We start from the raw sequence: 66073 nt of genomic DNA, 5'->3' as shown, positions 1-66073 counted from the left end.
GAGAAATGCTTATTTAGGTTTTCTGCCACTTTTTGATTGGGTTACTTGGTTATCTTGTTATTGAGCTCTATGGGCTGTTTGTATATTTTGGAAATTAAGCCCCTGTCTTTCACATTGTTTGTGATTTTTTTCTCCCATTCTTTAGATTGTCTTTTTGTTTATGGTTTATTTGGCTGTGCAAAAGCTTATACGTTTGATTAGCTCCCATTTCTTTATTTTTGCTTTTATTTATTTATTTATTTATTTGCCCTGGGGCACTGTATTGTCTTCATCTTATATACTACACATTATATTTTGAAATTAAATGTTGACTAATTAACATATTTTTACATAATTTATTTATCTGAAATAATAGGCATTTCAGCTGCAAGGGCACTAGGAAAATGTGTGGTAAGTACAATACTGTAATGAAAAGTTTTCAAATGAATAGAGTTTGTTTAGCTCTCAAATGTGCTTAATTTATTCAGAGGATTTAGTGTGCACACTTATATTTTTCTGCATATATCCATAGAGTGTGTCTCTGTACAGACTCTTCACTTTGAAGAAGCAAGTGCAGAATTTGCTGGGCTTGGGGATAGAAGGAGATGTGCCTCTGAAAATTATATTCCACTTGTAGCCAGAAACTTTACAGAGCTGTTTTACTGTACTGGGCATTCCATGTTGTTTCTCTGGAAAATGGGATGCATATGTAGTTCTCTCTGTGTGTTTAGTGTGAATTTCCTTAAAAAGTCAAGAAAAAAAAATATGTATGGTTTGCATAAGTAGATGTGATGGTTATTTTTCATTTGGTGTTTTTGTGTATATTTTTGAATTTAATCTTTACGAACTCTTTGAAGTACGTTTTATTACTCAAATCTCCCACACCTTTGAGTTCTATTCTTCTTCTTCTTAAAAAAAAGATACACACAAGCCAAAACCCCATGAAAACCAAATAAAAATTGTTCCACATATACTAGCCAAATTGCTTTTCCCACAAGCTACTGCTACTTCTAAAGTGTCTAAAAGTTCAACCAACTTTTTGCAATATGCAAGGCTATAACCAATCCATCATTAAATCAGTGAGATTTTGATGTGTAACAAACCACCCCAAACTTTACTGGTGTAAAGCCACAATCGTTTATTAGTGCACAAATTTATAGGTCAGCAATTTGGGTTGAGCTCAGCTGGGCTGGACTTCATTGAGACTCACTCATGAAGCTGCACTCAGCTGGCAAGTCAGCTGGAGACTAGTTACCTCAGAATGGCTTCTTTTAGATCACTCACATGTCTAGCAGTTGGTTCTTGTTATTAATTAATTCTGGGTGTCACTTGAGTGATGGATCTGACGTGTCTCTGGCAGGCTAGCCTGGGCTTGGCCACGTGGTGGTGTATCAAGGTTTCCAGCATCATCAAGAGAACTGGGGATTCAATATATATTAAGTGCTTTTCAAGACTCTGCTTGCATGTTTGCTAATAGACATGTTCAGACTCAACATAGGGGATTTCCCAAAGGCATGGGTGGAGAATTCATGAATCATTAGGAGCTAATACTGTAAAAAAATCTATCACCACCACCCTGTATGCATCCTCAATATGTTCTTGAATCACTCCTTTCTCTTCTGTTTTCACTGCCATTTTCCTAGTCCAGACCTTTGTTTTATCACCTGGAGTAGCAATCCTCATATCAGACAAAATAGACCTTAAAATAAAGAATATTACAAGAAATAAGGAAGGGCACTACCTAATGATCAAGGGATCAATCCAAGAGGAGGACATAACAATTGTAAATACCTATGCACCCAACATAGGAGCACCTCAACACATAAGACAAACGCTAACAGACATAAAAGGAGAAATTGACAGTAACATGATAATAGTAAGGGACTTTAACACCCCACTCACACCAATGGACAGATCATCAAAACAGAAAGTTAATAAGGAAACACAAGTCTTAAATGACACATTAGATGAGATGGATCTCATTGATATCTTCAGGACATTCCATCCAAATGCAGAAAAATACACTTTCTTCTCAAGTGCACATGGAACATTCTCCAGGATAGACCATATGTTGGGTCACAAATCAAGTCTCAGTAAATTTAAGAAAATTGAAATCATATTAAGCATCTTCTCTGACCACAATGCTATGAGGCTAGATATCAATTACAAGAAAAAAACTGTAAGAAGCACAGATACATGGAGATTAAACAACATGTTTCTAAATAACCAACAAGTTAATGAAGAACTCAAAAGGGAAATCAAAAAATTTCTAGAAACAAATGACAATGAAAACATGACAACTTAAAACCTTTGGGATACAGTGAAAGCAGTTCTAAGAGGGAAGTTAATAGCAATACAATCCTACTTCAAGAAACAAGAAAAACATCAAATAGACAACCTAACTTCACACCTAAAACAATGGGAAAAAGAACAACAACAACAAAAACCAAAATTAGTAGAAGGAAAGAAATCATGAAGGCCTGAGCAGAAATAAACAAAAAAGAAATGAAAGAAACAATAGCAAAGATTAATAAAACCAAAAGCTGGTTCTTTGAGAATATAAACAAATTGACAAACCTTTAGCCAGACTTATCAAGAAAAAAAAGAGAGAAGAATCAAATCAACAAAATTAGAAATGAAGAAGGAGAGGTTACAACAGACGATGCAGAAATACAAAGGATTATAAGAGACTATTGTGAACAACCATATGGCAATAAAATAGATCACCTGGAAGAATGGACAGATTCTTAGAAAAGTTCAATTTTCCAAGACTGAACCAGGAAGAAATAGAAATTATGAACAACCCAATTGCAAGCACTGAAATTGAAGCTGTGATCAAAAATCTCCCAAAAAACAAAAGCCCAGGACCAGATGGCTTTACAGGAGAATTCTAGCAAACATTTAGAGAAGAGCTAATGCCTATCCTTGTAAAACTCATTCAAAAAATTGCAGAGGAAGGAACACTTCCGAACTCATCTTATGAGGCCACCATCACCCTGATATGAAAATCAGACAAACACAACACACAAAAAAGAAAACTACAGACGAATATCACTGAATAACATAGATGCAAAAATCCTCAACAAAATTTTAGCAATCAGAATTCAGCAAAACATCAAGAAGCTCATACACCATGATCAAGTTGGGTTGCATCCTTTCATCCAAGGATGTAAGGATTCTTCGATATACACAAATCAATCAATGTGATACACTATATTAACAAATTGAAAGATAAAAATCATATGATAATCTCAATGGATACAGAAAAAGCCTTTGACAAAATTCAGCACCCATTTATGATCAAAACTCTTCAAAAAATGGGCATACAAGGAACCTACCTCAACATAGTTAAGGTGATATATGATAAGCCTACACCAAACATTATTCTCAGTAGTGAAAAACTGAAAGCATTCCACTTAAGATAGGAACAAGACAAGAGTGTCCACTTTTGCCACTATTATTCAACATAGTTCTGGAAGTCCTAGCTACAGCAATCAGAGAAGAAAAAGAAATAAAAGGAATCCAGATCGGAAAAGAAGTAAAGCTCTCACTCTTTGCAGATGACATGATACTGTACATAAAAACCCTAAAGATAGTATCAGAAAATTATTAGAGCTATTCAGTGAATTTAGCAAAGTTTCAGGATATAAAATCAATATACAAATCACTTCATTTCTATATACTAACAATGAAAAATCAGAAAGAGAAATTAAGGAATCGATCCCATTCACCATTGCAACAAAAAGAATAAAAGATCTAGGAATAACCTTACCTAAGGAGACAAAAAAACTGTATACAGAAAATTATAAGGCACTAATGAAACTGCAAGGAGATCCAACCAGTCCATTCTGAAGGAGATCAGCCCTGGGATTTCTTTGGAAGGAATGATGCTAAAGCTGAAACTCCAGTACTTTGGCCACCTCATGCGAAGAGTTGACTCATTGGAAAAGGCTGATGCTGGGAGGGATTGGGGGCAGGAGAAGGGGACGACCGAGGATGAGATGGCTGGATGGCATCACCAACTGGATGGACGTGAGTCTGAGTGAACTCCAGGAGTTGGTGATAGACAGGGAGGCCTGGCATGCTGCGATTCATGGGGTCGCAAAGAGTCGGACACGACTGAGTGACTGAACTGAACTGAACTGAAGGATAATGATATTGAACATCCTTTCATGTGTTTATTGGACATTTATTTACCTTCTTTGAAGAAATGTCTATTCATATCTTAGGTCCGTCTATAAATTGGGCTGCTATCTTTTCATTGTTGAGTTATAACAATTATTTAGATATTTGGGGTACTAGATCTTTATCAGGTAAGTGATTTTTAAATATTCTGTCATTCTATGTATTTTCACTTTCTTGATAGTGTGTTCCTTGATGTACACAGTTTAGTATAGTTCATCTTTTTTGTTTGTTGCTGTGCTTTTGGTATTATATTTAAGAAATATCTGCTTACTCTAAGGCCATGAAAATTTATACTTAGATTTCCTTTTAAGAGCTGTACAGTTATAGCTCTTATATTTAGGTCTCTGATTCATTTTGAGTTAATTTTTGTATATATTAAAAGTGTGAGGAAGAGCATCAAATTCAAAAGCCCAGAAAGAGTCTGGGCAAGGAGCAAAATGTTTCTCAGAATCATTCTGCAATGAAAGAGAAAATTTCTTTTTCTTTTTTGCCTATGGCACTAAAAAAGATCTAAAGTTTCAGAATAAAACTATTGATACCTTTTATTGAGTGCTTTACTGTTCCAGTCACTGTCATAAAAAAGAACACACCTAGGTTCTTTTTCACGATGTTTTATTTAATTCTTACATCTGTGCTATAGAGTGGTATCTTATGTCAGCAGAACATGAGTCAAGCAGTCATCTATAAATGTGATTTTTAAGAAACCGTTTTAAGGAGAAACAAAGGATGGGGCAGGACAGGGAAGAGGAAGAAGCCAAATAAGAATGTGTTTCCACAACCTAGATGTCCATCAACCAATGAATGGATAAGGAAGTTGTGGTACATATACACAATGGAATATTACTCAGCTATAAAAAGGAATGCACTTGAGTCAGTTCTAATGAGGTGGAGGAACCTAGAGCCTATTATACAAAGTGAAGTTAAGTCAGAAAAGGACAAATGTCATGTATTAACACATGTATACGGAATCTAGATAGTACTGGTGATCCTACTTGCAGGGCAGGAAAGAAGGCATGGACATTTTGGACACAGTGGGGAAGGAGAGGGTGGGATGATATGAGAGAACAGTAGTTAAACATATACATCACCATATGCAAAAGGGAAGACAGTGGGAGTCCGATGGATGATGCAGTGAACCCAAAGCCAGTGCTCCATGACAATTTAGAGGGGTAGGATGGGGAGGAAGGTGGGAAGGGTTTCAAGAGGGAGGGGACATACGGATACCTAATGTGGATTCATGTCGAAGTACGGCAAAAACCATCATAATATCATAAATTGACTATCCTCTAATTTAAAAAGCTAATAAAATTTTAAAAAGGAAAAAAAGAAAAAAACCAGGCTTCCAGGAACAGTCCAGCAGATGATGCTTCAGCCTGATCCCACAGAGGAACTCTGGATTGTAAACTGCAGCTCATATTTATCCAGCACGAGGTCAATGAGCTAGACTTTTATTTTCCTTAATCGTCAGTCATTGGCTAAGGGCTATCCAGGGGACGTATAAACACTGAGGTACTGGGGCTCACTCTGCCTATGGGCAAAGGTGGTCTAGTAGCCAAGGGCAGTTCCTCCAAAGAAGAGTCTCAGGTGCTTGCAGGCGGTGGGTGGTAGAGCTGGTTACTGGAAATAAAAGGAAATTGAAGCTGGAGAAAGCGTGGTTCACAAATGTAAGGTGGGCCCGAGAGGATCTGAGAAAGCACCCATGAGTCTGCTACAGATAGCTACTATTTTTTCCAGTTTAGAGAGAAAGAAACAGAAAGGTTAAGTGCCCAGAGTCACTAGGAGAATGAGTGTCAGTGTATCTGACTCCAAATTCCTTTTCCCTTTAATGTGGTACCTCCAGTCATGAAGCCAGAGAAGGCAATGGCACCCCCAATGGCACCCCACTCCCGTACTCTTGCCTGGAAAATCCCATGGATGGAGGAGCCTGGTGGGCTGCAGTCCATGGGGTCGCTAATAGTCGGACATGACTAAGCGACTTCACTTTCACTTTTTATTTCCATGCATTGGAGAAGGAAATGGCAACCCACTCCAGTGTTCTTGCCTGGAGAATCCCAGGGACGGAGGAGCCTGGTAGGCTACAGTCCATGGGGTCGCAGGGAGTCAGATATGACTGAAGCGACTTAGCAGCAGCAGCCAGTCATGAAGATACTCTCATTTGGGAACTTCCAAGAATCTTCTTTCTTGTATATTGTTGGGTTGTTTTATTCAAACAGTAAACTTTTTCAGATATTCTTTGAGATCTGTACTGCATACAGAATTTTGTATGTGCGTATGTGAGTGTATGCATGTACTTTTATCTTCTGGGAAGAGAATCTATGGCTTATGCAAATTTCTTAAAGGAATACAAAAAACAAAATGTTTAGAAGCAGTATTTTAAAAGATCATTTTCTATATTTACCTATTTTCCTGCCTAGGATTTTTTTTTTAACTTGCTTATCAGTCTTATGTCTCTAAATCATTTTTCTTAGGAGCTCAAATTATGATAATCACAAATGGCAATTTAGGATGGTAAAAGCTTTTTTTTCCCCCTTTTCAGAGCACCACTCTTACTGCATCTGACAGGGATTGGTATGAACTCTTTTTTAAACATTTGGTATAATTCAGCATTCAAGTCCTCTTGTCCTAGGCTTTTATTGTTGGAAATGTTTTTATTACTGATTCAAGCTCTTTACTTATGAGAAGTCTTTCAGATTTTTATTTCTGACCAGTAGTACAAAGAACTTACATATTATTTTGTTAGGGGAAAGAGTTTACTTTAAAATAAAGCAAGAAATTCACTTGGGGCCTTAAATAGTTTGTGTTTTCGCTGATCAATTCAACTGGATAATTGCCAGATATTCACTTAGTGTCCGTATGACATACACACACACATACAACCTGGCCATCAAGCGATATTTTTAAAAAGCTATTTTTAAATCCGAGTAATTTTCTTGAATGTTTTTCTTCTGATTATGTGATACAAGTGGACCGAGTCTTTCTGTGTACAGTTAACCACGAGGACTTCCTTTATAGAGTGAGTCTGAGGGTGTTTCTGTAAAGAAGGGACATTCTAAATTTTACCATTGTAGGACTGAGCCCCATGGACTGAGAAAACTCTGAGGCTTTGCAGAGAGGGGGTACTGGATGGAGGAGACTGATACTCAAGGTTGTAGGGAGTGATGGTGGTATAGACTTAGAGCTTTGGTTGCCTGGATAGCTGGACTGCCCTAACCTAGATCCAGGCTCTGGAGGTACCAGGAGAAAATCTCTGACAGAGAAGTGGTGACTTTTCCATAAGTTATGCTGAAAAATGGGTAAGGGTCAAATACACTCATAATCTTAGCCACTTTGGCAAAGCAATGCTCTTAGATTGTTTTACTCCCACCTATAATCCACCCTTCAGCCATCCACCACCTTGGGTCCCAGTTTGCTTTTTCCATGTTATATTTGGATATAATATAGTTTAATATTGTTAAATTTCAGGAGTGATCTATCTTACTAAGCTCCAAATGAGGATGGCAGGCTGCAGGTTGTGGTGAAGAAGTGTGAATGAAAGCAAGATATTAGCTCTCTCTGGAGAGCACCAAACATATAGATAGTGAGCACAGGGCAATATCTGTCAAAAGAACAGAAGGTGGAAGCAAGGAAAGATTCGGTGTCAATGGGGCAACACAGAGCCCAAGTCTACTGATTTCTCCTTAAAGAAAGAACAAGATATTTTCCCCCATACACGACTATCTCGGCATTTTAGATTGGAAATGAAATGTGGCAACTTCTATTTTTCATTTCCGCAATGGTCCATTGCACTACTACCAGGTATGAGGGGTGAGGAATCGTCAGGGACGCGTTTAAATTACAAAATATGTAGAGAGTGGATGCATCTTTTCCTCTAAGCTCAGAGCCAGATCCCCAGAGGGCAGAGGGGCAGGCATTCTGCGCTGGGGAGCAAGGCAGTCTTCCCACTAGTGGGCCGAGATGGCGTCTGTCCGGGTCACTGAGAAGACCCCTCACCGTCCCCCACCCCCCACCGCCCAGGATTACTCTGGGAATAAATCAGCCCAGACCATGTTCTGCAAAGACTGAGCGGTGCTCTGAGGTCCCCCTCCTCCGGCCTGGGCGTGCAGAATCAGGGCAGTCCCCTGAAGCATCCTTGATGTCACCCGAGAGTAGAGGTGGGGAGAGCTGCTTCTCCCCTCCCTCGGCCCTCCACCCCACCCCGAGATGACAGTGTCGCTTTCTTGGTTCCTTGGAGAGCTTTGGGTGTGGAAAAGTGTCCTCGGTCCCAGCTCAAGATGGGAGAAGAGGAAACAGAGGGAAGAGATGTGGGGAAAGGGACTTCATTGCTCAGGCTTGACTCGCGCAGGTGAGAAGGGAGTTCTGAGCAGAGCATCTGTCAGGGTGGCAGGCAGGTGGAGACGGGCAGTCTCGCCTCGGCCCACCCGGTTCCCTGGGCTGTCAGAGCTGCGCCTGGGCCGGGCCTTCCTTCTCCGCGACGCCCGGGGGATCCCGAGCCGCGGCCTCCGCCTCCGCCCCAGCGGCCCCGGGCCCGCAGCCCCGCCCCGCCCCGCCCCGCCCCGGCCTCCCGGCTCCGCTGGGCGCCGGTCGAGCGGCGGGCGCCCAAGTCTCGGCGGCCAGGAGGATGGCCAAGGTCCCGGAGCTGGAAGACGCCTTCCTGCAGGCGCAGGCTTCTCCCCCGGTTTCCCCCGAAGTCCAGGGGTGTTGTGTGCAGCTCCTGGGCAAGGGTTTGCTCGTTTACCCGGAAGAAAGGGTGTACCTGGCGGCCGAAGCCCAGCCGGGGCGCGCGCTGGGCAGCGGGGAGAAAGCGGACGACCCGGAGCTGCCCGGGGGAGTTAAAGCCGGTGAGTGCTCTGCCCTCCCGGGACGTGACTGGGACTCGGATGTAGTTTTAAAAGGGCCTCCAATAATTAACACATCGCAAACGTACATGTGTTTCCCCTAGGAAAACGCTGGTCGAAAAGAAATTAAGTCTAAGGGATTTTGTATAACTCTCCTCCGAACCCCCCATAGACCACCCCGTTTGACGCCAAGATACATTTAGAGCTAATTAATTGATTTTATATTCTGGTTTTCTTTATCTTTTCAACTGGCAATTAGAAATGCATTTAAGCAATGGTAACTTTTCCTCCGAAGAAGAGGATGCGGATAATCCAGACAGCAAAACTAAAGCAACCGATCCACACCTCTCACAGAAGAAAACCATCACGCAGATTATGAAGGATAAAAAGAAGCAGACCCAGCTCACCCTGCAGTGGTAAGGCTCACTCAAGGGTACCTTTGAATTTTTAAAGTCAGTATATTCAGATTCTTCGCTTTTTTCCATTTGGTTCTCTCAAACTTTCTTGCAGGAGTTTAAAAGACCAATTAGAAATTCATCCAAAAATTGTTTTCACTGAATGTTTTGTATAGAGACATATTCTGGTAAAGGTGAAAAATGATCTGCAATGCAAATAAAAACCATCACTTTGTTCATTATTGGCTAACTTCTTTGTAATTTTGTAATTTCTTTGTTGTAGTTTCATTATTGTAATTCCTTTGAATGTAAGCAATAATGAATTTTAATGACTTACTTATTCAACATGCAATCAACTCATAAGCTTTTATGTTTATAAAACATGATTCTTAAAAATAAGTTAAAAAGAGGAAGGATCTTAACCCTACCTTTTACCACAGAGCACAAATTCAAAATTGTGTATCAATTGTGTATCAGTTCAGCCATAAGATGAAATATGTTTGAACTAGAAGACATAGGTCAATCAGTTAAAATGGTGCTATTAACTTAAATAAATATTCAACTATTTTAAAAGTAGCTTTTATATATGATTTATTACAGTGAAATATCACTAATTAGATTTTATGGAAAATCTTCTAAAACCAAGAGTTTATCAGTAGGCTCTCTAAATAAAAGTCCTACAGAAACTTTTATAATATTGTTTCAAAAGGAAGAGGAATCTAAAGTAAAAACATAATATTAAACTTCCCTATGTAGGGTAAAGAAATTTCCTCCCAAGTTCCAAATAGGATGCAAATAACTAAAAATGTCTATTTGCTAATAAGTTACACAATCTGTTTATATGTAAAATGTGATCTAAATCTTAAAAAAATACAATAGAAAAAGCAGTATCTTAATAAAAACTAGTACATTTTATTTCATTTAAACATTGAATTACAATTTGCATATACTGTTTGTGATTGTGTCCTTAATTCTTCCAAACATTTGAAATATAAGTTTAATATCCTTCTAAAATTATGGCTAATCTATTGAAATTGATATTTCATTTATTAGTTGAGAATATACTAGAGCAGTAAATAATTGAGCTAATTATCTTAAATATTTAGGAAACAGCTATTTTCTTTAGGATAATTGGAGCAAAAAGGTTTTGACTTCAGATATATTATGAAGGTTTTTTGAATGATCACTTCCATTCAATTTGAATGAATGGAAACAAATGGGTTTTTATTTTATAAATATAAATACGTTACAATTAAAGAAAAAAGTCATATCCAAAATTAAGATTGTATTTATGTCTAGGATTAGTCAGTATTTTGAAGACAAAAACAATGCCAACAATATCAATATAGCCAGGTGAAAAAGTGGACATTATATGTGTCATTTAAATATAGTTAAAATAGTTGAATATTTCTCAGTAATTTTCATATGTTTTGAGACTATAAAATGTCATCATTTTTGTTTGAACTTTCCACACTCTCACCCCCTCCCAGAGATATATAGTTTTAAAAAACCTACATGACCAAGTAGTTATTTACCTTTTGATAACTTTCCCTTATGACTACAGATTATAGCGGGGATGTTAAAAATTAGAATTAAAAATTAAAGTGCCTGAGTAGCTTCAATTTTCACTGTCAACTAGGTGTTTGGTTTTGTGTATGCAAATTTTACTGGGATTTCCATCTTTCTAAGACAAAGGAAAAAAAGAACCAAATCCCAGGAAACATCCTGTAGCTTTTATCTCACACACCTTGGGAACATGTTAAATCAGAGATCTTGAAGAGTTTCACTCAATTTTAACCTAAATGTATATTCTATCTTGTGTTGCTCTTGTATAGTACTAATTATGATTTTACTGTACATAAAAAGAATGTAAGTAAATTTTAGCCATTATCGTCTACTGAAAGGGTGGAAGAATTGAGAATAGAATCCACAAGTTCTGATTTCTTGATGGCTGTTCAGGTATTTGTAACACTTAAATATATGTTATTACATTTATATAAATTGTGTGCAATTGCAATTGCTGGTATCCAAATTAAGTGGAATTATTTCTAAATTTTCAAAGATTATATGATTATGTTTATAATATAGAACCGAATTTAGTGTCACGTTTGGCGGCATCTATAGAGAATAACATTATGTTTCGTGAGTACAGGATCTTTTAGGTAATGATAAGTACTAATTACAGCAAAAAAGGGTAGAGATAGAGGTAAACTGGTACTATTTCAAACTTACAGTTAATGTATTCTTATGTATTTTGCAAATAAATGTGTCACCATACTTCCCTAACTATTCAATGTTCAGAGCCAGTTTGGGAGTGAAAGTAAGAGATTGTAGGAAGCCTCTCGACAATGTTATTTTAAAAATCCATCACCTTCAATTTCACCATTCATATTTGGATATCACAGAGCAATGCATGATGAACAGTGAAGATTTACTCAGAAGTAAGGCTTATTCAGGCACGTGGACCAGGCAGAAGTGATTTTGTCTTAGCCGTGGGTGTTTTAACTGCACTAACAGGTGTTCATTGAGGCTCTTGCTCTTCTAACTTTAATCCTTGTGATCATATTTTCAATATTATCCAGAATAAAAGAACATGAACACATTTATATAGAGTCTGTGTTCAAAGGGAGCACTAAAACAATGTGAGAGGGGGAAGGAAAGAAGAAATAAAGAAAAGGTTTGAACTAATTCTTTGCCCTTTTTCTTAGGCTTGAAGAGAATTACATTGTATGTGAAGGAGTTTGCTTACCACGGTGCATCCTTTATGCACACTATTTAGATTTCTGCAGGAAAGAGAAATTAGAGCCAGCCTGCGCGGCCACCTTTGGAAAGGTAAATAACACATTTTGGCTATACTACCTTACAACTGAAGTCATGTGAGGCAGACAGTATGGAAACAGACTTAACTGTTCAAGTTTTCTTACAGAATATTAAGAAATCTGTTTTGTAAATGAAATCTCTTAAGGACTGCATTTGGAACTGCTATATGTTTAATGTAGATTTTACCTACTGTTTGTTTTACCTTGAACTGTAATTCTGTATGTTTTAAATATTAGAACCCTGGCTACCAGATTTAATGTGACCTTAAAAGAAGCTTCAAATAAGCTTCATTCCCTTCAAAGAGAGATACATTAAAAAGAATTCTATGGCCTGTACTGAGAATCAAAATTAAGTGGAAATGACAAGTATCTTGTTAATATATTTGGTGATTGCATTTATTCTGTCTCATAAACAGTTCTCTTAATTCTCCATTTGCTCTTAAGTATGTTTACACCCCAAACTCCCGAGATGTTGTGACGGGATTGGTTAAATTTCTCTCCTTTAAAAACATTCCTTTTTACTGAACCTGTGTGGTTAGGATGGGAATTGCTATAACTGAATGCTACTGTATTTACATACATAGGACTCATTTTAAGAATTTGGAAATAGTATCTGTCTCTTGAGAAAGTCTTGTTTTTTGAGATTCTTGTCCTGCTCTATTGTCTTGAAATCTTAGATATCCCAGAAAAATTGGAAGTTTAGATCTCAGCTATTACATCTCTTATCAACTGAAATCCAAATTCTAACCTGTAGAGGGACTCATTGTATTAGAAAATAATGATGACTATGGTCTGGCTTCTCAGTTATTTTTTAAAATAAAATAATTTATGAATTTATTTTGAAAACTTATCTGTTTACAGCACACAGTTTGATAAGGGCATGGTAATCCAGTGATTTTGGTTCCAGCCTAGGCTCTAATTTGTTGGGAGACCTGAAAAGCACTTAATCTCAAAACTCAGTTCACTCATTCTATAACACGAGGAGGTTGCATAAGACGACTTCTAACATCCATTTTAGCTGTAATATTTTACTAGGCCTCCTTATGATAGTAATTCTTAACTGTTTGGGGAGCCATGAAACACTGAGGATGTGATAAAAACTACAGAACCAGTCCTCAAGAAATTGATGCATATTAATGCATAAAGTTTGCCATGGAGTCTTTAGAAGATCATGTCTAGATCTCCTAAGATTCACATTAAAACTGCTGTTTTATGCAGAAGATATTTTTGTTTGTTAATCAGGCACTAATTTTTAGCCAGTTTAGAGAAAAAGAATTTAAAATACTGAAATTTGAAACCACAGAAAAGAAAAAATTTAAAACACTGCTGTGGCGATCTGGTAAGACAAAGAAAATTTCCATGTCCTTTCAGAGCTGGAGATAGATATTTAATTTGGATAAATCTCTGCAAAGAATTACTATAAAGAAACCGAGATCTTCCCACAAAGAAGAAGAATTTGGGAACAATTTGGAAACCTTATTTATATAAATAAAGTAATAATTGTTCTAGTAATAACATCAAGCAAGAGCGCATATGGGTATAATCTGCTTTGGAAATTGAGAAAAGGGCAATGAAACAATATCATCAAAAAAACCCTCTCTCCCTGTGCAGACGTGTCATTATGTATCAATATGTGTATGACATTGTTTTTTCCAGACTAAGTATTTACTCAAAGCTCAACATTTGTTTTCTAGAATTAACTGATCGTGAGAGGCTTGCAATAGAACCACACACCTTGTAAAAACTAAAGTAATTGACTTTCGTTTCAGACAATTCGTCAAAAGTTTCCCCTCTTGACGACTCGGCGACTGGGAACAAGAGGCCATTCAAAGTAAGGCACATGAGTGAGCACATTTCAGATCTGTCCACACGGTACCTTTACATGAGGACTAAGACAGTGTGAAACAAGGATTGTCTTTATTGGTGAATAGAACTAGGTATTCTCTTCTTGATAAAGCAGAGAACTGCTTTACTAACTATTAAGACCTAAAGAGAAAAAAATAAATGGATTGTAGAATAATGTTTAAAAAGCTAAATTTATACAGAAAAATAATTTTTTTCTGGTGAAATAATCTTTTCATTATTTTTATTATTTTCATTAATTTTATGTTATTTATTTAATTTTGGCTCTACGACATCTTTGCGGCTGCTTGGGCTTTTCTCTAGTTTCAGTGAGTGGGGGCTACTCTGTAGCTGTGGTGCACAGACTCCTCATTGCGGTGGGTTCACTTGTTGCAGGACACAGACTCGAGGGTGCACGGCTTTCAGGAGTTGTGGTTCCCGGGCTCTAAAGCACAGACTCAATAGTTGTAGTACACAGGCTGTTGCTCCGTGTCATGTGGGATCTTCTCAGACCAGGAATCGAACTTGTGTCTCCGGCATTGGCAGGCGGACTCTATACCACTGAGCCACCAGGGAAGTCCTCTGGTGGAATAATCTAAATGAATCATTTTTATAACCTTAAAGGCACAGATGAAGGTACCAGCATCATGAAAAGGAAATGCACATGGATACCCAAGTGACTGGGTGGAATCCACACACTTCCAAAGAGCAGGAAGGGGAGGGAGGGATTGAACATGGTCCAGGTTCTTCCTCTGGTTTTCTTTCCCAGATAATAATTTTTTTATATCACCCTCTTTTCCATTCAAGACAAATGGCAGGCACAAATGACTCAGTGGAAATATGAATATCAAATAAGCAGTCACGTTTTCTCTCTGTTGATAACGTTAGCTTTTATATATCTCTCGTGACAATCTCTGCGGAGCCTTCAGTTACAGGTTCCTGTTCATCCGTTATTTCTTTTGTCCACTGTGTTTTTTTTTTAGTTTTTCCTTTCCTAATGTCTACAAACATATTCAGATCTCTTCTGTGTTGATAAAAATAAAATTATCTCAAACCTGCTATACTCTTCAATATTGCTGTTATTTTTCTTCTCTTTGCTATTTCTTGAGAGTAGCTATCTGTTCACTTACCTTACCACTAATCACATACCTCTGTCTCGTCCGTTTCTCGTCCATTACCTGGACAAAAACTCAATGGCTCGTTTTTACTGTTACGGATCTTCTAGGCACGTGTCTAGAGTTTGAATCCACTGATAATGTCCTCTTAAATAAATGCATAAAGCTTCCTCTGTGGCTTTTCTGTCACACCACTATGAAGTCTTTTTCCCTCTTCTGCTGCTTATTTTCCAGTTTATCCAGTGTCTCTTTCTGCCCTAACATCTAGTCCAGCATTGCCCCAAAAAAATATAATGCGACCACATATTTAATTCAAAATTTTCTAGAAGCCACGTTAGAAAAGTAAGATGAGACAGATGAGATTGATTTTAATATTTTTTAAGCCAACATATCCAAAACATGATAATTTGACCATATAAAAAATCAAATTATTGATGAGATATTTTACATTCTTTCTTTTCTACCAGTATTTGAGATCCCATGTGTATTTTATAGCTACATTACATAGCAATTCAGATTAGTCACATTTCAGATGGCTCAGTAATAGACATGTGATTTGTGGCTTTTCTATTGGCTAGCTCAGCCCTAGTCATTTGCCAAAAAAATAGATCCTATTTTATTATGAATTCTCTTGAACCTGTGTCTCTCTCCATTCATACTTCCAAAACCTGACCTTGACCCTGTCTTTTTAGTCTGTTCAGTACAGTTCTCATCTTGACCGTGTGAAGTTCAGATTCAGTCTTTTCTCTGTCATCCTCAGACACTTTCACCTGCTCATGACAAGCTTTTCTAACCTTGACATTAAAGGTCCGTTACGATTCGGTGCCAAACCATTTTCTTGCCTTACTATCTGCTCCTCACTTTTAAGCATGCAGCCTGCGCTCTCACCAACTTACTGATCACTTAGCTCCCTTTGCTTCCCTCTCAACTGCCACTGTTTTGTTCATGCTGTCTTCCTCCATGGAAGATCTCCTTTTCCCTAGAAAGGAGTTGAACCCCTATCCATTTAAAAGAATGTCTCCTGAACTTCCTCTTTTGAATCTTTTCTTTGCCTCTTGACATTTTGTAGGCTTTTTCTTTGTACCCTCATAGCAGTTTTTGATACCTATCCTAGTGGGAAATTAACTTATCTCCTCCTCTCAAAAGATAGTGTTTTGAAGATAGAGACTTTGTCTCACCCATTCTTGTATTCTTTCTGTGGTCTGCTATGTAATAGATTGGACTCCCCTGGTGAAAGTGAAAGCGGCTCAGTCGTGTCCGACTCTTTGCAACCCCATGGACTGTACAGTCCATGGAATTCTCCAGGCCAGAATACTGGAATCGGTAGTGTTCTCCTTCTTCAGGGGATCTTCAAGCCAGGGACTGAACCCAGATCTTCTGCATTGTGGGCAGATTCCTTACCAGCTGAGCCACAAGGGAAGCCCAGGACTTCCTTGGTGGATCAGTGGTAAAGAATCCGCTGGACAATGCAGGAGATGTGGGTTTGATCCCTGGTTGGGGTAGACCCCTCAGAGAAGGAAATAGTGACCCACTTGAGTCTTCTTTCATGGGAAATCCCATGGACAAAGAAGTCTGATGGGCTACAGTTCAAGGGGTAGCAGAAGAGTCAGACACAACTTAGCAACAAAACAAAAACAATATAATAGGTTATCAATTAATATCTATTTCACTGATTCCTATTAATAGTATTGTGACCTGAGAAATGAAATGCCAGATTGAAAAAGACAAAATTGGCTCATTCCTTTGAACCAAATCAGCTTTTTTTCAAAGTTGAATCAGTTTAACTGGCTAATTTCTACTGAATTTGATTCCTGCTGAACTGTGTAGGGAGATAAAAGATTAAATAGTGTTTGAGGTAAATAGACAGTGGAAAAAGAGGCTAAGCCATGCAGAGAAATCCTCTTCACAGGGTCTACAAGAGGACAAGCAGGCAGGCTGCAGAGAAAGTCGATTAATCCTAGAAGGAGCCTTTAGGATTAGGAATGAATCATTAACCTTGTCCATTGTGACAGTGAGGCTCCCGTGTGTAGGTTTATGTTTTAAAACTATATGTAGTGACTTCAAGGAGTTTGTTTGGTATCTAACAGCTGATGCCCAAGAGCATAGCATTAACAATTTGAATTTGTTTCTACTTTGCTGATATGCCATTTGCTTTTTATAAATTGCATAGTATACTTTCGGTATTTGATATCATGGGGACATTTTTTCCTGTCAGCTAAGTATGTTGAAAGATATGCCAAGCTGTAGAGTTTGTGTATTTTGTCATTGTTCATATTTTGATGTAATTATTCTTAGTGAGATGATTTTCCCAACTTTTTTCATTTCCAAGAAATACTCTTAGACTTTTTTTTAATCTTAGAAGATAATATATCAAGAGGTAGAGTCACCTAGTGGTTAGGAGTATGAGGTTTAAAGTTGAACAAATCTGAGCTTTAATCCCATATTCCCATGTATAACTGGGTGAGTTGTTCAGCTTTTCATCAAGAAATTGGCTATGCCATTTGGTATGAAAATTAAATGAAAAAGTATAGAAATGAATGGAGACATGAACATGCTTTCAACCTCGCTATCCTTAATAATAAAGAATTATTATTAATAGTAATATGAAATTAATAATATATTATTCACAGTGCATCCAAAAATCAGCAATGCAATTAAAAGTTATTACTTACCAAGCACTACACACACATGCACACACACACACTCACTCTCTAATCTTCACGCTGACAACACAAGATTGGAATTACTGTGTTTTACAAAGGAGGAAGCTGCAGTTCAGAGATCACTGACTTGCCCAAGGCCATACAGATTCTATAAAATAGAAATGTTGGCATTTAAATCAAGGTTTATTTGGCTCTAAAGTTTGTGCTTTAACAACTGATAAAATTTCTTCTCTCCAATATGTTATATCAAAGAGTTATATAATTGAACTTTTGAGATTTTGAGGTATACATTTTATTTATTTTTTCTGATATAGCAGTTGTAAATGTTTGTTAATATATTAGACTCTTCTTCAAAGAGCTAACAACATTTCTCAAGCATCAACATAAGGCATTTAAAATTATTTTATATTTATTTAGAGATATTTTTGTTTTCTATAAAAGCAAATTTGTTTTACGTTCTGCTTTGAATTTTTGTCCAAAATTTCTCTATGTTGGCATATTATCTTTACAATCATCATTTCTACTGGCTATTTAATATTTCAAAAATTTGCCTTTTATGAAAAATATTTTTATGTGTTTGGAAATGTGAAAAATTGATGAAACAAATATAAATGAAGAAGTAAGCATGTTATAATTTCTCCCAATTTTCCTAGTAATTTTGGAAAACTTTTTCTTGTCATTTGTATAATAGTGCCCAGAATGTACCATCACTAAATATCTATTAAATTATTTCTAACATATGAATAAATTTAGTATTAATTTATTTATAAGTAAATAATAAACACAGTCTTCCATCCTTCCATTCACTCTCACCATCCCCTTCCTGCCAAGGAAACCAATAATCCCAATGGCAGTTTTGCATGTTCTCAATACCAGTATAAAAAGTGACTTTGCTTTTGAGGTTTTTTTCTCTCTTCTCCTTGATTCACCACCAATGTCAATAATACACCTTGATTTTCTTTCCTGTGCAAAATTTTTAAACTTAGATTTTGAATAAATAGAAATGGATCAAAATTCTATAGGTACAGAGAATGTTTAATGAAAAGTAATTTCTGCCTATTTTATATCATGAAAGTATTATTTTGAATGTAATATCTTATGGATTTTTATTGATGTACAAAGCATGGTGCTAAAGAGTTTTAGACAATAGTAAAGTAGAGCACATACGGTCAAAAAACTTTCACTATTAATATTCATGTATTCAGTAAACATTTTACTGTGTGTCCTGGTGCTGATTAAGCCCTAGAGATACAATGATTAGCAAAAGAGTCTGTGTCCCACCATTGCTCAAAACCGCTCAGCAAAATAAGGGAAAAGACAGGGGAGCCCACTGAGCAGATTTCATGAGACTTCATGCACACAGTAAACTGTTTGATTTGAAGTTACATTTTAATTTCTTGTAGACTTTGATCAGTCAAATCTCGGTTTTCAGACATGACAGATAAAAGCTATTATCTTATTTATTAGTAGTGATTTAGTGGGTTAATAAAACTGATATGGCAGCTGCTCTTATCATAGTAAGTTATTGCAAGGCCCTGAACAGCTTAATCCCATCATTTCCTTATCAGTTATCATTTGTCTAATGTAAACTAACATCAGGGCTACTAGCTCAGTGGGAACATATGTTTCAGGAATTCTATATAATGACAAAATGGAAAAGAAGGTGTAGGTATAAACTGATCATCAAATGAAGGAAAGTATTGGACACAAAGTAAATATTTTAGTACTAAAAAGAGGAGCAATAATTTCATTTGTCCTATTAAAATATAACACACTCACTTTAAAATGTGGACATAAAAATTAATGAATAATTTTTCTTCATTCCTAAAATGTAAATGATGTCTGTCACCTGTTACAAGGCAAAGGACAGTTGATGCTAATGAATGAACACAATTTTGTTAATCACAAGGACTACTAGTATTATGCAAATGTTTTATTAGCTAAATTCGGTAATCATATCCAGGATTCTTAAGCAGTTATCATATATCTTTTAGGATACAAATGGATAAAAATCATATAGGGAGAAAGAACTGTGAAATATTTGGAAATAGAGTAACCTACAGCATAGGCATTGTCTATTGGTATATAAATTTAAAAAACTATTTATCCCATAGTGAGGCAAACCTCACTTTTTTATTCAACATTTACCTGTATATATTCTTATTATGCTAGAATATTTCTGGCAAATATTTCCTAGCAAGATTTATTTTAGGGTAATATTTTAACACCAAATAATGATATAAAATGTTGCAAGTGAGATGAAAAAAATTCACATATACTTTGTTTGAAATTACTCTCCCCTGTTTTATGAGTTTTATCTTCAGCTGTTAGGAAGACAGAGAGCTACTCAATTATCTCTCTCAAAGACACTAAATCATCACTCAAATGATAACATGTTCCTAGTCAGACTAAAAGGAAGATTAAAGGGGAAAGATTATTTTACTGGCACTGGAAGAAACTGGATATGAAGTGTGCTAAAGCATTACAATGGTCATTGCAAAATATTGAGCTTTATATTTCTAGCAATTTCTAGTCTTTTCACCTAAATATACTGACTGCCATGTCCTTTATATACATTGCTCAGGTATACAACTTTTGTTCAACTCCAATATTTTACCAGTAACCTGAAAAGGCACAGTCTCAGAAAGCAGTTATTGAAAACTATTGGCTTTAAGAAAATGTGTGTTTTATCAGTTTCTAGATTTCTAGCAGAACACATTGACTGGTCCAATAAATGAGGATTTTTCTACACATTAATTTCTAAGGGGGAATACAATGAAGGGAAAGATACAATTCCCTTCCTCTAAATCTTATTGGTTAGTAGGAGAGATAAGCTGTGTGTGCACATACCAATAGTATGAGATACAAAGCTACATGGGATAACTGACCGAGAGTTTGAAGGGCAGAGGAATTAATTTTACCTAAGATACCATGCAAAACTTCCTTGAATCATGTATAACAAATGAGGACATGTAGGAAGAAGGGCATTCCCAGAGAAGAGCTCAACAAGATAAAAGCATGAAGGGAGGAAAGCACACATTGTTTATGGAAAGCAAGGAACTCAGAAAGAGATAAATTCTCTTTATTATTATTCAGTATAAATAGTTACCACATATTAAGCAACTATTACATGTAAAGAACCTTACATATACTTCACCTTGAATTTCCACAGCAGCCTGCAAGTAAAGTAATATTTATTTTACTTTACTTTATATGTAAACTATATATTCAATAAATGTAATACTTTATTATTATTATTATTCACAGAAGTGAAAGTAAAGTCGCTCAGTCGTGTCTGACTCTTTGCGACCCCATGGACTGTAGCCTACCAGGCTCCTCCATCCATGGGATCTTCCAAGCAAGAATACTAGAGTGGGTTGCCATTTCCTTTTCCAGGAGATCTTCCCGACCCAGGGATTGAACTCAGGTCTCCCTAAATCATTCAGTACTTGTGGTAGTGTTAAAGGAAATAGTCAATTTCCTCACATCACATTAGACAAGAGATTTTAAAATCTCTATCAAATTTTAAATTGTGCTGTGTTTAAGTGTATGATACTATATGCATGCCCTTTATTAACAAATTCTTGTTTTTAACATTTTATTTATGACATATTGTTATTTTTAACTTTTTTCATGTGATAAATTTATTTATTCAACAAATATTTATTGATTTCCCTTTATAGGGAGCTTATATTCTAGAGGGTATGTTTGTTTACATATAGAATTTCAAATATGAAACATTCAGACCAACGGTATTGTTCTTAATGATTCAAGTTAGCTATTAATTCTTAATGATTAATGCTGAAGTTGGAGAGGGAATGTGTCTGCTGAGTGCAAGCATGTTTGAACTATATTTCATCTAAGAATTTCTAATTATAAATTAAATTAAGATGCAGTGTAATTTTGTATCATGAGTATGGAGGGAACATGGTCTCACAGAGAGTGCTCTGTGGAGCTTCGGGTTTGAATATTGTCTTCAAACTCATAATCTTTCACACAACTTATTCAAAAAAATCACATAACCTTTTTGAACTTTGCTTTGAAATGGAAATATTACTTTACTAGCAGGCTGCTGTGGAATTTCGAGGTGAAATATAGGTAAAATTCTTTACATGTAATAGTTGCTCAATAAGTGGTAACTGTTTATACTAGCATTGACTATCACCTGCTTCAGTTTTAACACATATTAATTTGCAATTCTTTCTTTGCATGCTTCGCCCCCCCCCGCCCACAAGACTGCCCACTCCCCCAGGGCAGAAACCCTCATCAGTCTCTATTTGAATCCTTAGCTCCTAGCACACAGTAAGCCTTGGATACATGTTTGAAAGAAACAGTGTTCACTCTTTCACTAGTTCCTTGTTGGCCAGCATATTTATAAGGTTGTGCTCATGTAACATGCTCAAGTACATCAACATGTCTCAATTATGAGACATTGCTAATGAGAAAAGGGCTGGCTGCTTCTCTCTTGTAGAGTGGAAAATTGCTGACCGATTACCTTCTTCAGGTGTCAATGTGTATCTGGTTGATGGTATCATTTATATGTGACCTATGAATAAAATACATTACTTAAAAGATTTTTTTTCAGATATAATATCTTGATTCTCATTGTAGGTGGAGGTATTAAATACTTCTGTTTTTAAAGATGTGTGTGTGCTTAGTTGCTCAGTTGTGTCCGACTCTTTGCGACCCCATGGACTGTAGTGAGCCAGGCTCCTCTGTCCATGGGGATTCTCCAGGCAAGAATACTGGAGTGAGTTGCCATGCCCTCCTCCAGGAAATCTTCCTGACCCAGGTCTCCCGCATTGCAGGTGGATTCTTTACTGTCTGAGCAACCAGGGAAACCCATTTTTAAAGATATTCTGCCTTAATGATGAGAAGGGAGGAAGCAAAAATAATAGCTGTTTTTTAAAAATGAGGAACAAATGAATTGTGTAATAAAAATATTCTTTCCTTAAAAATCTGAAGTAAAAAAAGAAATACAAATCAGTTACTCAGTATTTTGGGGGGTCCTAAAGGATGTTGCAGTTTTTACAAAAAGTGATCATCAAGTGATATTTTTAAATGAAAGTAAAGTTTGCCTAAGGGTTTTTCAGTGTGGTTGCTGCTCTGTGACTGGCAGGCAGCCGGGCTCAGGAAGCCATGAACCACGATGAAATTCAGAAACGTATAGGTTCCTGGTTGATCATCCATGTCTGGTTTTTAATCATTGTGTTGACAGCTCACACGGTGGTCAGGATACAGTGTGCCATCCAATATTTGCTGAACTCGTGGTTATCCCTTTGATTTGTCTTACAAATGTTGTCTACCACATGTGAAGGCAAGTAGTTCCTTCTCAGTTTACATGGCAAACATTTCATCATGGTGTAATATTACTTACATGTTGAAAAAAGGATTATAGATGAGAAACAAGAAGATCAAATTATATAAAAGAATGAGTGCTGAGTGCTAAGTTGCTTCCGTCATGTCTGATTCTTTGTGACCCTATGGACTATAGCATGCCTGGTTCCCCATCCATGGGATTCTCTAAGCAAGAATACCAACTAGAGTGGGTTGCTATGCTCTTCTCCAGGGCATCTTCCCAACCCAGGGACTGAACCCATGTCTCTTAGTCTCCTGCATTGACAGGGGGATTTTCTTTTTACCCCTAGCACCACCTGGAAGATCAATCAACTTTTAAAGCAATGCTTACCATGTATTGCTTCAGACAGTGGCTACAATGATGTTTGTATTAATTCATTTTTATTTGGAGTATAATTGATTTACAATGCTGTGTTAGTGAAGTTATTTGAACTGTGGCATCTATAGAGCAAAGAGCAAGCTTTGCAAAAGATCATGAAATTGCAGTTTATTTTCACTGTAATAGTTTCTCTTGTTCTCAGGCATCTCTTGCTTTATTTAACCCAATACAAAGTCATTTTCTTATGGTTATCTTAGTTCTAAAACCTAATAAAAGAAAAATAGTTATAATTATTTCAGACTTATGTTCACTAACTAATCCTAATATGCTTGGCCAAATGTCATCTAAATATGTCCATTTGTTATGGTTTTTAGGTATTTACCTTATCATTTTCTATTACTATAGCTGCTTTTGGTAATGTCTTTATCTATGATTTAAATAGTTTTCTTCTTTTAGCTTCTAATTAGAGACAAATAAACTCAAAATTTTGGAGTTTTCTCAAGTTTCATATTTCCTTCATTTCTCTCTTTGTCCCAATATACCATAGCAGTGCTTTTCCCTTATCTACCAGAGGGTTATTTTTTTACTGTAAAAATGGAGCTTATTCTCTTTAGGTTAATAGACTGCTTTCGTTTTTCTGCCAAAACTGAAGGCTTGAAAACTTATACCAAGTCTGCTACATTCCTAAAATATCTTCCCTACCTTGATCAAATAGAACAGCTCTTTCTGAAGCATTTCTTATTATAATTGTGTAATTTTTTTTCATATTTAGAAACGCTTTCTTTTCCATCTCAAATGGCCCAGTGTCATTAGAGGCATCTTCTCTACCACTATACTGCCAGAAACCTGACGGGTGAGAAGCCATCTCTGGGACTCACACTCACAGAGGGCTCTGTTTCTGCCCTCTTTCAGCTGGTCTCCTCAGGAGACAAGGAAGTCACAGCCCGTATGGATGTGCCCACCTGGAGACCACATGCTCCCTCCAGCCCACATTTTAAGTCCATGGGGCCCAAGAACTCCAAACGGCCTCAGGCGTGCCTCTGGGCCTATGCAGGCCTCTTCCCTCACCCATCCTCAGAGACAGAGACCTGCTAGGCGGCTCGGGGGCAGCTGTTCAGGTGTGTGTGAGGGTGGATCTTGGCTGTGGAGGCTGGAGTGGTCTCGAGCAGCCCCTCACAGGGAGCAGAGGAGCAGAGGCTGGGGAGAGGAGTGAGGTGGGGATGGCTCTTCTCACACCACCATGTTTCCTCATGGAACTTCAGGAGGCCAGGCATTCTAAGCTCAGACCTACCTGCCCGATCATTATGGCGGTATGCTGTCACGACAGGAGGACAGGGACATTTTGTTTCACAGTGTGTTCACGCAACTTATATATTTTACCTAATTAGGTATAAGGCCTGTGGGCCCCCATTTGTACTCTTGCCCTGAGACTTGAAAACATTTAGGGTCGGAGTTGCTCTGCCAAGTCCCTTCTTTATTATTGAGGTCAGCAAAGGGGCCTTGAAGCATAGATCCTCCATTGTCTTCTCCACTTTAAACTCAGATGGCGATGCTAAGAAACGAACTTTTAAATATGATTACACTGAAGTCTACTGGAAGCCCCCTTATCTTTTTCTTTCATTCTTTCCCTGATTTTAGATGAGTGCAAATTGAAATGGTAGATAACCAAATATTTAATGGTGCTGCGTGGTAGGCAGAGAAGGGAAGGGAAAGTGAAGGCAGAAATTAGCAGACTTTGGCCAGCCTCACTAAATACCCACTGTCCAACTGGTGTTTGTGTCCCCTGTGTAGCATTTGTACTTGAGTGTGAAGTAAGTCGGGATTCTGCAGTTGAGGAGAATGAGGTACAACTTGAGATTCCACAGGATGCTGCATTTGCCCGTGTCTCAGGCTCCATAGAGACACTGATAACAAATTGTTCATTACATTCCACATTTCATATCTCCACTGATTCACCACATAGTTGTTTTCTCCCCACTGTTGCATAAAAACTTGAAGTGAAAATGACAGTGAATTGGGTTTTTCACTCCTCCTGAGGAAAATAACTTTTAAAGGGTCATATGCTTTGTACATATTCTTATACATGACATCATTGTCTTCCCCACACATAAAGTCACATTCTTCTCCATTCAATAGATGTACTACGAAGAAGACCCACCGTTTTCTGTTTTAATTGACCACATTCAAATTGAACCAAGCAATTTGTTGATAAATACACTGGATATACTTAGAGCCAGTGTCTACATTTACAAATTTAAGTGCCTACAGTTAAATGCCTACAATTACATTTTTTTTTCTTTTTCTGGCTTTTGAAACCTAATTTTTTAGAGGTTTGAAAGGGATTGGCAGTAGGTGATTTTCCTTCTTTTTCAAGCTAAGAGCCAGAAATATGACCATAAGTAGGCTTAGTTACTGTTAAAGAAGGATTAAACACATTAAGATGTTACTTGAAAAAAGTCAGGAAAGGAAGATGATGATCAAGGGACTGCAGTTCTTACCTGTGATTCACTTCAATTCTACTTTAGTTTTCCACTTCAAGAAACTATATTAACACAGAGCTGGTTCTTGTTCTAGGTATCATTATTATGGGATTGGCATCAAAGAGAGTAGTGCATATTACCATTCCGTTTATTCTGGAAAAGGCCTGACAAGGTAGAGTCCTGCTATCTTCAAGACAAGTTCTCTGAATGTCTTTAAATAATATATATTGAATAAAATGACTTGCTAATTTTGCTTATTGAAATGTTTTCCTTTCAGCATCAGACCGTAATTTTAACTTTGTATGGACACTTACAATGACTGGGCAATTTATATAATTTGCAGTCATTAATGAGAAATTAATGGTGAGCCAGGTGTCCCAGAGAGATGTAAAAGAGAAACCAGGAAGCAGAACTGCTTTTAAATTAATATTTGCTTCTAAGGCTAAATTGATTTTCAAGCTAGATTCAATAAAATAAAGGCAGAAAATGTATTTTTTTCTATGTGATAACCTGCTTTAAAGATGCTTTGGCCAGTATCTTATGAGAATGAAAAGCTTATTCTTCCCTAGCCACATATGCTCTGATATATCAGCTTACTTTAGTATGATAAGGCTTCTGACCCCAGCTACTGAGTCTCTGTGAAGGAAAAAATACAAATGAATATAAAGAACATGTTGCTCTAATCTGCCATCAACTCTCAGGAGGATATTATTGACGAGTAAGGTGGCATCCAATGAAACCAGTGATAATATGCAATTATTATTTTTTAAAAATTAGAACTCCAAATGATTAAATCTGCATCTGAAATTTCTTTATGGTTTAATTTACCAATAACTGCTCTAACTCTCAAAAGAATGATTTATTTTTAAAAGTAAGGTATCTTATGGAAAAACAAATAACTTCAGTCACCTGAGTCATACTAAGATGAACTCAGATACTATAGAGAACTTAATGGCAGCTTATTAACCACTGCTTGCTGTGAAGTGAAAATACAGGTTAGAACACACAAATGCTTCATATTGTGTGCCTTCATTGTCTCAATTCTTACCTGACTGCTCAATATCCTTTATTCTACTTTCCGTTAGAGGCTTGGGTCCCTTTGAAAATCAAACACATTTCTCTAGATTTATTTCACTAGTCGTGGTATAAAGTTACTACTTTTGTAGGTCCTCTGCATTTCCTTGATAGCTATAACTGTATGTGTATTTTTAATTACTGAAAAATGTTCTTATTTTTAAGGTTTTCTGGAAGCAAGCTGAAGAATGAGGTAAGAATTATTTTCATTTACATTGTATATCGCTATAACATGTATTACAATCTTAACAACAGGGTTATTCATCCTTATTGGCAAATATAGAAATAAATGTTATTTATGAAGAGTCCCTTGAATGGCTGAGCACTTCAGACAGAGTTAAATTAGATTTGGGGCAACTAACGATTCTTTACATGGACCTACTGAACCTCCAATTAACCTAGCAGGGGGAATTTTTCAATTATTCTCATCTAATATTAGATACTAGAAAGAGTATTTTTTTAAAGACCACCATTGATCCAAGAAATTTTTATTTAAATTTTAAAAAGCCTAAAGCTGAGGATATGGAAAAAACTGGTATTTGGAGTATATATACCTATTTAGACAAAACCTTTAATAGTAGTCAAGAACCCAAGTGTTATGCTGTGATGTTTTACCATGTGTGTGTGTGATGTTGCTGCTCTGTTCTGCACTGGGAGTGATGGCAGGGTGTGGCAGAGGTGGGAGCCCAGGAGAAAGGGCCCAGCACACACACAGCACACACTTTCTCACCCAACACACACTTTCTCTGTAGACTCCCCTCCCCCTTCTCACTCCCAACCAAAGGACAGGTCAACAAACTGACTTTATCTAAATGACTTAAACTACCATTAGAGACTGCATGGCTAATTAGGCACATGATCAGGTCTTCATTATCCTCAAGTTAACTAATCATTAAAGAAGGTGCCACAGAACCCGGGCCCATGGCAATGTGTTGTGTGGTCCATCTGGACCTGAGGGAAATTGTAACTCCATTAGTTTGGTGAAATGATGCAAGCATATTAAGAAATAATATAAAAACCCCCAATCTTCTGAAATGACCAATTTCTTCCCACAAGTGCTTTTAATACAGTTAATGGCTAATTACATAATAAAATCCTCCAGATTGCTTTTTTATCAATGAAATAATAGCTCTTTATTAGATAAACAGTTGTGAAAGTGCAAAAATATTGACTTAGAAATACACTTCAGTTGACTGAAGTTTATGTCAATAGGGAGTTTAAATCATTTCTCTCAGGTGTTCCTTCTACTGTTTTGAAGAGCTGGTGGTACCATCAGTCCATTAGCTGGTACAGCATGCAGGTGGCAAGCCTCGCTTTATCGAGTAAAAGAAAATTTTTTCTCATGTCTACTTCTTCCTCCTTAGAAGAGCACAATAAAAACTCAGGTATAGATTTTGTTAATAAAGTAAAAATAATTTTTTGATTAGGCTATCCAGCCTATTTTTCTAACCTGAAGCAATAATAGAGTATAATTATTGTGATTATTATATAAATGAACACGGCTAAGGGCCATCAAAAAGCTTGAAAATATTCTTTTTGTTGTTCAGTCACTAAGTCATGTCTGACTTTTTGTGACCCCATGGACTGCAGCATGCCAGGCTTCCCTGTCCCTCACTATCTCCTGGAGCTTGCTCAAACTCATGTTTATTGAGTCAGTGATGTCATCCAACCATCTCATCCTCTGTTGCCCCCTTCTCCTCTTGCCCTCAATCTTTCCCAGCACCAGGGTCTTTCCCAATGAGTCTAAATACTTTTTAAAAATTATGATAAGATGCTTATTTAACAAAGTTGAAATTTTAAAAAATTGTTTTGTATTTGGAGTGACCAACCATCAGTTTGCTCAGGATGTGAAACTTTCAGTGCAAATCTTTATATCCTTCAGGTCATTTAAGCATTAAGAATGGTGAGATAGGGAAAATAGGTAATAATATTACCAATTTACAGCTAAGGAAACTGCGATGTATTTGTTTTCTTACAAATTCAAAATGAAATTCTATTTTTTAAACCCATGGTTGAAATGTTAATTGATAGATATGTGGTATTATAGGTATGTGGGAACAAAATTGTGAATGGATAAGTTTGATCCTATATAGTGTAGCAGAAAAACGTACCTTGAGCAAGTAATCATAACTAATTATAAACAGTGTCTTGAGAGTTAACCTAGTATAAGTGATTCAGGACATTTCCAACAGGAAGTAACATTTAAAGATAGAACTGAGATAAGTAGGATTTGGAGGAGGAGGAGGAGGAGGAGAAGAGTGGTCCAGACAGATGGAACATAAATTAGGATTTCTCAGCCTTAGTACCACTGACATTTTAGGCCAGATAATTCTGTGTAGTGGGAGATGTCCTGTGCATTTGTAGGATATTTCAACATCACAGAGTCTCTGGTTTCTATCCATCAGATCCAATAGCTCTCCCTCCACCTCACTGTGAAAACCAAAAATGACTCTGATGTTGCCAAATATTAAAAACCAGCAAACAGGAAGGCAAACAAAAGGAGCATCATGCTATAGATACATGGTTAGTCTGGATAAGAAAATATCCAAATAAGGATAAAAGCCCAAAGGATGGAGAGAAATGACTGATTTTAGCCTGGAAGTACTGGAAGACAAGCAGGTAGAAAGAATAGAAAGACAAAGGGCTCAGTTTGGAACTTGCTATATGTGATGTTGTGTCTGACTCTTTGTGACCCCATGGACTGCAGCCCGCCAGGCTCCTCTGTCCATAGAATTCTCCAGGCAAGAATACTGAAGTGGATAGCCATTCCCTTCTCCAGGGGATTTTCCCGACCTAGGGAATGAACCCAAATCTCCTGCATTGCAAGCAGATTCTTTACTGTCTGAGCCACCAGGAAGCCACCAAGGAAAAGACCCTGATCCTGAGAAAGACTGAGGGTGAGAGGAGGAGAGGATGACAGAGGATGCGATGGTTGTATAGCATCAGCAACTCAATAAACATGAGTTTGAGCCAACTCTGAGCAATAGTGAAGAACAGGGAAGTCTGATTTGCTGCAGTCTGTGGGGTTGCAAAGAGCTGGACATGACTTAGTGGCTGAACAACAACAAATATTTGATGTGTTTATAAAATATCCAGTGTATACTTGAAGTGAGCAGTTGGATATATATGACTGGATGAGAGGATTTAGGTATTCAGTTTGATGGTGACTGAAGTCATGGTAAAGGGTAAACACATTTAGGGAGAAAATAAATGAGAAGAAAAAAACATTATGAGAAAAGAGTTGTGAAAAGTGGGAAAGAAGAACAAGAGGAGAATCCAGAGAGGGAAGAGAAAGGAGAAATAGTGGCACAGAAGCCAGGAGAAAAGAGTGCTTCCAAGGGAAGGGAATGCTTGCTGCTATCAAATGGGGCTAAAGGGCCATCAAGATACGGATTGGAAAAGGTCTATGGAATGAGTTAAGTACAGATAATAACTGCAGGGAGAACATTTTCACTGCTAGGGTTTCATTGGTTTGTGAGAGAGCTAGGGTTTGATTGATTTGTGAAAAGAGTGGGAAGTGGAATTGAATGTAGAAAACTTAGGATAGCGGTGGGCTTGACAATTAGTTCAGAAGGAGGATTGAACTGTGGTTCTAATGTTGATAAAACATAGTAAAGAGCAGAGACTGAAGATGTGAAAGAGAGTTGAGAGTACAGGGTCACTGAAGAGATGGGCAAGGAAGTGGAGGAAGTGGCCCTAGAGAGAAGGACATTTATTTCATTAAAACTGGAAAGAGGAATGGGTTAGTTCAGATGAAGTGGGTTTGTGGATTTTGTGGCAGGAAATTGAGGGAGTTTGGTGGTTTTGGTTTCCTCTCTGAGGTATCAGCAGTCAGGTCATTTTCTGTGAGTGAAATCTTGGTAGAGGGTAGTAGAAGTCTGAAGAACTTTGAAGTCTCAGCTCTTCTCAGTCAGGATTTCCAGAGAGAATGTAGTCTTAATGCCCCAAGACATCCATGGTATGTAAGGAATGAGCTCTTTTATGCAACTGAAATTGTACTAGCCAAGTGCTTTCCTTGGGAGAACTGAGAAAATGGTCATTCAAATTGTTTTCTACAGAACTTTTCTCACAGATTCCCTGTTGAGAGAGGTGGGAACAGTCTCTGGGAAAGATAGGAAAGGTAGAACATTGTAAAATGTAAATTTCAGGAAACAGCAGAAATGCAAAATATTTGGGAGTAGTCAAAAGAAAAGGCATCCCTGGTGGCTCAGATGGTAAAGAATCTGCCTGCAAAGCAGGAGACCCAGGTTCAATCCCTGGGTTGGGAAGATCCTCTGAAAAAGGGAATGGCTACCCTGTGTCAATTCTTCCTTAAATTTAGACATTTAATACTCTATTTAAAAATTTGAGAGGGAGGTGGGAGGGGGCTTCAGGATGGGGAACACGTGTACACCCGTGGTGGATTCATGTTGATGTATGGCAAAACCACTACAGTACTGTAAAGTAATTAGCCTCCAATTAAAATAAATAAATTTATATTAAAAAATTTGAATGAGCAGTTATTTTGGGAAATTAACTTGATCTAAAAGGATATATGGGGTTTCCCAGGTTGCTCAGTGGTAAAGAATCCACCTGCCAATGCAGGAGACACAAGGACATGCGTTCGATGCCTGGATGGGGAAGATTCCTGGCAGTACGAAATGGCAACTCATTGTAGTGTTCTTGTCTGGGGAATTCCATGGACAAAGCAGCCTGGCAGCCTACAGTCCATGTGGTCACAATGAGTGTCACACGACTCAGTGACTGAGCATGCACGCATGCACAAAGGATATACAGGAAGTAATAGTTGAGAGAAGTATAAAGAAGAATAATCAAAGGAGACTTGCCTGGCAGATATCAAAATTATGACAGTATTAAACTGACTCAAATGTAGGTAGAACAAATCTACAGTAGAGATTAGATACCTGAAAAAAGGCCCAAGTGTATGTAATAATTTAGTGTGTGAGAAAGGTCGCATTATACCCAATGAAGGAAGAAGTATTTTTCAATGAATTGTCATAATTCCTTTATGGAAAAAGAGAGAGTACCAAATAAATAAATAAAATTCTTCAGGGCATGATGTTAGAAAAATGGTCTACTTTGAAAAAAAAATTCTAAAGCTTATATCTTTATGAAGTTCATATAAGTTATTAAATACAAAAATAATAATTAGAAGGAACTATATCTACCTCATTTCTGAAGGGGGAATAACTTTTTAAGCATGAAAACAATTTAAGAAATTTCAAAGGGAAAAAAATGAAAACATGAAAATGAAAAATTATTTAAATCAAAGTATCATATACAAAATCTGAAGTCAACAAAAGACAATGGGAAGATATTAGTCCATTGTCACATGCAAATATGACAATAGGATAGTATCTCTACTACATGAAGAAATACTAGCAATTTATTTAAAAAAATAGGAGGACCTCAATAACAGGTTTTTAAAAAGACATGAATAGACAAAACACACGAGGAAGAAAAGGCCAATAAATGCATGAAAATGAACTACTAAATAAATTTAAATTAATATTTTAAATAATGAAATTATCAAATATAAAAATTATTATTAAGCTGGTAAAAGTATGGTGAGATAAGCTCTTTCACATCCTGCTGGTGAAGACAGAACACATTTTCTGGAAGATCATTGCAAGATCCATGTTCAAATCTTAAGTGTTCATACTCTTTCTCCCACTAATTTCACCTTTGTATGAATCTCACTTAAAGAAATAGTAGAAAATGCAAACAAAATATTATGTACAAAATTGTTATTAACTATGGTATAAAACATATCAATCTAAATGACTAATAATAAAAAATGGTCACATAATTTGTAAGACTTTTATAGGACTGAATATCATATCATTTATTAAAGACTTTTAATGACATGGAGGAGTGTTAGGAAGAAAAACAGGATGCAAAAACAAATATATGTTTCTATGGCTTCAAATATGTAAAATGTATAACATAAATTTAGATATATATCATATATAAGTGATAGAGGATTAATGTCTACATATACTATGCTATGCAGTATGGCAGCCACTAGCCACAAATGACTATTACTTACATAAAATAAAATATTCACTTTCTTTGTCACATTATTTACATTTCAAGTGCTGGCTAGTGAATATTGTATTTGAACAGTGCAGATAATAGAACATTTTCCCCATCCCAGAAAGTTCTATCAGATGGCACTATTTTAGAGTGTGTTCAACTCAATAATAAAAATTGTCTGAGCCAAAAGAGAAGCCCAATAAAAAGACCACCCAATAGAAATACAGTAAAGTATATGAACAGGCAAGTCACCAAGATGAAAAAGAATGACATACATGGTGTTGGTGCTCACGGTGCCTGTTCTGATTGACCAGGTTCTATAATGTGTGCATGCGTGCGTGCTAAGTTGCTTCAGCCGTGTCTGACTCTGTGTGACGCCATGGACTGAAGCCCGCCAGGCTCCTCTGTCCCTGGGATTCTCCAGGCAAGAATACTGGAGTGTGTTGCCTTGCCCTTCCTCAGGGGATCTTCCTGATCCAAGGATTGAACCTGTGTTTCCTGTAACTCCTGCACTGCAAGCAGACTCTTTACCACTGAGCCACTGGGGAAGCCCTCTATAATGCGTAGTCAATAAATATTTTGAATACCACCCTGCCAATAAATATATCTATTTTTAAATCAAGAAAATGAACATTAAAATCTTAATGAGTAATCATTTTACTATTACTGAACTAGCAGCAATTAAAACTATTTAAATATAGCCTTGTTAAGAATGGGAGCTAAGAAGCTTTTCTAAATGGTAGAAGGGGCAATACCTAATAAAACAGAAATTCACACACATTATGACTGCCTTCCTAGAGAAACCTTCACACCGTGTACAAGAAGGTATGTATGTGGATGTTCACTGCAATATTGTTTATAATTTCAGAATACCAAAAAATACAATTCCATTATGATATAGTAGGAAAATAAAATGTTATATATTTAGGAAAATACTACACTGCTTTGGAAATGAGTGAACTATAGCCTTAAGAATCAAATTAGGTTCATCTCAAACACTTAAAGTTGTGTGCAAAAATCTCATTGAATGTAGAAAAATACATACTATATGGTACCAGTTTTAAAGCAATAGTATATGTTATTTAAAAGCATTTACATATGAGGTAAATTTTCAAAGGTTTGTATAGTAATGATATAAACCAAATCCAGAACATTAATTATTCCTTATGAGGGGGATGGGAATGAAATTAGAGAGGGAAACAGAGGCCACATTAGTATTTCAAATGTCTGATGTCTCAAGACAGTAAGTATGAGTATTTATTACTTTTTATATATACCTTCTTTTAAGTTTTAAATGGCTCATAATATAAAAGTGAACAAAATCAATGGCAACAAAAGCAAAACAAAACATGGAGAGGAAATTAAGAGCGATTATCAACCAGCAGCATGAATTTTGATTGTTTAAAATGTTTTATTCATAAATATAGTGATTCACATTTCAAAAATACCTTAGAGAAAGTCTCAGAACCCTCTAATTGCTAGGAATAAACAAGCAAATGAAACCTAGCTTTAACACTTTGTCCTGGTCAAAGAAAACTTTTCCTATGAGTCTTCGAGCGTGGGTCCAATTTTGTTTTCAGTGGTTCTGGTAATGAAGTTGCCATTATTTCCTAAGGAATAGTCCCTTGATTTCATACACTATTTTAACCAGGAAGTTTCCCTGATAGCCTTCTCCTTAATATCAACCATTCATGACCAGTTTAACAACTTTGTACCAAGATAAATAGCAAATCCTCCCTCCTTGGTATATGCTTTTCAAATATTTGTAGACTGTTATCATGTTCTCTTTTAGTCATCACTTAACCAAACTGTGCAGCTTAAATCCTTTAATCTTTCCTCATAAATCAGACCCTCTTGCTTCTAATCATATTGTTTCTTTTCTGTAGGTTCCTTCTTGTTTTCTTTTGGAAATAAGATTCCTAATCGTTCAAGAGTAGTGAAGTCATCAGTTCAGAGAAAAAAAAAGAAAAAGAAACAGACCTCCATAGCTGGTCTAAGATTTGGCACCTCGTTTACTGCAATTAAAATAACCTCCTAGTGGAATTAAAATGAACATCTAATTTTTCCCAGTTTATCAATCTCTCCTTTCTTTTTGTGTTATAGGTTCTAGACAGAATATTATCATTTGATTTATACCAGCTTTGTACACATTTGTTAACATATCCAGACAAATTTAATTTTTGACTTTTTTTCTTTAGTCACTCTTCCCCCTGTTGATGTTCCATATGTGTTGCTAGCTTCTATCACAAAACTATTATTTATCAACATGAGAATTTTAAAAAATAGTTAAAAGACATATACTCTAATATGTGTTTCCATAGCACTCTAACATTTTTATTGGGAAATGTATTATTGTAACACAGGCACACACACGGGGTTTTTAAAATAAACCTAAGAGAGAGAAAAGTCCTCTTTGTGCCCTCACCACAGTCACTTCCGGTCCCTACCAAACATTACTGCTCACAGAATTTGGTGCTAATTACTCCTTTGTCATTCATTAAAGTTTATCACTTATGAATGTATACCAGCAATATTAAACAATGTAGTGATGATTGTACTTAGTACCATCTTTTGAAATGATTAAAATAGTAAATATTATATACTGTTTATCATTGTCCAATTTGTTATCACCAATGCATTATTTATTATTGGCCCTACATAAAAATGGATTCACTTTTTCTATGACTTTCTGGCTTCATTCAACATTAGGTTTTGTAATTCATCAATGTTAATATCTGTAGACGTTCTCCACAAACGAAACCAACAATCAGTTGTGACCTATGAGTGTGTGCGTCATCTGACCCTTTGCAACCCCGAGGACTGTAGCCTGCTAGCCTCTTCTGTCCATGGGATTTCCTAGGCAAGAATATTGAAGTGGGTTGCCATTTCCTCCACCAGGGCATCTTCCCAACCCAGGGATCCAACCTGCGTCTCCTACATCTCCTAACAGTGCTAAAGGCAGATTCTTTAACGCCGAGCCATCTGGGAAGCCTTTGCTAAGGCTCTGGTTCCGTCATGACTTACGTATTCTTACTCTCTCTTTATGTGTGGGTTTCTTGTGGGTACATTAGAATTGCAGTATTATATGTTGCTTGGTTGTCACTTTTTCTGACTTTCGGAAAACTACCAGAGGGTGCTTCGTGGCTTAGTCGTGACTGACTCTTTGCAACCCTTTGGACTATGGCCACCAGGCTCCTCTGTTCATGGGATTTTCCAGGCAGGAATACTGGAGTAGGTTGCTATTTGCTTCTCCAACCTTTGAAGGGTGCTTTCCAAAATATTCAAAATAAAACAAGTACCTGAATTTGGCAGAAGGAGGGAGGTTGAGATGGGAAAATCCTGAGTACTAGTTTGGGAATCTGAAGAGTTAGGCTTCAATCACAATTTTACCACTAATTATCTCTGAGGCATAATAAATTAAAACTTCTTACCATCTCATTTATTCAATCCATAAATGATTTGGTAATTCATAAGTGAATCTGGCAATTTCTGACGCTTTCATATCAAAGTAATTTCAGTAGCCTTAAAGTAGCTCTTTAAAACATATCATTAACAAATGTAAACTTGTGAACTAAAATTTCTAAAAGTTGTGAAAACTGAAAAAGTGTTTAAAACTAAAATCCAAAGTAAAAGAAAAATGCCCCGACTATGAAACTATGTATGATTTGGCAACAGTAATTCTGCTGAAATATCTAGTTTATCCATGTATTTGATCTAATAAACAGTTTACCCAAACCTCCTGACTTGTTATGATTTGAAAGATAAAGAAGAATGAAATTTTGTAGGTTTCTATATTGTTAGAATTGTATATTGTAGAATTGTCTGTCATTATCAAATAGCTGATAATGATTTATTTCTTTTCACTTTTAAAATTATAGGGTGGCTTCACTCGTAAATATTCGCTTAGCTCAAAAACTGGAACACTTCTTCCAGAATTCCCCAGCGCTCAACACCTTGTGTACCAAGGATGCCTTTCTAAGGACAAGGTATCAATTAAAGATACTTCTCTATTGATTTTCTGATATGTTGGTTCCATATCTCAATTTGCTGGGAATCTCATGGCACTCGTGGGAAACAGAAATCTGCATAATCAAACATAATTGACTGATTTATAGGAGGGACAAATGTTTACTAACATCGATTCAGGACTTTCCAATTAATTATTTACCATCTCCCTGATAGTATATTATCAGAAGGTGGTATAATAAACCTCAAAAGACTAAAGTTTATTTTTTGTTTAAAACTCAGTATCAAGGAAGAAAATCCTAGAATATGCCTATCATATGCAATTTCTTTCATTTTAAGTGTTATTTTCTACTAGCACCATTTCATTTCAGTAATTAGTCATCAACCACTTCTCTAGGACAGAATTTGTTCCTATCACTGAGGCGGAGATACCTTACTCGAAGATTCCAAAGATTCTTCTCAATTATAAAATTTTGTGCTCTGTTGCAAAATTTTTTGAAAGTTAAAGAAGAAACAGTTTCCTGAAATTCAGTTTATAAAATAAATTGCATTGCTTATGTAGTAAAATCCAAAGCTAAATGCTCCCCTATTTCTAAACTTCTAGAGGCATTTGCTGGGTATCTGCTGGCTGACTAATAGCAGGATCCATTATTATATCAGAGCATAAAGATTTCTGCCTTCTTTTCAACTAAAGTTCATTGTCTATTAGCATTTGAGAAAATATCTTTCAGAGTATATTTAAGTCAGTTCATAATTTTAAGGTGCAAAGACAGATGAATATGATTAACAATGTCCAGCTGTATTTAGTAATGGGCATTTGTAGAAACTGGAAATTAAAATGACATGTTGTTAAAAAGGTCTATTCATAGATAAGTAGAGATGCACAGTAACTTCATTCTAATTCATAATGATGACAGACTTATTTTCCCAGTTAGGAACAGGCAAAATATTGAAGGTAGTTCTCAGATCCAGGCAAGCCTCCTAAATAATGTCTACTTCCTACTATGCTCCTCTCCCATCACATTTCTCAAGGTCATCGCATCATCTTTTAACCTTATGGAAATAATATGATATTATCACTTCATATTGGAGACACTTCCAGTAAATGTTAACGTGTGACAATTTGTGGGGGAACTTGTGGAAGTCTGCGGGACTTTGGGGAACACAGTTCTTTGGGGGAGGGTATTGTTGGGTCACCTTTGTGGAGAGGATAGCTCACATGCAAACATATCAAGAAGATGTTTACTGTGTAAATGTACCAGGTGAGGAGGGTAGATGGAGAGAGTAACTAAGAAAAAAGGAGTGAGGAACATGTTCCAGTAGTTTATTTCAGCCTTCTCTAACCTCCAAGGAATTCCTTATCTGTCAACTTGAAAAGCTGGTCTGTAGATCATTTCTCACTCAGTATTCAAGATGCTTAAATAAGCTCTGGTTTCTAAATTCATTCCCAGTGGCCCCCATCATGAGCCCCATACTTCCCTTTGTCCTTTGAGGACAGCTGGGCCCTGCCTTTTACCTTCCTAGACAGTAGCCAAGTTCCCCAGGTAACGTGTCAGTTCATAGAAAGAGGGGTGTGGCTGAAGCTGAACACTTTTAAGCACCTACTTTCTTGAGGCAGATACGATGGAGACTGCCTAGTGAGAAGCTGACCCCAGTGAGCGGTGTTGGCTGAAGCTGAGGGACCTGCTTTTTGCCCCCATCAGAGCCTCATTCAAGACAGGTTCTACCTCCTCTCTTGCTCACTGACTTTACTAGAGCGAAGACTTGCCTCTGATTCTACCCTCTATAATGTGATGTATGCTCTCAGAAAATTGAGCAAAATTATGTTTATAAAGACTACAAAGTATGCTACAGTGAAAAGTTCTTACCCTAAGACTGTGTAACTATTAAATAAGCAAAGTACCAATGATAAGATTTAAAATTTTTGATGCATTCTGTATGCAAGAAAAAAAAAATTGACACAAATAAATGGAAACACTTGTGAAGATAAAAATTCACTTTTCTTTAGTGGCTTTCAGGGGTCAAAGGGTTAATTTTTGACAACAGTTATTAATTCCTTTCTATCATTCATGCTGTTCTTATCCTCATTTAAAACTATGTCTTGCGGCCCATCTGAAAATTGTTGCTTAAGGTAAAGAGCATATTTCATTTGCATCGGTGGTGACATATCCTGGCAGAGGTGTGTATTCAGCATACCTCCTTAGAGGTAGATTGGTAATTTGCATGCCATCATTATACAGCTTTACACTAAACCACAAAGATGTCTGATGTCGCTGGGCTGCAGGGATAAAGGTTGGAGAGCAAAGAATTGGAGTAGGACACCCCTGTCACCATCACCGCCCTAGATACTATAAAGATAAAAATAGTTAACCATAGAATTGTATTATGGATTATTCCAGCCACTTTCATGTGTTAATTTATTTAGTCCTTATAACAACCCGATTAGATATTTACTGTTTTTATGATCTCCATTTTATAGATGAGGAAATTAAAACACATAAATGTTAAGTACTTTGCCCAACATCACATAGCTACTAAGTGGCAGATGAGAGCTAGCATTCAAATCCAGGTATCCTGCAGGCAGAGTTCACACCTCTAACATCTAAGCCTGTTCCTCTGTTCACATAGAACACACAACCTGTAACAGATAGCAATATTTCTAGCTTATAAAATAAAAATGTTTTGAACATGGGTGTCCCTAGTTTGCCAGAAGATTAACAAGTTCTAACCCCCTGAAAATTGTAAGATGTTTAAGATTTTCTATCTGCAGATACAAGTATTAGTGTATACATGGAAACAGAGAATTTTTGCAACAGACATTTAATGTTGAAATCTTTTTTGGCCAACGTGTCATTTAATATTACTAGTAATTTGAGGTAATACAGTAAGATCTTATACTTTCCATGAGGAAAATTGTTCCATGTGGATCACGTCTTGTTTTATCTTCTTCAACACCTTATAAGTAATATGTTATTACTACTTGAAGATATAAAGCTTGAGGTCAGAGACAAAGCAACCTGTGCAAAGCAGTGCAGTGGAGCCAACATTCAGTGTTAGCTGACTCCACAACCGAAGCTGGAAACCACTGCTCCACGCTGCCCAGGCACCTGCTAATAACACTGTGTGAAGAGTTCATGTATGTTACCATTTTACATTTATTTCTCCAATCAAAGGAGATTTTCTTATTAAGCAGAAAACTACAATGTCGCTTTGACTGATAGTTCCCTAAACAATCACTTTTTTCGTTTTTCTTATCACACTGTCCTGCAACTATCCATTTGCTCACCTTTCTCCCTTCACAAGGCAGTGTGCTTCTTAAAATAAGAATTACGCCTTCACCTTTGTTTCCTCAGCATTGAGCACAGTGCTTGGTACATAACAGGAATTTTAACGATCTGCTTGAATATATGAACAAATGTATGCGTGAACAAAATGAAGGCAGCATTGAAAGGGTGCTTTTGTTAAGATTTTTCTTCCCTGATATAGGTTGATACCCTAATAATGATGTACAAAACTCACTGCCAGTGCATCTTGGACAATGCAATAAATGGAAACTTTGAGGAGGTAAGAGTAACAAAGAACACTTTGCTGACTGTATTATATAAACATTCTTTTCTTGTTTTTCATACAAGTTCATGTTAAGGAAAAATGTTAATGTACGTACTCTTTGCTCTCAACTAGATTCAGCATTTCTTATTACACTTTTGGCAAGGAATGCCTGATCATCTTCTTCCCCTGCTTGAAAACCCAGTTATAATTGACATTTTCTGTGTTTGTGACTCAATTCTTTATAAGGTAAGCTCTTTAGGATGACTTAAATATATATTTCTCATTCCGTCTAAACTTTTCAATGTTTTCAATAAACTTGCTATTTCTAGCTGGAGATACACTATTAATTTTTTTCTGATTAGAAAGCAATCAGCTTAATAGTATGTATGTAATAGTGAATGTATTTTAATGTAAGTTTGTATTAAGTAAAACAAAAATCAGTTTCTGTTTACAGCTAAGAATGATTCTAAATATGACACACTTCCATAAAAACTTATATAATTTATTAACTGTCTAAGATGTTTTCAGAATGAATAGTGGCTTTTTCACAGTATCAGAGTTTGGGGAAAAGCAGAATGAAGCACTCTTACAGGACTAATAACTTGAAAAATCTGGAAATCTCCAATGTTAATGCATTAATGATGAATTTTGTTCTTAAGCCAAATAAGAGTCCCTAAGTGTCTACAGAAGGATCAGGAAGGATATCGAATGCAAAGAGGAGATGGTTGGCCACAGAACCAGCCATTCAGCCGGAAAGAGGGTAAAGCTAATTCCCCCAGGAATCTATTCCCAAGTTAGAGTAGATACAGGTCCAAGCTGAGGGAGAAAACTGTATTACAATTTGGGTATTTTTAATTGAGTCTATCTGCATTAACCTGTTAAATTGCAATAAGGAAAAACAAAAGCTTTCCTTTTAAAACATATTAATAATTTGGGTAAGCAAGAAAACCCAAGCTGGAGCCCTGTTAAGTATTTCAGAGGAAAAATCCATCTAAGTTAGTTGCTGCTATTACATTCACAACTTTGCAGAGAAGTGAAGCAGACCCTAAACAGTCCAGAAGCAACTTTGCACATCAAGAACTGGAGGGTGGGCTTGACCTAGGATGAGGGAGCCCATATTTTCATCCTCTGTTCCATTCTCCCCTACTGCAGGGTAAGAGAATAGAGTAAATGCTGTACATTCTCTACCTTTAGGTAAAGTTGAGGAAAAACAAAGGAGGGCAAGGATTGTCTCATTTCTCTGGATCAAATTAGAATATCATCATCTAGAGAGAAATGGTTCAGTTTGCACTAAGTGATTATCTGCAATGTTTAAGACATGAGCAAGTAATCGGAAAGGTGAAAGCAGATGGTTCCAAAAGTCAGTATAAGACCTGGGCTCGTACACGCACATTTACCAGCAGCAAGGTAAAGCTGTTCCGACTGTCTTTCAGACCTCCAAAACATATCCATAAAGTGTGGCTTTCCACATTGCCAAATGGTCTATTTCTTTGCCTTCAGCACAAAAGTCCAGAGTTTAAGTACCTTTCCATACACAAAGTTTTTCCCACAGTGAGCACTGTAAAGAGAGTAGTGTATTGTAACATGAGCTTTGGCAAGACCTTCATCCCAGATTGGTCAGCTTTTAGTCCTTAAAACTGTACATAATTACCAAGGCCAGTTCACTGGTGGCGAGCATACTGGGCATCTACAATACTGTCTGGTCTTAGTGTTTCATATACATGGACTACATGTGCGTTTTGCTAGTAGGCTACAGAGGCCTTTGTAGATGAGTGTTTACTCTCATTTTGAAATATCTTCTGAAGCCCTCTTGGTCCTCATCCCCAGGCTGGCCCACTCAGTTTATGAGCCAGCCCATGGGATCCATACTGTTCATATCCTATCTGATTTCCCATCTCCTTGATTTATCCGTTTTTCCTGAGCTGGTATCAGTCAGCACTAATTTTTTCTTTCCACTTGTTCTCATCAAGTTCCTATTCACCATCTCACCCATGTTTAAGGTCCAGTCAGTCTAGCCCTTTCTTTTCAGTGTTCCTTGTGTTCTGAAAACTAGCACTCTGTACTCAGTATATTCATGTCACCTGCTTAACTGGCATTGCAATATTTCTATAGACCCCTCCCCTTGCCTTTTACACACACACAAACACACACACACAGAGCTCACATATACATTCATTTTAGAGATAAAAGTACAACTTTCAGAAATGAGTTAACATATTATTCTCTGGAAAGCTCGGAATAAAAAGTAGCTGACAAAGAGTAAGTGTGTCTCTATAGAAATATTAAGTAAGGTTTTATGTTAACTCTCTTTTGCTGTGATTAAGGTTCTTACAGATGTACTCATTCCTGCCACGATGCAAGAAATGCCTGAAAGGTAGGTTCAGTCAATAAAATATACTTGCTTGTAAAGGGTTTAACCTTATACGTTATAATAAAGCAAAACATTCAGTAGAAATTCATTCATTTACCAGTATTATTTTCCTGCTCCTGCCTGTTTGTATTAGCTGAAGAGATGTGCCCCAATCTTTATATTCAAACCTCAGTGAACAAAATTGATGGGACAATCCTGAAATCCCTTTGAGAGCTGCCCAAGTGAAAAATAAATATTTAGGTATAGTTGACCTTTAAGATACTTGAGGAAGTTCTTCAGTGGAAACTGGCTAGAGGAAGATAAATGGGATAATTTGTGGAAAATAACCACAATAATAAAAACATAAGGAAAATTGTCTTATATTTATTATACTTTAGTCTTAATTTTGAAAATCAGAAAGGAACATAATGGAATTATTACCTTCTTTTTAATAAAGGAGTAAGATCTCAAATGGAAATGATGCCTGAAGATTTTTCATGAAGTCTTTTCTGATGTAAGAACAAGAGAAACTTGAAACAAAGCCAATTTAAAAAATGATAAATTCTAATAAAGTAATGAAATATATTTTAGTATTTGGGGATACAAATATGCATAGGCAGGGATAATAGGTTCTCAATAAATACATTATGATTGATAAAACAATCTTTATTTTTTATTTACCTTTTCCTCTAGACTGGTTTGTTTATTTAAATAGTAGTTGGTCTGTCAATAGTTTCTTGTAATTATTGATACATAGTCTTTAAACATCTAATCTGAGCTCTGAATTAGGTAGACAACACTTCTGTGTCACAGCAAAATGGCTATGCTTACATAGTCGGGAAGATCCCCCGGAGAAGGAAATGGCAACCCACTGCAGTACTCTTGCCTGGAGAATCCCATGGAGGAAGGAGCCTGGAGGGCTGCAGGCCATGGGGTCGCACAGAGTCGGACACGACTGAGCGACCTCACCGCTCTTCTACATAGCAACAGGCGTTCAGTCAAGCGCTGTGCGTGCTGTGCTCAGTCGCTACCTCGCGTCCCATGCGACCGCATGGACTGCAGCCTACTAGGCTCCACGGGATTTTCCCAGCAAGAATACTGGAATGGGTCGCCATTTCCTTTTCCAGGGGATCTTCCTGATCCAGGGATCGAACCCTGCATCTACTGCACTGGCAGGCAGATCCTTTACCACTGAGCCACCTGGGAAGCCATTCAGCCATGTGACTAACAACTAGTAACAGCTGAATTTTATTAAACATGGTGTGGGAGTTTAATCTTACCCAAATTATTTCACTTAATTCCTACAACCAACCTGAAAAGTACTATTTATATATTTATCTCTTAAGTATGCAAGTAGTTTGTATTCATTTAGAAAATGAAAAACATCCATAAGTGCATTTTAAAAAATCCCAGAGGGATGGTATGGGGAGGGAGGGGGGAGAGGGGTTCAGGATTGGGAACACATGTACACCTGTGGCGGATTCATGCTGATGTATGGCAAAACCTATACAATATTGCAAAGTAAAAAATAAATAAATTTTTTAAAAATCACTGATAATCTTAGATTTTTTTAATGTCAGGTTATTATCTCACAAACTTTTTTCTAAGAATGTTAAAAGATGGAATTATAGTACACATACTATTGCAGTATACTGTGAAAATCTTCCCATATCAACAAACACAGATGAGCATTTTTTAAATGATTGGATAGACATCTAGCATCTGAAAAATACTATATTTAATCAATTCCTTTTCACTAAACAATTGGATTTTTTTTAAAAACAACTTGTCACACTACTTCAAACTGTTATGATCCCAAATTCACAAAAAGGAACCTGGGAGTACAAAGAAGTTAATTTATTTGTCAAAATTAGTAGGAAGCAGAACCTAGATTTTAATTGAGGTCTGTTTAACTCCAATTCCTGCTCCCCAACATATGCCCCATCCTAAATATATTTAGATCAGTTTCATTACAATGTCATATGTAGGTTGTTGACTGACTTATAAATTTTTGTATATTCTCATAATATATATATATACAACCAACATTTGCAACCTCATTTTCTAAATGAGGTCCTATAATTTGTGGTAATTTATTCTATAGTTATATTTGAATTATAGGAATTTGAAATATAGGAATCATGTAGAATTATAGGAATATGTTACTAAAAACAAATGTTAAATACCTGAAATGCATTGTGATCCCTATGCATGTCTCTCAAGAAGCCAAGATAGGTCCAATCAAGTGCACACTTACCTTTCCCCAGAACTATTTTACAGAAGATGATTGAATTATCAATATTAATAATAAAGTATATCTTTATTGATCACTTTCTGCCTGCCAAGTTTTAACCCAAACACTTTCCATGAATTACTTCATGTAGTTCTCATTATAATCTTGTGACATGAATACTATTCTTATTCCCATTTAACAGATGAGGAAATTAGAGTTTCAGGAGATTGAGTATTTTGATCAAGATGATAAATGGCAAACCTAGGCTGATTTCAGTCATGTTCTTAGAATCACAGAATAATGCTACACCTCTATCAACCTGCATTTATTTAATGCATTGTGAACTATTTAGTATTTAATACAGAGTTTTTTGTTCTTTGGGAATTTTTATAGCTTATTAGCAGACATAAGAAATTTTGCTAAGAATTGGGAACAATGGGTTGTTTCATCCTTGGAAAATTTGCCAGAAGCTCTAACTGACAAGAAAATACCTATTGTGAGACGATTTGTATCATCTCTGAAACGACAAACATCTTTCTTACATCTTGCACAGGTACGTCAGTCAGCCGAGGGTATCTGAGTCACCAAATCAAAACTGAATCATTTGTTAGCAAAGACTGAGGAACTTTAAGAGACTGGGGACAAAGTAGACAGCAATTAAATCCAATGTGAGATCCTAGAGTGAATGCTAGAACAGAGAAAGGACATTAGTGGGAAAACTGATAAAGTTTGAATTATGTCTATAGTTTTAGTTACTAGTATTGTACTCACGTTGGTTTCCTGATTTTGGTAATATACAATGGTAATGTAAAATGATGACATAAGGAAAAGCTGGGTAGAGAGTACATGGAAATACTCTACACTATTTTTTGCAAATTTTTTGTAAATTTAAAATTATTTCAAAATAGAAAGTAAAAAGAGAAAAAAACCTTTTGAATGTAATATAAAATGTAAAGCTCTTATTTGCCACATGAATTCTATTAATAAATAAATCCAATTAATAAAATTAATAGATTGTGGGGAATGAGCCCATCTGATATTTTGAAACCCACAACACACTTTAAGTGAAAGAAGGTGAAGTCGCTCAGTCATGTCCGACTCTTTGTGACCCCATGGACTGTAGCCTACCAGGCTCCTCTGTCCATGGGATTTTCCAGACAAGAGTACTGGAGTGGGGTGCCATTTCCTTCTCCAGAGGATCTTCCCGACCCAGGGATCAAACCCAGGTCTCCCACATTGTAAGCAAGTGCTTTACCATCTGAGCCACCAGGGAAGTCACTTTAAACTACTTCTAATTTAGTTCTCTAAAATAGGAGGAAAAAAGTAATTCCTAAATTAGAGTTATGTGTTTGTATATTGTTAAAATATACTTCCCCTCTCCTCAAATGACCCTTTGCTTTATGAAGGTCATCAGCCTCTGAAATTTTGAAAGAGTTAGTTTCAGATAAGAAATATAACATTGTGAAACTCTTTATTTTATGACCATGGATTAAAAAAAAATATTTTCTTATTCCAAAACTAGTTTTCAAACCTTTAACAGAGATGACCACGAGTCTCAGCTACTGCTTTTAGTTTTAAAATAAGAAATGAGTTATTTATGATGCATTTCTCTCAGAGAATTATTTCTCTGGAAGCTAAATTTTTCTTTAGATGGAAGATCAATGACATAATTTAGTATCCTTTTTACTTTCTTTATGCAGATTGCCAGACCAGCTCTCTTTGACCAGCATGTTGTGAATTCTATGGTATCTGATATTGAAAAGGTTGACTTGAATAGCATCGGATCTCAGGCCCTTCTCACCATTTCAGGCAGCACAGACACTGAATCTGATATCTACACTGAATGTAAGCCTTCTCTCTTTATTTAGAGCAGGGTCTCTCAATCTCAGTGCTATCCATGTCTTAGACTGGATAACTGTTTGATGGGGCAGGGCAGGGACTGTCTTGTGTATTGAAGGATGTTTAGCAGCATCCCTGGGCACTGTCCCCTACATGCCAGTAGTAACCACCCGAAGTTGTGACAACCAAATATATCTCCAGACATTCCCAAGTGTCCCCTTGGACTACAAAATCATTGAGAAACCTTGGTTTATAGAAATACTTTTAATTTGAAAAATTGTTCTCTATTTTAAAACAGTTGTACTTACTGATTGTGAAAAACCTGGAAAATATAGAAAATGTTAAGAGGAAAATAAAAGTCATCTATAGTGTCATTGTCTAGAAATAACCCAAATAGGAAAAAACCTAGGAATAATCAAAATGGTTTTGAGTTTCCTTCCAGCTGTATATTACATGCATATGCATTTCCACATGTTTTCCACTCTTGGCATCATATGGGGTACAATGCATATCAAAATAGTATCTCAACGCAATCATGTTTTTCAAAGCAGAAGTGCCCTGCTTAGCTTTGGACAGTCTGACATTTACCAAGCCAGTATATGTGACCACACAACCAAGCTCCATTTCCCAGGGATAACAACCGTTTTTCCTACCATTTCTCTCTGAAAAGACCAAAAAAATGCAGCCTCCTATAGGCTATAACTCACTGCTCTCTCGGGACAGGCCAACCTTAGTCCTGCTTTCTGTTTCCTAACAAAATTATATTACCCTTTGGGATTCAGTAAACCTCAAACTGTTTAATAAAATGATAGTCCTAAACTGCCCCTTTAACTTTTACATGATAAAAGATTATTCATTTAAGGGGCTCATTTTTGCAGGGCAGAATTTAATTTTTGCTAAAGATAAAGGGTATTTCAGAAAGCAGGAAATCAACAAGTCTAGCTTAGTTCATTCGTTAACTTTCAACTAATCCATTGCATTTAATGAAAGCATTGCATTCAAAATGAATTATCATCTCTATCGACAACTTACTCCTCCCTAGTGTATAATATATAAACCTGCATTTCAGTATATACCAAGACATATACACTTGTGACTAAAATTTTGAATAGTCAAGAACTAAGAATTTTTTGTTAGTTTGCAGGATATGAAATTAATTTCTTTAACACATTTAATTTAATCTACCTGTCTTTCCCTTTTATACTATAAAATTACCAGTTATTCTAGTTTTAGGTTTTATCTTGGGTTCAAAATAGAATACAACATTAGGCTTTCTTTTTTTTTCTTTTTACATGGTAGATGATTCTATCACAGTGTTTCAAGAACTGAAAGATCTCCTTAAGAAGAATGCCACTGTGGAGGCTTTCATTGAATGGTTGGATACTGTGGTGGAGCAGAGAGTTATTAAGGTATTTTTCAGATATATTCAGAAAATAAGATTTTATTAATAGCAAATGCTAAACTGGCTGTAATTTCTTGAGTGGTGGGGGGTGGTGATAGGATATGTGTAATAATGCTTTGAAAAGCTTTTGAGACCCTACCAATAAGGTAAGTCAAATATCAAGATTAGAAATATGGCAGATTTGAGAGCATTGGACATGAATTGTATTTTATTTATTGTTTTCTGACAGACTACAAGACACTGTGCTTTCGCTATCAGTCAGTAAGTTTACAACTGAGTAACATCAGTAGTGAAAGATGAACTTAAAACTGGAAAGATCTGGCCCTTTTCTTAAAAAGCATGTTTTCATAAAAGGTGACAGAAAATATAGTTTTAAGTAATTTGCACTTTTTAATTCCAGGAGCTCAGTATTTTGTGTTTTGTATGTGGTTTCTTCAGCTCGTTCAGTTAACCTTCAAGTCATCCATCACACAAGGCCATAAGAACAAATATATCCATCACCAATTGGTGTTAGCCATTCCATATCAAGGAAACTAGTTATAGTGAGGAACTTTTTTTTCTCCTGGAAGGAAAACAGATTAACATTCAGGACCAGAGAAGTCAGTTAATCATTCACAGAAATATATAACCCTTTCTTCATACTTCGCTTCTGCTCTTTTTAAAGCTCTGTCAAAGGAAAATTGAGAGAAAATATTTTGTAAATTATTTAATTTTGTTGTCCAATTCTGTTAGGTAACAAAACCATACACAATAAAGATCTATGAACCTGAGAAATGACAGCAAAGACAGATGGAAATTAAATCCCTGGACAGATCATTTTATTTGATGAAATAAAAGGCATGCTGTGCCATCTGTCCATCTGTCAGTTTATCTACCTCTTGATCTTATGTACGAAGCATGTAATGATGAGATAAGAGATTTTATAGTTTGGTTTTTGTTGCTTTACTTTTAGACCAGCAAGCAAAATGGGAGATCATTAAAGAAGAGGGCTCAAGACTTCCTGCTGAAGTGGAGCTTTTTTGGTGCTCGAGTAATGCATAATCTCACCTTGAACAATGCATCCAGTTTTGGTATCTTATGTGCTTTATAAAACTCTTCTTAGATGAATTATATCATTCATTCCTCAGTCACATTTCCTATCAATTATTAAACGTCTGGCTCTGTCACTTCTCCAATCTGACTATTAAACCAGTAGACAATGATTGTTATTAGCCTGGGTATTAGAGTCAGACAACTTGCAGAGTTAAATCCGTACACTGCTTTTCTTTGAGTTTGCTTTTACCCAAGCTAACCTGCTTATTGTAGAAATGGGAGAATACTTCTTTCATTGGGTTACATGGGCAATTGAGTGAGGTGATATATATAAAAATACATTGCCAGCAACTGGTATACACAGTAAACAGCAGCTGTAACCATTACATTCCATCAGTGCTTGGATAAATTTCCTTTGTTAAACAAGCAAATAAACAATAATCCATACATTACTTTCCAAAGGCACTATTCATTACAGTGTGGTAATGGATCTTTTCCAGGAACCCACATAGCTGTATTCCAAGAGTCAAAGAGGTGATTAAAAGACATGCTGTCATGTTTCTGAACCATCTTTCCTGACCCATATGACTTATGAAAAAATTGAGTCAAGTTACCTTATTTAAAAGTTGAATACCTTCTTTTTCCTAAAATTTCTCAGATTCTTTGTTGGTAGTTATAATGCTATCTACACTTTGTAATTGCATTTTGCAAAATCTTCACATTATAAAATAGGTTACAATTAAGTAAATTGTCTTCATTTAATTTCTAACAGAATTAGATTAAACTAGTGAACTTGTATTGAAGCATGAACAAAACATATTGTCTATTGTCTGAAAAGTGTTGCTTATGCTTAAGGTTTCTTAAATTATATAATACTTAATCCTGACTTTATTCTGAAAAAAGACTCATTGGGAAATCTGTTGAATAAAAGAAGTTTAAGGTTTTCCAGGATATCTTCCACATGAAAATTACTCTTTTTCTTTTTTTTTTTTTTTTTAATGAAAGAACATTTTGTTTCAGGAGAAAAAGACATCTTCTCACTTGATACTTTTTTCAGGCCATGTTGGCTATTGTCTAATTATTTAGTCCAAAGTAAACAGAAATAGAGGAGAGTAGAGCTCATTCTCCCTGGGTTAAAGCTTATCACACTCCAATGTATGCCCTCTTAAAGCATAAAGCATGTCTCACTTTCATCCGTATTTTCCTTTGATGTAATTAGTGGCCAAAGAGCTGGCAGGACAGTACACACAGGGAGCTGGGCAGGCGGTTCACAAAAAGATTAGAGACCCAAGTTAAGCATGTTGGTCTTAGCAGGTCATTTAAAGTCCAACAAGTATTTGTTTATTTCAGTTGCTCCTTGTAAAGTGCTGCGAGATGGTCACAAAGATAACTTGACGTCTCTCTTTTTCTTTCCTTCTCTTTCTTTCCCTTATTTCATCTCGCAATGCCCTCTCCTCATTCCTCATCCATAAACAAGGTTCTTTCCATTTGATCCGAATGCTTCTTGATGAATACATTCTGCTCGCCATGGAGACCCAGTTTAATAATGACAAAGAGCAGGAGTTACAGAATTTATTGGACAAGTATATGAAGAATTCAGGTAATTTAAAATGTACATCTTATTTTGCATCTTTCTTTGTTGAAACCTAATTTCAGGAATTTGTAAGCACACCTGTTAAGTGGACTCATAGTAGACGCACATTTTTCCCCATCAAATTGTCACTACTGATACAGGATACTAACACTAAGAGAGCCCTATTTCTTCTTTCCTCCATTGGTACACAGAGTAGTCAAGTAGTCAACTGGAAACTCTGAAGAATAAAATCGATATTCTTAACTTCCAAGAACTTAGATAAAATTGGAGAAATGAACACAAAAATAACTATAATTCAAGATAACATGTCTTATAAATGGTGCAGAGATGAGTTCTATGGGAATTTAGAGAGGGAAGGAAACTCCTCTGTTTGGCATGTGATGATTGCATTTTGAAGGCTATTCACTACAGAGTGGATTATTTAGTGCCCCTAAGAAAACACCTGGATGGCTGGATGGCATCACCGATGCAGCAGACATGAACTTGAGCAAACTTTGGGGGATGGTGAGGGACAGCAAGGCCTGGCATGCTGCAGTCCATGGGGTCACAAAGAGTTGGACATGACTGGGCTACTGAACAAAAGCAACAAGAAAATATCTACACCCACAAGTATATGGTTAGCAAAGCCCAGCACCTCTGCCAAGACCAAAGGTCTGCCTGTCTTATTTCCCATGGAGAACATTTCTCAAAAATTTCCAGATTTATGACACAGCCCTGGAACATTTATAGTTTGTTTGTTTTGTTTTTCACTTGGGCTTATCTACTAGGAATGTGGCAATGATGTTAGCTTTCCTATTTTAAAAAAAAACTTTCCAGATGCAAGTAAAGCTGCCTTCACTGCTTCTCCAAGTTCATGCTTTCTGGCCAACCGTAATAAAGGAAGCACTGTTCCCAGTGATACTGTGAAGAATGAAAGCCATGTGGAGACAACGTATCTTCCTCTGCCATCTAGTCAACCTGGAGGCTTAACCTCCGCTCTGCACCCGTTCCCTGCTGAGAATACAGACAGCATGGTGCTTCCAGGTAGGCTGTGAGACAACCAAGAACATCACTCAGGCTTCAGTATGTCTCACAGGAACCTATTCCTTTGTTTTCTTAAAGCTAATAGCCTCCAGGTATTCCAAGAATAAAAAGGCTTATCTCCGATGACTTCTAATAAACCTTTATGATATTTTTGTGATTTTCAACATTTGTCATTCATATTTTTATCAACACCATTTTAAAGACAGACATCACACTCTAACATACTCTTCTAGTTATATTAGAAGTCCAAATACTTGGTCATTTTCACTTGGTGGAAGAAAGAAATTAGATTAGGTGTCCACGAAATCCTTAAGATGCTTTGAAAGTCAAAAAATTGAGCTACTTATGGATTTTGAGGAGACTTTATTTGTCCACCATTATAAAATAGATTCAGGGGACCTGCAACTAAGACCTGATGCAGCCAAATAAATTTAAAAAAAATTTTTTTAAAGATTCAGCTATTTTAGGATAACCATTACAAAAATTTTTCTCTTTGGGCTGTTTCCCTGTTGGTCTGAGTGTTTATGGCTTAAGCTAGCTACTAGATAATACTTTAAATCCACTTATTGCCTTATGTCTTCCTTGAAATCATATATACCTTATTTGTTGGACACACAGAAATTTAACCCTGGAAGGGCCTTATAGTTCAGGGGCCTAATTCCAACAATGGAAAGCTAGAGGCCCAGGGATTTGGTAGCTTTCATAGCTCACTGCTCATCAGTGGGGTTTGCATGGAGTTTTGAATTGGCTGCTTTGAAGCCATGGTCTTTTTGACATTATTGCGTTTTTCTTTCACACTATACATTGGCTTCCCAGGTGATACTAGTGGTAAAGACCCTGCCTGCCAGTGCAGGAGAGAGTTGCAGTTTCGATCCCTGGGTTGGGAAGATCCCCTGGAGGAGGGCACGGCAATCCACTTCAGTATTCTTGCCTGGAGAATATCATGGACAGAGGAGCCTGGTGGGCTATAGTCCATAGGATCACAAAGAGTTGGACATGACTGAAGCGATGGGATCTACAATGTCCCTTCTATACATCAAACCATTTAGCATTCAGTGTGTTTTTTTAATTACAGAGAAAGGTAAACAGCAGACCCTTTGCCCCTCCCAAGCTTGAGCTCTAATCATCTTTATACAGATGGAAGGATGAAGCCATCCCAGGCTCTTCTCCATGGTCAGTAACTCCAAAAGTTGTCACTATTGTGAAATACATACATGTTACGATGATATTTTTAAGCCTAGAGTTTTGTTGTTTCCCCAGTCCTGTTATTTTTGGAGGTTAGAAATGATCCAAGTTGGGAAAAAAGATATATTAATAAATCTTTTGCATAATTTTAAATGTTGTGAGCCCAATCTGTTTTTAATCTGCCACTACTGAATGCTCCGGTAAATTTTTTCCAGGTCAAATGGAGCTTTCCCAGAGTTCTGGTCATCTGATGACACCACCTATTTCTCCAGCGATGGCGAGCCGAGGAAGCGTCATTAACCAGGGGCCAATGGCAGGGAGACCCCCGAGTGTGGGCCCAGTACTGTCAGCCCCATCACACTGCTCAGCATACTCAGAGCCTATTTATCCGACTTTCCCTCAAGCCAGCCATGACTTTTATGGGACCAACTCTAACTATCAGACTGTGTTTAGGACACAGCCTCACACCCCATCAGGACTCTATCCTCATCGCCCGGAGCATGGTCGATGCATGGTCTGGAGTGACCAGCAGCTTTCTAGAGACTTCTTCAGTGGCAGCTGTGCTGGGTCCCCATATAATTCTCGGCCACCTTCCAGCTATGGACCATCCCCACACGGCCAGGATCCACATAGCCTGCAGTTTTTAAATACAGGAAGCTTCAATTTCTTGAGCAATGCAGGGGCTGCCAGCTGCCAAGGAGCAACACTGCCTCCTAATTCACCTAATGGTACTGAAATTTTTAAAGAATTTTTCCTTTCCTGAGATGGCAGTTAGGCAAAACCAGACATTGTGTGGTGAACAGCACATCATCCTGTGTAGAACTTTCTCAAGATCATGGAATCTTAGACATTTGGAACTAATTTCAGCCATGTACAAGCATATCCCTGGGCTTCCTGGGTAGCTCAGCTGGTAAAGAATCCACCTGCAATGCAGGAGATCCCAGTTCTGTTCCTGAGTCAGGAAGTTCCCCTGGAGAAGGGATAGGCTACCCACTCCAGTATTCTTGAGCTTCCCTGGTGACTCAGACGGTAAAGAATCTGCCTGCAATGCAGATCTGGGTTTGATCCCTGGGTTGGGAATATCCCCTGGAAGAGGGCATGGCAACTCACTCCAGTATTCTTGCCTGGAGAATCCCCATGGACAGAGAGAGGAGCCTGGCAGGGTACAGTCTATGGGGTCACAAAGTGCCAGACACGACTGAGTAAGCACAGCACAACACAAACATATCCCTAATTCTTGTGGCTTTATTACAATTGTCCTTCTAAATGCCACACAGGGTGAAAACACTGTCAAACCATATGCTGTGTCCTTTGAAGATATCTTTAGTGAGTAATGGTTCTTCCAGAGAACTAGCAGCAGATCTTAAAGATTAGGACCCAGACAGTGCTTCCTGTTAGGCTGGTAAAACACGTAAAGCTACTGAGTTGAAAAGCTCTGTGGACCAAAGTGGCTGCTCTGTTGCTCCTCTCCTCAGCAAAGACCAGCCCTCCTCCCAGAAACATCAGTCTGTAAATAAAACTGGTACTTGATAAGTAATCTTTGTGAAAGGCTAATAGTGATTTTTTTCTTCATAGGCATCATAAGATCTTATTAATTTAGAGAAGGGAAATATGAGAGAGGTGTAGTCTTATATCTCAAAATTAATAATATGATAACTTCTACATATTTTAAAAACAAAAAACAACAAGTGAACCATATCCATGGGTTTGGGTGGACTCCGGGAGTTGGTGATGGACATGGAGGCCTGGCATGCTCTGGTTCATGGGGTCGCAGAGTCGGACACGACTGAGTGACTGAACTGAACTGAACTATATCCATATATAAGCACATCCAACTGTATTGTAAATGTTGATGTTAGTGTAGTATTTACAGTAGGGTATCTTGAAGGATCTCTCCTATTACCTTGTTCTTTCATTTTTCTTCCTCAATATTATTTATGATAAGTTAACTCTACTTTCTCAACACTTTCTGTCATAGGGTACTATGGGAGCAACGTCAACTACCCAGAGTCTCATAGACTTGGATCGATGGTGAATCAACACGTTTCCGTCATCAGCAGTGTTCGCTCCCTGCCTCCATATGGTGACATTCATGATCCGCTCAACATTTTAGATGATGGTAGCAGAAAGCAGACCAGCTCATTTTATGCAGACACACCACCTTCTGTTGCATGTCGAACTCCTGTAGTAGGTAAATTATATTAATAGTTTTTGAAAATATTTTTAAAATGTTGTTAACCTCAGGTATACAATATTAACTGGGCACTCATGTTCCCACCTCTGTTTTATCAGTTTAGATCTGAAGTTATATTTTTTAATCTGTTAGGAACAGTCTTACCATTTTTCAATTTATATGTCACCATGCAACCTACTGCTAGATCTGTTATTCTTTCCAAAAAGAATCTCTGGCATCTAATTTGTATGAAAATATTTCATATAACCTATATAAACTGTAAGGGCAATAATGATATCTTTTTCTCACTTTCTCTTATTCACCGTTGGAAGCAGGACCAGTGACAAGAGCTGTCTTTGGACACTATAATCTCTATCAGTATCATAAAACCACTCCAGGTTTTTAAAAATGGTGACTTGTCAGGAAGGTTGCTCTCACTTTCTCATTTGTACATAAAATTTGTACATAAAATGTGATTGTAGAAAATGTTGTTTTCTTAGTCTATAATGTGTACATTTTAAGTAAAAATGAGCAAAACTGTATGTTTGCCATGAAGTCCCCTAGCATCTTATTCCAACAAAGTTGCAGTACCTGAGAAAATACCACAACTTGTACTAGATGATTCGCCAGCCCCCAGCAAAGTGTCTGCCATGTAGTAGGATCGCCATATAGCAGTGAATTGAAAAAAGGGAACAGAAAAAAAGGCATAGATTTAGTCTCTAAACCCACTAATAATGTAACACAGGCAAAGTATATATCCATGTAAGTATCAGGGCAGGTGCAGTGTTAGTGTTTATATGAGATGATTGAAATCTTCCAACGGAATTGATTTCAGATTAGCGTTAAGTAGAGGGTATCAACACCCAAACAGAGCATAAGGGAAAACTGAATAAAGTCCATTCTCCTTTCTCAGTGTGTTTTTCCTATAATCCAATAGGAAGCACTTCGTCCCTTCCTATGACCATTACAGATGCTCCCTGAGCAGAGTCTGCCAGCTCATCTCATGCCGTCTGCATATGGTCATTGCTTCTGTGTTACTCTAATGAAGCAGAAAATTCCACTTCAGGAAGTTTCCTTGCTGTGAGACTAAAATGTACCGTGTTGCTGTTGTTACTATTAGTTCTGTTTACTTATAGAGATAGTAGACACCTTGATGGAACATAGTTTGGATATAGGAGAGACTCTAAGCTTTAGTTGTCTGAGCTGGCTTATGAGTGAATTGCAAAGAAGACTTCAAGGTGAAAAGAGGGAATAGAGTAAGCTGAGTGAGTACCACAAGGAGTGTGTGTGTGTGTGCGTGCTCAGTTGCTCAGTCGTGTCCGACTCTTCGTGACCCCATGAACTGTAGCCTACCAGGCTCCTCTGTCCATGGTATTTTCCAGGCAAGAGTACTAGAGAGGGTTGCCATTTCCTTCTCCAGGACATCTTCCCCACCGAGGGATTGAACCTGAGTCTCCTGCGCTGGCAGGCAGTTTCTTTACCACTGAACCACCTGGGAAGCACCACAAGGGGAGTTAGGACCTATAAGTAAATGTCCTTAGTTATGAACCTGCTTTTTAGTGACAGAGATGATGGTACTTAGAAAAAGAAGAAAAGCAGTACTAAGAAAGCAGCAACCAAAAATGCAGGAAATGTAGTGCCTAGTGAGCCAATTAGTGAACAGTTTTGAGAACCTACTCTGATGTGCCAGTCCTCATTTTAGGAGGGCAGTTATGGCAGTGATCAGGTCAGAGTTCCTGCTTGTAAGAAGTCTGCAAAGATCAAGCAATGAAAATATTTTTAAAATGCATTAAAAAATAATTTCAGATACTCTCAGGTCAATTAAATACTAAGGTAAAATGACAGACAGTAATGGATGAGCTGCTTTAGCTAAAATAGTTGGGAAAGGAATCCTGAGGCAGAAACATTTGAGTTGAAAGCTGAATGATAAGGAGGAGGTAATGTGAAGATCTGATGGTGCAAGTTCTAGGCAGAAGGAATGGCAAGTTGCATAGCCTCTGAAATGAGAATTCTTTGGCTTCAATGGGTAGAAAGAAGGCTCATGTGTTTTGAGCATGGTGAATGAAGAGAGGGGAGTAAAATAAATCAGAAGACAGAGGCCAGTTCACCTAGGGTATTATGAACCAGGGCAAGGAGCTTGGATTTTGTTCTAAGGGTAATGGAAAGTCATTGTAGTATTTGAGAAGAGGGACGATTTGATGTCTACTTCAGCAAGATTATCCTAGACACTCTCTACAGGGTGAAAAGTGAAGCAAACAAAGGAGAGAGTCCTGAGACTAGTTAGGAGGCCTCTGTGTTAGTCCAGGTAAAGAGAAGATGGTGGTTTGAACTCCAATTGTGGAGATGCAGATGGAAAGAGGAAGTAGAGTGGGGGTATATTTTGGTGATAAAGTTGTCTGAATTTACGTTTGAAATTGAGTTTTCTTTGTGAAATATGTTGAAGGAAAATGCAAAGGGGGAAATGATAAGAATTGCTCTGAGAAACCATACACACTCAACTTTAGTACAAATATATATGTTAAATGCACAAGTAAGTATGAAGGCTTAAAGTGAGTGGCACAGAAAAGAGAAAATGTCAGTCTTTTTTCAATTGCTAATTATATTTTCCCTTACAGCATCCAGCCTGCAAACCCCAATTCCTTCCTCCTCCTCCCAGTGTATGTATGGAACTTCCAATCAATATCCAGCTCAAGAACCCCTGGACTCCCATGGAGCAAATGGAAGAGAAATGGTATCCTCTCTACCACCAATCAACACTGTGTTCATGGGAACAGCGGCTGGAGGCACTTAAAGCAATAGTGTCGGGTGGGGTTTGAAACTAAAAAATCTCTGCCATTCAAATCCTATCTACTCAGACTGCCATCAGAGAAAGAAAATCGACTATGTAGTGGCAGGATATTGTTTTTCAGGTCACTGGCATAAAACTATGGACAACTCCATAGTGAATGGAAATACTTGCAGAATTTGCCTTGCAAACAATTTGTTTAGAATGTATGTGGTCCCATTATTAATTATGCATCAAACATTATCAAATGAACCAATGGAGGTTTGAAGATGCAGACATTTCAACTATGAAGATTTAATATTTCTCTTCTTAATTTATTGAAAATCTGTGTGCTGTTTCATTTTTGGTTTTTTAAAAAGAGGAACATTTATTTAATGCTTTTAAAATACTTTTAATTTATTAGGATCGCAGAATCATTGTTTACTATCCCTTATTTGACAACCGTCAAATGTGTATGGCTACCTCCTATGGAAATGTTTACAGGATCAAGACTTAGTTCAATTCAGCCTCAACCAAAGATGCTTGACTTTCAATTCCTGTGCATTAGTATGATGATTTCTGTTACATAGCAGTATTCCAATTCTATGTAACCGAATGGAGATTAAAAATGCTTTCCTTCTTTATTTAAAAAAGATGGGAAGAAATAAAGTATAGAAATATTTTTAAAGGCTTGGTTGCTCTCAGGGCTGTTTATGTTTCTAAAGAATTCTTGGGATTAGCAGGCAAAGTTCCTTGGTATATCAAATTAAAAACAGTAATTCTAGAATATTTGCATATCATATCCATGCATATAAATACAAAGAAATTGTGACTTGTAGACTGTTTCAACTTCTACAGATATGGAAGCAGTCTTTAACTGAGTACTTTGCTTAGAAACTGAGAGTGAATGAGTATTTAAGGATCATCTAGATGCAAAAACAAACACAGAAATGAAGGATTCATTAAGTATAAACCAATGCAATTTGATACACCATTCATCTAGCTGAATCTTTTCATACGTTTTAACTGAAAAAGTCTGTTGTTAAGACTTGTGGCCTATAGTAATGCGAAACTTCTATCAACTTCACAGGTTTTTCCTATAATCTTATGACAGGTGTTCTATTATTTTTATTAAGCATAGGGTTATACTCTATGTCCTGGGTACATCATTATAAAAGGATCTGTAAGCCCTAAACACCCATTTTACATCATGATGTAATTTGGTAAAGACCAACTGTGGAATTGTTTTCAGCAAGCAATAAACAATTTTATTATCTGTGGACTTGTTGGAGTGTTGCTACCATTTGCTAGTATGTAGTTATGAGCTAGTTAATTAGCAGAAATATTTTGCAACAATAACAAATCATGAGAAATCTAAGTGTCCTATTCTTTGCTATGGTAATATCATGAGTACAAAGGAAATGAAATTAATAAGGGCTTGGATTGAAGGAGAAAACAAAACAGCTTTAAGAAGTATTTGGCCATGAATATTAAAACTTAAAACCAAATTTCCACTGTGTAGTAATTAAATACATATTCAGCATGTTTTGTGTCAGACACAATGAAAATACAAAGATGAAAAAGACAGTGCCAGTATCTTTAGTAAGTTCTGATGTAATGAGAAAGGAAAGATAAGTAAAATCTCAACTGAAGATTTTTGATTAAAAAGCAAGGTGGGGAAACAATGTTTAGGGAACATCTAGCCTAGTGAAGAGGAACTAAAAAGCCTCTTGATGAAAGTGAAAAAGGAGAGTGCAAAAGTTGGCTTAAAACTCAACATTCAGAAAACTAAGATCATGGCATCTGGTCCCACCATTTCATGGGAAATAGATGGGGAAACAGTGGAAACAGTGTCAGACTTTATTTTGGGGGCTCCAAAATCACTGCAGATGGTGATTGCAGCCATGAAATTAAAAGATGCTTACTCCTTGGAAGGAAATTTATGACCAACCTAGATAGCATATTCAAAATCAGAGACATTACTTTGCCAACAAAGGTCTGTCTAGTCAAGGCTATGGTTTTTCCAGTAGTCATGTATGGATGTGAGAGTTGGACTGTGAAGAAAGCTGAGCACCGAAGAATTGATGCTTTTGAACTGTGGTGTTGGAGAAGACTCTTGAGAGTCCCTTGGACTGCAAGGAGATCCAACCAGTCCATTCTAAAGGAGATCAGCCCTGGGATTGCTTTGAAAGGTATGATGCTGAAGCTGAAACTCCAGTACTTTGGCCACCTCATGCAACGAGTTGACTCATTGGAAAAGACTCTGATGCTGGGAGGGATTGGGGGCAGGAGGAGAAGGGGACGACCGAGGATGAGATGGCTGGATGGCATCACTGACTTGATGGACGTGAGTCTGAGTGAACTCCGGGAGTTGGTGATGGACAGGGAAGCCTGGCGTGCTGCGATTCATGAGGTCACAAAGAGTCGGACACGACTGAGCGACTGAACTGAACTGAACTATATCCTTCATGGATCTAAAGTTTGGCTGTTTTCTACACAAAATGCCTTAAGCAGCCAAACTTTAGATCCATGAAGGAACTAATTTTAATGTAGTTAACTAATTTTAATATAGTTAAGAGAATCTTGCCTAGATTTTTGTGTTTCTAAAAGTAAATTATTCTTCAAAACCTGTTAGAAATTGTGGAATATCAATTATAAAGATGTGATCTGTTCAAACTAATGCTTATGTGAATTACAAAATTAAGGTTAAAAATTTTAAATGGTAGGTTTATAACTCAATTTTGGGTGTACTATCTTTCAAGTCTTAAGGTGGTTATAAATATACATAACATAAAAATGAATGTTTTAATTAATTTGCTGGATCCTTAATACTATTCAGAGACCAAAGGCCTGTTTTGTAACAACTTGAAGAAAAACTAAAACCCAGCTGAATCGTTAACATAGACCCACAGATCAGAAGGGATCTGGTTTATCTTCTCTCCAGGTGGCACTGCCATAAGAAAAGTCAGAACTATCATCATCAGTTATATGTTCCCTAGTACACTTTCCAGGTGGCACTAGTGGTAAAGAACCTGCCTGCCGATGCAGGAGACGTAAGAGACTTGGGTTTGATCCCTGGGTTGGGAAGATCTCCTGGAGGAGGAAATGGCAACCCACTCCAGTATTCTTGCCTGCAGAATCCCATGGACAGAGGAGCCTGGCTGGCTGCAGTCCATAGGGTTGCACACAGTAGGACATGACAAAAGCAACTTAGCATGCATGCAAGTACACTTTCAGGTCAGAAGGAATTTTTTTTGTTTAATAATTTAAGCTAAATTTAAATTACAGTTGTGATGCAGAATCTTTCTCTTTCTTTCTCCTTTGAAAAAAAAAAAAAAAAGTCCAAAAGACACTGAAGGTAGCCCAGGTCATAGTTTAGAAATGGTGAGGGGAGTATTTTTCATTGGCATGATGCTTAAAGAGGGCCGGTGCACTGGCCTGTAGTGTCAGGACCAGGGATATGAATATTCTGCAATGTATGGGAGAGATCTGAAGAACTGTCCTACTTCAAAAGCCAAACTGTGGAGAAATAGAGGTAAACCAGTAGGTTATGAGGGGATTGTCCCAAAATTTTGCCCAATAATGGCAATCAGTATTAAATGTTCCTATGTCCATGAAATTCTCCAGGCAAGGATACTGGAGTGGTAGCCATTCCCTTCTCCAGGAGATCTTCCAGATCCAGGGATCGAACCCAGGTCTCCTGCACTGCAGGCAGATCCTTTACTATCTGACCCACCAGGACCGAAGAGCTCGGCAGGCTATAGTCCATAGGGTCACAAAGAGTCGGATGCAGCTGAAGCAACTAAGCACATTAAATGTTATTTAACCCAATCAGATCATCTCTCAAGGAACAGCGACTGGGGAACTAATACACTTAATCTAGAGAAACAGACAGGCAGAGGAGCGGAGCTAAAGGCAGAGGAAAAGACGAGAAAGCAGCTGAGCTGGTCCAGGAGTTCAGAAGGCAGCAATAGGCGGACCCCTCTAATGGGACGCTGAGGCGGCAGGTCCTCAGACCTGATGTAGAACCCCGGCTCTGTGACTGTGCCATCCTGACTACCAGGGCACGATGCCAAATCCTCCTCTCTCCATTCAGATTTGCTGGGAGCCATTAATGGACATGGGCTGCATTTAGCCATCCAGAGTATAGCCGCTCTGACCACACCACCAAATCCACAACAGCGTGCGTTTCCTCTTCTTCAGAAAAACTTGACGGGCAACACATTAGAAGCTTACTTATTGTGCTTTTGAACCACTAATTCATGCTCATACAAATGCAGTCCACCAAAAAAGGACAAAGAATCGTGCCACTCCTTGAAAGGCAGCCCAGATGATACATTCTCTTTCCCTCTACCTCCCTCCCTCAAGAAAAACAAAGAAAAAAGAAAGGAAGAAAGAAAACCACTTCGAGATAAATGACTAAAATCCAAACCCAGAGTTCTATCTTTTCAAAAAAGCAGGAGGCAGATGAGAGTATGCTCAAACTTCCTGGAAAGGGATATGACAGGTACTCAGACTTCTTTATAAACCTGAGTCTAAAGGGAGTGAAATTAATTGTCATACAAGTCTCATAATAACAGCTATGAGATCTTATAAGGCCTGGAGGAGTAAACTGTTTGTACTGTATTTTAAAGGCAGATTTATAATCCTAGGTGAGTTATAGAAATTTAAACAAAAACCTTCCAGAAAAGTAAACAATAATGATAATGGCATACAGGACATTTTGTGCTTTGGAAAAGATAAGAAATGATGAATTTATATAAAAGGTCATTATATTATCTCATTCAATTATTGAATTCTAAATTAAATCCTTGAGTTTGTAAATGGCAGAGAACACAACCTGTCTGTTCCAAAAGCACACTGATTAAATGAAAAGAAAATAAATTTCAGTTACGCTGTGATATAGACATTAGCAATGGCTGGGAAAGACTGATAGTTTTAAGTAGACTCCAATGAACAATCTATTTGCTAAATTTTGAGATCTCTGCCTACAAAATAAGTTCTTATCTCTGTTCTGATTGGTAAAAAATGTCTGTGATTAGTTTTCTAATATCAAAATCTTATAAATAGTGTTGTTCCATTTTCATTGATCTTGGCTACACAATACTATGGTAGAAATGTTTCCTATTTTAAAAATAGTCCTAGAATGAGCATGATAATTTATTTAGTTTTTCTGTAGAATCTAATCTAGTTGGAGAGATCTCTGATTTTCCCCCAAATTTCTCTTCTAATGTCTATAATTTCAATCATATTCATGCAGATGTTTAGGAAGATAAAATTGACCAGTCATTAGTTTAACCTTTTTACTTATCACATCAGGGGTTCTAGTAAAAGAGTCTCTGCTCATTCAGTAGCATGGGAAGTTGTTTTTTTTTTTTTTTTTTTGAGAATACCATATTATTTACTTCTCTGGAAAACAATAACAGTTATTCACTAATCAAAGAAAATCGAAACATGAAGAGTATAATACTGCTATATTTCTAAATAGAACAACTCAAAACATACTTATAGATTCCGGCTCCTATTAAAACTTTATCTCAACATTTACAAATATTTCATTTACTCTAAAGACTTAAAATTTACTTATTGCGTCAATGAACATGGGGTACATGTGTCTTTTTGAGTTATGGTTTTCTCACTGTATATGCCCAGTAGTGAGATTGCTGGGTCATATCGTAGGTCTAATTTTAGTATTTTAAGGGACTTCCATACTGTTCTCCACAGTGACTATACCAATTTACTTTCCCACAAGCAGTGCAAGAGGGTTCCCTTTTCTTCACATCCTTTCCAGCGTTTATTGTTTGTAGATTTTTTGTTGATGCCTATTCTGATCAGTGTGAGGCAATGCCTCATTGTACTTTTGATTTGCAGTTCTCTAATAATTGGTGAAGGTCAGTATTTTTTCATGTGCCCCGTGGCCATCTGTATGTCTTTGTTGTACAGCAGAAACTAATGCAACATTATAAAGAATTATACTCCAATAATAAGTAAATTGGGCTTCTCTGGTGGCTCAGCAGTAATGAACCTGCCTGCAGTGCAGGAGACGTGGCAAGAACTGCGAGTTTGATTCCTGGGTTGGGAAGATCCCCTGGAGAAGGAAATGGCAATCCACTCCAGTATTCTTGCCTGGAAAATCCCATGGGCAGCCTATGGGGTCGCAAAAGGGCTGGACACAACTTAGTGACTAAACAGTGACAAATAAATAAGTAAATAAAAGTACTATACATAAAAATTATAAGTGATAGCATAAGCTAAAACATCAATTAAATCTACAGGAAAAAAATTTTTTTTAATTTACTTATTGCTTGAGTGTTTTTAATGAAATGTCTTGGTGTGTTCTCAATCTTTGTTAGGTTTTGTTAATGCATTAATGTGTTGAAGGTGGCAAGAGATACTCCATTTTATCCCACGTTTTGACAAATATGTCTGCTCACACTGGTGGTAACAAGAATAGACAAGATCCGTCCCTCAGGGAACTTATACAACTGGCTACAATTAAGAAGTAATTGTGAAAGTAGCTGAAATGGTGAAAAGAAGTGAAGGATCTCAGAGAAATTCAAACAAGAATTGAGCTCCTGGAGACGCATGCAGGGCAGGGATATGATGGGAAGACTTGGTCAGGGAAACTTCTTGAAAAAAGTGATATACTGAGATTGAAGAAAAAGTGAGAAGTGATGCTGAGGAAGGAAGTTGTGGTGGGGAAGGGATGAGCAGTCAGGACAAGTTCAGGACAGGACAAGGTCCAGCTCATAAAGAACCTGGAAGCAAAAGATGGAAAGGTGTGGCCGAGCGTGGAGAGCTTGGAAGAGTGTCTGGAAAGGCACTCCTGAGGCTTTCAGGATTGTGGTGGTTTGTTGATAAAATGTGAGAGACATATAATTGTAAAGATCTATAAAATACAAGAGGCTGGTAAGAATGTCAAGCTGCTATGTTTATCAACTCTGAAATGCTAACATATTTTAACTATGAGAACAGCATTGCTTTCCTAGAGTCCACTACTAAAAATAACCTTTAGCCCCTTTTATGTGTTCCATAACAACACATAATTAAAGAACTTAATCTCATGGTTTTCTATTGGAGCATGTTTGACATATAACATTGTATTAGGTTTAGATTTTGGTTTTCTTCATGAGGGTCTTAATTAAGGTCTCTTTTTAAAAAATGATAACCTCAGCCAATAAAATATTTTAACAGAACTCACTATTCTTTTTCTACAAATTCAATCCCAGACTTCTTCCCTTGAACTATCAGGGAAATATTTAAATCTCATGGGAAAGTAAACTGTGTTCATGCTTTTAAGAAGCGTTTTTCTGTATTGCTGATGTTATTAATTTTAACCTTAAAGTTGAAGGGAACTAAAGGTAACGAGAAGGTCAAAACCAAGATTTCTCACTGTGGTGTGGTGACTTTTCTTAAGAGATGTAGAAGAATTGAGGAACCCACTTAAAACAGTGAAAAATTAACTACTCAATATGATACCTTCTCGAAAGTAAAGAGAAACCATCGTTTTTATTAGTTAAAAACAAGGATGGTGTTCTCACCAATCAATAGAATGAGGGTCAGAGATTTACAGCCCTCAAGCATCTTTAAACACACCGAGGCAAATATGAGCTCCATGGGCAGTTTGTTAATCAAGATCTGTCATTTGGCTTTGTGTACTTTAGCTTATTGACGCTTTATACATGACCTTTATGGAAAACAGAACTGTTTCCACATTTTATGTTGCAAAAATGGCAAGAATTCTTGTCTTTGAATTTTGGAGGTGATGTTTTGTGTTATTTGCCACCTCCTCTCCCAACTGTTGTATTATTTGCCTCTCCCCCACTCCCAATGAACTATTGCCTGGGTATCTCTACCATTTAT

At 37.1% G+C, this 66073-nt stretch overlaps 1 protein-coding gene across 1 annotated transcript; it reads left to right on the top strand.

Moving 5' to 3' along the window:
* The first annotated feature begins 8782 nt into the window (after positions 1-8782).
* RFX6 (regulatory factor X6) lies at positions 8783-58237 on the top strand. Its single transcript, XM_052645927.1, has 19 exons — positions 8783-9002; positions 9259-9415; positions 12103-12226; positions 13983-14044; positions 26085-26162; positions 27230-27257; positions 36979-37086; positions 40553-40630; positions 40748-40861; positions 42940-42989; positions 45592-45751; positions 46899-47043; positions 48337-48446; positions 49392-49509; positions 50949-51071; positions 51882-52088; positions 53489-54001; positions 55252-55464; positions 58062-58237. The coding sequence occupies exons 1-19, from the start codon at positions 8783-8785 to the stop codon at positions 58235-58237; spliced, it is 2784 nt and encodes a 927-aa protein (XP_052501887.1).
* The last annotated feature ends 7836 nt before the right edge of the window (positions 58238-66073 follow it).

Source organism: Budorcas taxicolor, chromosome 9, assembly GCF_023091745.1.
Source record: "Budorcas taxicolor isolate Tak-1 chromosome 9, Takin1.1, whole genome shotgun sequence".
NCBI lineage: Eukaryota > Metazoa > Chordata > Mammalia > Artiodactyla > Bovidae > Budorcas > Budorcas taxicolor.
This window is presented reverse-complemented; position numbering and strand designations above follow the sequence as displayed.

What these genes read in the sequence shown, in the direction of transcription:
- RFX6 (XM_052645927.1), top strand. Translation starts at nt 8,783, where the DNA reads ATGGCCAAGGTCCCGGAGCTGGAAGACGCCTTCCTGCAGGCGCAGGCT. An exon ending in GGAACAAGAGGCCATTCAAA is followed by an intron (nt 14,045 to 26,084) that starts GTAAGGCACATG and finishes TTCTTGTTCTAG; the next exon opens with GTATCATTATTATGGGATTG. An exon ending in GAAGCAAGCTGAAGAATGAG is followed by an intron (nt 27,258 to 36,978) that starts GTAAGAATTATT and finishes TTAAAATTATAG; the next exon opens with GGTGGCTTCACTCGTAAATA.